Consider the following 72,089-nt stretch of genomic DNA (forward strand, 5'->3'; position numbering starts at 1 on the left):
ATTTAATAAAACAAATGGCACGAATTCCAATACAACAGTATAATGAACAGTATAAAAAAAACGAAACAGTATACGCCGATGTATGTAAACTACAAATCCGGTGAAATAGCCAAATAGCTACTCACCTGTATGAACAGCTCGACGAATCCTCCTAGCCCGATTCATCGCGCTCCAACGCTCCAGCAAACCAGCTTCTCTCTGCCTCCATTTTTAATATATTATTTTTCTCTTAACCCTATTTTCTAGAAAAATGTGTTTATATACTTGGGTCCGAAACCCAAGCCCAACACAGACTCGGGCCCAGAAACCAGGCCCACGTATCTCAAATCCAAATCCAGCAAATTTTGAAAATAAATAATTAAATTAATTAATTAAGAATTAAATATGTCTTTTAAAAATACGGGCGTTACAGTGTTGCTTTCCTTTGAATCTTCTGTTGTTCCTTTTGTTCCAGATATTATACACCATAATACACACCATAGCTCTGATAATCTCAACTGCAGTAGTTGTTTCTTGTGATCCTCATGATATCATACGATTCATAATTAGATTCCATTACTATAGGGTTTAAGCCTAGGTGTCTCTTTACCTCAGACCATATATCCTTTGCATACAAACAATCGAAGAAAAGATGGTGAGAATTCTCTCTACCCTACATGCACAAACAACACTGAGAGTGGTGTAGAACACTCTTCTTCATGAGTCTGTCTTGCGTGGAGAGGCTACCATTGAACAATTGCCATGCAATGAAGTGTGCTTGGGAACTGTTAGTTTTCCCCAAACAAGTTTGTACCATTTGACTTTCTCTCTAATCTTTTTGAGACTCATATATGCAGACTTAGTGGAGATCGAGAATTTGCCTGTAGCTATTTCTGTCCATATTGTGAAGTCCTGTTGTATCATATCTTGAATCTATGTGTGCAGAATAGCTGTCTTGAGCTCATTTTCTGGTAGGTTCAGCATTCTCGAGTTCCATTTTTTGTCAGAAATGACACCTTTGCATTATCAGGCAATTGAAATGCTTGCTTAGCTTCTGTGTTCCTATTCAAGAGTTGTTGTGAGCACCAAGGATGGTGCCAAAGGCTGGTTTACTCATCATTTACTATGATGTACTTAGTAAATTTGAGAGCCTCTTTTCTATGTTTAAGAATCGATCTCCACACCCATGAGCAATCTGAAGGTACCTTCATTGTCCAGAAATTCTTGCGTCGCAACTTATATTCCCAAATCCACTTGGTTCATAAAGTTTCTTCTTTGCTTGCAATCTTGTAAATCAAACCACAGTTTGCAACAACATTCCAAATTTTAGCATCCACAATATTCAAGCCTCCTTCACTTTTATTGTATCTTATAGTACTGTGGCTGGCTTTGTGAACTTTACTCTGCATGGTCGGGCCTGCCCATAAGAACATATTTATAATCTTAGAGATTTTGTTGATCACACCTTTTGGCAGTATGAATGTCTTGGCCCAGTAATTGTGAAAATATGATAACACATAGTGCACCAGTTGAAGCCTTCCTGCTAAGGTCAAGAAAACATTCTTCCAATTTGAGATCTTTGTTGTAACCAACTCCACTAAAGGTAGACAATCCTTGATGCCTAGTCTCGAGACAGTGAGAGATAAGCCCAAATACTTGATTGGTGGTGAGACCAACTCCACACCCAGAATATCTGCTAGGGTGGTGCTTGAGGATGGACTGAGACTACCAGAGAGAAAAGTAGTCTTCCTTACATTCAGTTTATGGCATGTAAGAGTAGAGAAGTAGGAGATCGAGTACCTCCTTCACACCATAAATGGAAGCACCCTCCCTTTTGCAAAATATCATCACATCATCTGCAAAACTCAAATGCATAATATGTACTCTTTTACATCTAGAGTGGTACTCGATTTCTTTTCTTTTCACTGCTTGTTTTAGTAATCCCCATAGGATTTCCATGATGAGTACAAAGAGATTAGGAGATAGACGATCTCCTGTCTTAATCCTTTTGTGCTCTTAAAGTAGCCATATGGGAATCCATTTACCAAAATAGAAAAGCTTGGTGTCGTAAAACACATATTGATCCATTCCACAAATAGACTAGGGAATCTAAATCTTGTTAGAATAAATTCCATAGCTTCCCAATCTACAGAGTCATAAGCTTCTTGGATATCTATCTTGATAGAGCATCTAGGAGTACCATGAGTACTACTATAGCCCCTCAATAGTTCATGTGCAAGGAGTAGATTGTCCTAAATGGACCTTCTAGGCCAGCAACAAAGGTGGACTGATTTAACTCTGTAAGAGTAGACTGAGAGGCTTCATCCTGTTACTTATATGCCTTTTGAGATGCACTTGTAGGCTACATTGCAGCATGCAATTGGTCTAAATTCATCTACTCTCATTGGCTTGTTCTTCTTTGGGATTAGGCACAGAAAAGTAGAGTTAACGCCCCCATGTAGCATTTTGTTAGTGAATACTGACTTCACTGCCTTGACAAACTGTTCTCCACTATATTCCACGTTTTCTTAAAAAAGAAATCATTGAAGCCATCTAGCCCAGGTGATTTATTATCTTGTATAGAAAACAACGCATCATGAATCTCAGCCTCTGTAACTTGTACAATAAGTTTCTCAGCTGCATCTCCCTCAATTACATTTCTCAACTCCAATTCCTCTAGTGCAAAGTCTTCACATTATGCCTCACTGATACCACCTAACAAGTTTTGGTAGTATTCTGTCATTAATTGCTTGAGCCACCTGTTTCTGCCCTTGATGTCTATTGGCTTGGATGTCCTCCAAAGCCCATATGAAGTTCCTATTCTTCTTTTCTTTAATGGCATTATGAAAGTAAGTATTACATTTATCTCCATGTTGCATCTCATCCCATTCAATCCTTTGTTTGTAATCTTCCTCTTCCATGTCCAGAAGTAAACACAATCTAGTTCTTGCTTCTTTCTCCTTGTTGCATAAGATTATATCCATAGGGCTACTCTGCAGCTGTTTCTGAGTGCATTTCAAGTCTTCTCTCTGGCTACTTCCACTCTCTTTTGAAGATCAGAGAGGTATTGTCTTGCCCAACTCTTAAGCTTAGACTTGAGAATCTTAAGCTTATGTGTTAGAATGTATAGATTATTACCATAAACCTCAGTCTCCCAACACAATTGCACAGTGCCCAAGAAGTCCGGGTGTAAGGCCCAGAAGTTACAAAATTTGAATGGGTAATATCCTTTCTCCTTCTCATATAGACATAAAACCATGGGGGAATGATCAGAGATGCCTTGAGTGTGGAACTCCACTACAGAGTTGTTAGAATTTGTTAGCCAATGATTTTTTACCAGGGTTCTATCTATCTTTGACCATTTTCTTATTACTTCACCAAAATTAGTCCATGTGAAGAAGCTTCCAGTGGATTTTTAAGTCTGATAAACTTGCTTGAGAGATGAATCTGGCAAAAGGGGATGTTTCTCTAGGGTGAACTGGCTCACCACCAGTTCTCTCATGGAATAAAGCACATTATTAAAATCCCCCATTAGTATCCACGAAGACTGTATAGAGTTATTCATAAGTTGTAATTCATCCCATAGATGAAATCTTGCTCTCTTACTATTACTAGCATAAACTAGAGTTAAAACAAAAGAAGTACCATTATGCAAAAAGGTAACATTACAATGGATGAACTGCTCACTTTCTTTTATCTTTTACACCTTTACCCTCCTGTCATCCCAAAAGATCCAAATACGACCACTGACATCACTTGTGTAATTGTGTGTCCATTGCCATGAAGGCCAACACACCTTTCTTATATCTGCACTCTTACTTTCCCTAACTTTTGTCTCAAACAAACCTTGCAAGCACACTTTGTTCTTCACACTAAACTTATATATTTCTTTTTCTTTAGAAATCTTATTCATACCCCTGACGTTCCAAGCACTTATACTCACTTCTATGTATTCGGAGATTTTTTCCTACTTCCTTTAGACTTGATCTTTCCTCTCTTCTCCGTAGTTGGAGATGTTACTTCTTCTTCTGTTCCTCTTCCCTGGGCTCTAGTCTTCGTTTTAACTGGTATAGGTCTAGCTGAACTTTCAGAACTCGTAGTTGTTGTCCCTTTCCCACTTCTAGATCTAGTGTTCCTTCTGTTAGTTTCTAACAACTCCTCAACTACATGATCTGAGAAAAGGTTTTCTTCTTTCTTTGATATATCATCCTCCAGTTCCTCATTGCTATCAGCCAGGGCAGCGAACTGATTTCTCTCTTCTTGGCAATTCATATCATTCCTGGCACTATTGTTAACATTACCTTCAGAGGCTAGTGTTATGTTTTGTAACCTAATACTTTGTCCTTCATTACTAGGAGTCTGCATCATTTGGCTGGGTGGAACTCCACTCCTCTGACCCTGTCTGCTGCTTGAGTGTTGTTGTCCTTCTTCATGTATTGATGTCCTGAGAGCTTCTTGTACTTGTGTTCTTGCTTCCGCATTGACATTCACAGCCAAAGTCCTTAGACTGTTACTATTCTCCACGATTGGTTCCACATAAGGTACAATTATTGCTTGATTGCTTTCTTGTGGCATCACCACATCTCTTACAGTACTCATTGCTCCCAGTTCATCTTGTCCTGTTCCTTCCACTGTTGTAGTGGCCTCTTTTGTCCCTCCCTTTGCCCTGGGTTCATTTAGATTATTCACAGCGGTTACAACCTGCTCAGCGGCTGTGGTTCTGGTAGGGCATTTTGGCTCCTTATGCCCCAATTTGTTACAAAGTTTGCATATAGCTGAAAGCCACATGTATTCCACCGTTACCTCAGCAGGAATTCCTCCCAATTTGAACCTTAAAGTATCAGGATACTTAGAACCTATGGGAACTTCAACACAGACCTTGGCATAGTCCAACCTTAAGTTTTTTTGGCTTGCATCATCCCAGCAATGTGGTTTCCCAAGTCTACTCCCAACAAAGCTCATACCTTTACGAGTCCATAATTGTTTCGGTACGTTCCATAACTTGACCCATATGGGAAGAGTGGTCATGTTCTTTTGCTGTATTTCAAGGTTTTCTGTCCATGGTCGAATCATAAAGACACGTCCACCAACAAAAAGTGGTCCTTTTTCTAGGACCATTTGTCTCTCCTCATCATCAGTAAACTTAAAGTAGAACAGTTCTCGATCAGTAGCTATCTCATAGTGAGCTTTTGTCTTCCATCCTAATGAACAGAGAAAAAGCAGCTAAAGAAGGTTGTGTTCTTACCTTTGAATAGTACCTGAAATAGGAGGGAAAAACACAAGAGTTTTAGTTCAATCGCCCTTCCCACGTCATCGAGCCCTCCACATAAATCTTCCAAACAATCCCTCCAGTTGGAATAATGTACTCTCATTGCACAGTGATAAAAGGAGCATACAGCCCAAGGAACAATTTATTCTCGAGATACCTTTATCATTATCATCGTCCAACATTTAACCCTAGGAACTATAGTAATTTGTTTTCTTAAAGAACAAAGAAATGTGAAAAACTGTCTGTCATATTCTTTTGTCAAATTTTGAGGCTACACCAAGATTTCCTTGTTGAAGGCTGAAATAAGTCCATTTTATTCTCACAAGCCTCCGTTGGACCTGAACATTCTTAGCCTGAATCGAGTTTTTAATTTCTTATCATTGATCATATTATCATTGCAAGGATTAATTGCTTTTGATGGTTGTTATTTGTTACATTAAGACAATGCATATTTCTATGACAACAGCAAAAAATCATTGTACAAATTTACATACATTAACATGCTTTGAGATGAACTGCTGCCAAGGATGCATAACAACCATCCTTGATACCAACTAAATTTTCATGTCTTCCTTGTTCTATAATAACCCCATTTTTTATGACTGCAATCAAGCTGGCACTCCTAATTGAGGATAACCGGTGAGCGACCACAATTGTTGTCCTGTCTATCATGACTTGATCCAAGGCACATTGCACCACTCGCTCAGATTCAGCATCGAGTGCACTTGTTGCCTCATCGAGAAGTAAAATCTTTGGTGACTTCACTATAGCACGCGCAATTGCCACTCGTTGCTTTTGTCCACCTGACAATTGGACTCCCCGCTCGCCTACTAGGGTGTCATACCCCTGCATAAATTAAATCACAATTGAAAGAAAGTGTCTCAAATTAGATGACATCAAAGTTACTGCAGTTCAACTTAAATGCCAAAGTATTCTTGTATTTGAATGAACAACAGTTGCTTGGGTTGTTTGGTGCGTGATCAAGCACATATTCTGTCTTTACCAAAAAAAAACACACCTATTCTTTTTTTCCGAGTGTTTGAGTTACTTTTTCAAAAGTAAATCTAAGAGTTAATATGTTCCAACCTGCTTCATTGCACTTATGAACTTGTGGGCATTTGCTGCTTCAGCTGCAGCTATAATCTCCGACTCTGTTGCTTCTCCATCCTTTCCATATGCAATGTTGGCTCTAATAGTATCATTGAACAACAAAGGCTCTTGGCTAACTAGACCCATCTGCTGTCTTAACCACCTTAACTGGATCTGTTGAATGTCAGTTCCATCTAATAGAATTTGACCAGAACTCGGATCATAAAATCTTTGCAACAGTGAAATGACAGTTGATTTTCCGCAGCCACTTTCTCCAACCAATGCAACCATCTAGGAGAAAGTTTGAGATTGTTAAATTTAATCAAGAAATTGATAAGGGCCCGGGATACAAAATATTCACTCCTAGTGATTCATTTGTCTTCGTGAAACTATTCACTCGTAGTCTTCATTTGTCTTCTGAAATCTTTGAAGCAAATCCAAGTGTTTAATCTTGTAGTCTGATCGTGCATTAATAAAATTTCTCCTATGGTATCATCTTTACAATGAATACTTGTTTTCTAATACAAGAAACTAATAATATAATATTCTGTAAAAATAATTATTGCTTCCTGACATTACCTGACCAGACTGAACGGCCAGATCAAGGTCCTGGAAAATCTTAACATTTGGCCTTGTTGGGTAGGAGAAACAGACACAATGAAACTCAATGTCTCCCTTCACACTTTCTAGTATCATTCCAGTGGTGACACGTGAATCTATTTCAGATTTCCTATCAAGAATTGCAAATACAGAGGCAGTACAAGCTTTTGCTTTGGTGGTGTCAGGTGCTACCGTGCTCGCATGAGAAACTGCCAATGCCGCGCAAATGATAGCAAAGAAAACCTGCATGCAAAAGTACACCCGAGATAATAATACATCCATAAAATCATAATTAATGAAGGGCAAACTGATGGTGCAGCGAAATACTTCAATGTTTTACATACAGAAGGTTTAAGTTTGTCATTAAGAGATACTTCTATGTTTTGTTTTTTTGATAGGAATATACTTCTATGTTAATTTAGCTGGAAGTTTAAATAACGATATAACTCGATTACATGGTTAGAAATCTTCACTAAGAACCACTTGCTTACTAGTATCAACTTATTTATTATACTCACACGGAAAACCTCCGCGAAGGTTGTTTTTCCATCCCGAACAAGCAAGGCCCCAGCATAGAAACTGATTGCATAGCCAGAATATAAGAAGAAAAAAGAGAGCCCAAAGCCAATCCCAGTAATCAGTCCAAGCTTTATCCCTGCTTTCTTTGGGGCTTGACACCTGTTTCTGTATAGGGCTATCACATTCTCTTGGGCACAGAAAGAAGAAACTGTTCTTATATTCCTTACAGCATCATTAGCAACTCTAGTGGCTTCCTCATACATCATCTACAAAAAATATTAAATTAAATCAGAATTGAAAGCAACATAGCTAAGCAGAGTCAACTCTTGGAGTAAGAGATTAACTACTATACAAGCTCCTTTTCTTCGACACAAGAAATGGAATTTCAGTTATACAAGAAATGAGACTTGAAGTGTGCAGTTGTACTTTTTAAATTTCAAATTATTCAATATGAAAAGTTGATTGTTTTTTAAAGTAAACCCATTCATCACCAATAGCCTATCTTTTATTCACAATGTGGATTCAAAGTCAGTGTTCATCCAATATAGAATGAGTGCAGAAGAGCTAAAAGGTGTACCTTCGCATCTGCACTGAATCCTTTTGTGAATTGCACGTAGGCCCATGCATTGAAACCTAACAGAGGTAGCAGAGCAACAACTATTAGAGACAGCTGCCAGTTTGCCTCTAGAGCAATTGCAAGAGCAATTATAACTGACGCAGAGTTTTGAACAACCAGAGCTAACGCGTCACCAACAAGACCACGGATGCTTGCTGCATCCATTGAAAGCCTGGCACCTATGATACTGCTTGTATTTTGGGGACTATCAAACCATCCTATTTCCATGTGCACCACCTTCTCAAACGACATTGACCTAATCCTTCTTATCAACTGGCTGCCTGCAATTGCAAAGAAGTATGACCGTCCTGTTGCAGCCAGCAAAGATACAAAGCCAAGGCAAACAAACATCCACATCACGGATTTTGAGTCCCTCTGAAGCTTCACTCGTGGTTCGTTAAAAATTTGAATCATACATGAAATGAGCGTTCCAAAGATAGGAAGTATCGCGCCATTAAAAATTGCAGAGACACACCCAAGAATTAGCATTGGGAGCTCAGGTCTGTTTAAGTAGAAGAGACGACGGAGAGGGACTTCATATTGGTGTTCTGATGCTTCATTAATGCTAAGTTCCATCAGTTTGGTTTCTCCAGTTTTGACTACAGTTGGTGGATGGGATAAGTCAGAGGATGATTGCTGGCTTGAGCGTTCCCCAACTGATGAGCAGTAGGACGATGTTCTCTGGGAACCTAATATACATTCTGGCTTGGCTAAGTCAGCTTCCATTTCCATTTTGTACTCTTGATTCTCTTCCTGCAAGCTTATAAGCTGACTGTATGATCCATTTAGATCAACTAGTTCAGAATGTGAACCTGATGAGAGTGATATGTTATGAATTTCTACATTTAACAACAGATCAACTACATTAAATTGGCATAACAGATGAGGTGTAAAGACGCATGATATGTCCACCATTATCAGTGCTTTTTCAAAAAGTTAAAATGGATAATGATATACTCTGGGGTGAGGTAGAGACACTAACCTCTACATGTACAGAGCTATAAGTCGATGTTACTGCTACAAATTTGTGTAAACATTGAAAAATATCTCCGCACATAAATGTTATTACAGATGCAAGAGGATCAAACCTTTTTCAACAACCTTGCCACCGTGAATAACAGCAATCATATCAGAGTTCCTTACTGTACCCAAGCGATGGGCAACAATAATTGTGGTCCTGCCAGTCATGAACCTGTCCAATGCCTCTTGCACGCTCCTTTCTGACTCGGCATCAAGTGCACTTGTTGCTTCATCCAGGAGTAAAATTTTTGGGTTACGAAGAATTGCTCTAGCTATGGCAACTCGTTGTTTCTGTCCCCCTGAAAGCTGAGTTCCAAAGTCACCAACCATTGTTTCAAGTCCCTTCAGAACATGGTGATAATTTGTACTGTTAGTTGACCTTTTCCTTATAATTTACAAATATCTAATGAACGATTGAACAAAGAAACTAACATATTCATGTGATTCTATGATGATACAGACACATTTTAATTGTTCTCGGACTTACTTTTAAAATACAAATAAATGCAATGAGCGATAATAGGTTCAATCGGTATGCTACGTTATTGAAGTAACAGTAGTGTAAATTAGAACCTGAGGCAACTTGTCTATGAACTTGGAAGCATTCGCAAGCTCAACGGCGGCCCTAATTTCTTCCATAGTTGGATTCTCTTTGCCATATGATATGTTATCTCTAATGCTAGAAGCAAACAGTACAGGTTCCTGGCTGACAAGTCCTATTTGCTCTCTGATCCATCTTAGCTGGAACTCTTTGAGGTTTACTCCATCTATAAGAACTTCACCAGATTGTGGATCATAAAATCTTTCTATCAGACTGATCACTGTTGACTTACCACTTCCACTCTCTCCAACCAAGGCTACAGTCATGCCACTGGGTATGGACAAGGAAAGTCCAGCCAGTATTTGCTCATGTGGTCTAGTTGGATATTTGAAATAAACATCTCTTAATTCAATATCTCCACGAATACCATCCAACTTTTGCCCACCAGTGTCAGATGAATCTATACCTGGCTTTCTGTTAATTGTCTCAAACATATTGTATGCTGCGGCCTTTCCGGCTGCAAATGCCTTCACGCATGGAGATACCTCGCCTAGAGACCTGAAAGAAAAAGAACTTCGAATCACACCAAAGTTTTGTAAATTTGTCCTAAGAGGATGACAGTAAAATCTGTTGAAGTATGAATTCAGAACTTTGAGAATTGTCAGAACCTAACTATTTTGTTTGATCAACTTTTTGAATCTTGACCAACTTCCTGAATCATGCAAGATGACTAAGGGACTTATCTGAATTTTCACTATTATAGCTTCTTTCTCGGTCAGTATATCAGTGACTAGAATTTTTGTTAGACAAAAATGTGTCTGTAGGTTTCCTATCCTTATTTGTTCAGGTTGTCTTGCATAACATTTAACTCTAATTCTCTGAATATTTTGCCGCAGAGCAGATATTGATACTTACAAGGAGCAGGTCACTATAGCAAACAGAACAATAATCACATCGCCGCCGGTATAACCTTTTCGAATTATCATGAGGGTACCAAACCATACAGCCAAGCCATAGCTGCAGAATATAATGCAAGAAACAATGCCGATACCTAATCCTGCGGCCAACCCTTCTTGGACACTAGACTCGTAAGATCTATTTAAAGACATGTTGTATCGATCTATCGCTGCTCTTTCCCCAGTAAATGATACAACCTGTGTACAGACTGTGTTAAAAGAAGTCCCTTAAGAGGAAACTGAAATGTAAACTATCTGTTTTGTGTACCGTTTTAATTGAGCTTATTATCTGTTCTACCAGGGCCGCTGCTTCCGAGTAAGCTGATTGTTCGCGGGTTGCCATCTTGGTTATAATCATAGACGTCAATGCACCAGCAAGGATAAGAAGAGGAACAGTAGATAACATAACAAGAACAAGTAGCCAACCACGAAAAAATGCTACCGCATAGCCTCCTAAGAATGCTGATATAAGCTGAATAGACTTGCCAACCTGTGTTGAAAGGATTAAATCAGACAACTAATTAGGAATAACTCTCAAGAACCAGTTGAGAAGATACTTAAACCATAAAAGTCGAGAATGTCCTTCAGATCACTAAATATACATTGAATATTAGTACCTTCTCACCCATGGCATCCTGAATTAGAACAAGGTCACCCGACATCCTCCCTACTACTTCTCCCATTTCTGTTTCCATATCAAAGAATGTGATATCTTGCCTCAGTACGGCTTTCAAGTACATGTTCCTTAGTCTCGCAGATTGTCTTTCTCCTGTGACCATCCAGCAAGACATCTCTGGATGGCAAAAAAAAGGAATGAATCAGTTCTCAATATCAATTGCCCAGACTCCAGCAAATTCTGTTCTGTCTGTTAAGTTACACCGAAACTGTGGAACAAAAACGTTGATATGATCGAAAAAGAATCCAGTCACAGTGTGCTTACGGAAGAATGATGCAACTGCAGATCCAATTCCAGCATATACGAATCTCAGAGTTACCTGAATACAAGAGCAAATTTACATAAAAGAAAAGGGAAACGAAAAGAAAAAACCTTTGACAATAAATTTCATCAAAATAATTCAGCCAACTCCATCAAAATAAGATGTGTTCTGTGCCGTAATAGCTAGGAAATTACGATTATTACCTTTCTTCCAGTTGAAAATTTGAAATAGCACACAAGAATCTCAAAGCAAGATAACTATTTGACATGGCTAGAGAGCACATCATTCAAAATTCAGGAAATGCATAAGAAGAAGAGTATATAGAGATCCTAGAGCTTATACAAAAAATTTATATACCTTTGAAATTTCATGAACCAAATTTTTGTTATGTGAATTTCCTCCGAAGCTGTCCACTAGCTGTCCAAAGATAAATATTGAAATAGCGACAGAAAGTCCATTTAGAACTGCACCAATTGTACCCAGGCTCATCAAACAAATATCGGCTGGATCAGCGAAGGAGAACATCCTGTACAGAGGAATGCTATTCTTGCTCTCCTCTCCTTTTGTCTTCTCAGAGTCTTTTCCATCATGTGGCTTCCCCGAGTACTTATCTATCTTCATTACAGACGAATTATTCTCCTATGTCAGTATGTCACCCAGCCTGCGGTTATTCAATTCTAAGACCAGTGATCTCCCTCCCTACAACATTGTGTTTAATCTCTTAGTTACCATCTTTGGGAGCAAAAGAAGAAAAAAACAATACTCAATCAAGATTACGTAGAATGGTAGCAAGATCACATTCAGCCAATATTTCCAGTATACGTAGTCTAATGAAAGACTTGTGGACTGAATGAAAATGTTTTCATGTTATAGTAATCCTAAGAAAAACGAATCAACAACGTTTTCGATGATCGTATTATTATTTTTTTCACTAGCATTGCCTAGGGGACTAATTATTTAAACCATACGGTGCAATGATCACGTTAATTACCCTTCGGGTCAGGTAGACAACAACAACAACCTTATTAGAAGTAAACGTGCAGCCATGATGATAATGCAACTTCCATTAGCCAAGGTTGAGTGACCATTCTAAACTAATGGAAGTGACTACTTTTTTTTTAAAAAAATTAAGAATATACTTAAACTAATTAATGGAAGTACTTACAGTAGTTCAAGGCTTCAAGTTTTAAAGTCGGTACTTATTATTATCGTTTCAGCTGTCCATTTAGGTCCCTCTTTATATAAGCCGAGATTTTAAACCTCCTAAAATGACAACGAGTTTTTTTTGTTTTTAAGGAGCGGAGTTTCCAAATCTTTGTCATCAAGTGATCTCATTCCCACCTTCGCATTTAACTCTAGCTTTTGGGGGTACATTGTCATTTTAGATACCCATCCAATCAATTGGCATCCTGATTCCAAACTTTTATCATCGTCTAAACGTGCAAGTTGCGGTTTATCCATCAAGAAATGCGTAATAATAAAATACATAAATAATCGTGCAAGTTGTTAAGTTGGGCAGGTTAAATTTGGGCTTGGATCTTCAGGTCTTGAGACCACGGTTGCAACATGGGCGAGCTAACCCCAAGCCCAAAGGTAAAAGCTGACTTTGGATTCAAGTAATTTTTCAAAAAAAATTCGCCCCAAGTCCATCCTAAATTTTAATTATGGATTTAGGACAAAAACACTGGCTTGATAAATTTAAATTTACACAAAACAACTATATAAATATAATTTTACAGATTTATTCAATTATGAAAAATACTGCGTAAATCTAAATTCTCACATGTAAATGTACATTGCCATATGTAAATACAAATGTACATATGAAAATTTCATATGTAAATGTACATTGCCATTTGTAATTACATTTTCATATGAAAATTTCAATTTATTTAGGTAAAAAAAATTGTGTAAATTTACATTGTTATATATATAAATACAAATTTACATATGATGATGTCAGTCCGGTTTGTCCTAAAACCAAAATTATTAATGAAGATTGCTAACGACAGCCCTGTTTTGTTCTTAAGCTGAAATTCAATTCTGTCTTGGACTTAATGCGAAATTATTGTTGGACTTTTGTCCTTGGCTGTAATCTCTGCTTTGGATTAGAGTGAGTGTAGAGGTTGTTACATAAACTAGGAACTTAGAGCATCTTTAGGAGTGATACCAACCTAACATTAAATTTTCAACAATTTGGTGTTTTTTTAACTTCAGGAGAGTCATATGTTGATGAAAACACTAAAAAAATACCAAACGAAACACCAAATCGGCCAATATTTAGTTATAGCTTTGGTGCTGTATCAAATCACTCACGCGGTTTTGCAAACACCGCGTGGGCTTGGGCTAGATTGTGGGCTTCAATCACGCGGTTTTGCCAACACCGCGTCAGAGATTGGAAAAGAAAAAAAATAAGAAAGTTGATCATGCGGTTTTTGAGGGCTTGGGCTTTTAAGATGGGCTTCACTGGCGTGGTGGGAAAACCGCATAGGCTATATGGCGCGGTTTATCCAAAATCACATCATTTGATGTCAAAAATTTGATGTTGCTCATAAAGATGGTTGGTGTTTTTTTGGTTTGGTTCAAAATTTTAGTGTTTTTTTGGTTGCTCTTCTAAAAATACTCTTAGGACACGGCACTTTAGGACCGTACCACGTAATTCTTCATTTTTTTGAGACAGAATGTCGGAATGGATCTGTTTTTGCATTGGAGTACTCAACTACTCAGAGGCGAACTTTTCTTATTAAAAAGGAAAGTACGTACATCCTCACAGCATGAAAATGGCTGAGCTGTACGTATTGATGTAAGCCTGTAACATACTCTCATTGCAGAGTGATACAAGGAGCATACAACCAAGGAGCAACTTTATTCTCGAGATGCATTTGTAATTATCAATATCGTCCAACATTTTACTGTACTTTTGAGTTATATCTCTAACGTTTGTAAAGAACGGTGCTTGTGTAATTGTTATGGGCAATGAGGCCCTGCGTTTAGCCCTAGGAGCAATAATTTGTTTTCCTAAAGAACAAAGAAATGTGACAAACTGTTTGTCATATTCTTTTGTCAAATTTTGAGCCTAAACCAAGATTTCCTTGTTGTTGTTTTTTTGAAGGCTGAAATAAGTTCATTTTATTCTCATAATTTAAGCCTCCGTTGGACCTGAATATTTTTAGCCTGAATTGAGTTTTTAATTTCTTATTATTGTACCTGTGGACTAGATTGATCATGTTATCATTGCAAGGGTTAATTGCTTTTGATGGTTGTTATTTGTTACTTTAAGACAACACATATTTCTACGACAAACAGCAAAAAATCATTGTACAATTTGCATACATTAACATGCTTTGAGATGAACTGCTGCCAAGGATGCATAGCAACCATCCTTTATACTAATTAAATTCTCATGTCTTCCTTGCTCTATAACAACCCCATTTTTTATGACTGCGATAAAGTTGGCACTCCTAATTGAGGATAATCGGTGAGCGACCACAATTGTAGTCCTGTCTATCATGACTTGATCCAAGGCACATTGCACCACTCGCTCAGATTCAGCATCGAGTGCACTTGTTGCCTCATCGAGAAGTAAAATCTTTGGTGCCTTCACTATAGCACGCGCAATTGCCACTCGTTGCTTTTGTCCACCCGACAATTGGACTCCCCGCTCGCCTACTAGTGTGTCGTACCCCTGCATATATCACAATTGAAAGAAAGTAAAAGTATGTCAAAGATGACATAGAAGTTACTGCAGTTCGACACAAATGCCTAAGTATATTCTAGTATTTGAATGAACAACAGTTAACTAGGGTTGTTCAGTGCATGATCAAACACATATTCTGTTTTTCTGAGTGTTTGAGTGACTTTTTGAAAATAAAATCTAAAAGTTAATATGTTCCAACCTGCTTCATTGCACTTATGAACCTGTGGGCATTTGCTGCCTCAGCTGCAGCTATAATCTCCGACTCTGTTGCTTCTCCCTGCTTTCCATAAGCAATGTTGGCTCTAATTGTATCATTGAATAATAAAGGCTCTTGGCTAACTAGACCCATCTGCTGCCTTAACCACCTTAGCTGGAACTTTTTTATGTCTGTTCCGTCCAATAGAATTTGACCAGAACTTGCATCATAAAATCTTTGCAACAGAGAAATGACAGTTGATTTCCCACAGCCACTTTGTCCAACCAATGCCACCATCTAGGAGAAATGTGGGAAATGTAAGTTGACCACTTCAGTGTATAATAGTACTGGGACATGGAATTTTCACTCACAAGATCATTTGGCTTCGTGAAACTAATTGGATTACCTTACCAGATTGAACTGCCAGATCAAGTTCGTGGAAAATCTTAACACTAGGCCTTGTTTGGTACGTGAAGCTGACACGACGAAACTCGATGTCTCCCTTCACATTTTCTAGTGTCATTCCAGTGGTGACACGTGAATCTATCTCTGATTTCCTATCAAGAATTGCAAATACAGATGCAGTACAAACTTTTGCTTTGGTGGCATCAGGTGCAACTGTGCTTGCGTGAGAAACTGCCATCGCAGCCATAACGATAGCAAAGAAAACCTGCAAAAATATACCATAAACAATGCATTCTTAACTAATAAAGCGCAATCTATTGGTGCAGAAAAATGCTTCTAATCCACAATTTCAATAAAAGCTTTCAAGAGAACAGAATTATTTTATATCTTGACGCATGACATAGAAATATGTTCAAGCACACGAGAATAACTTCACGTAAGGTGTAATAATAACATTACTACAAACAACTTAAGAAGAATACATAACTCGGCGAAACGTTTCTCAAAGATAAAAGAAAATGATGGAGTAGAGCCACAATCCCAGCTTTCTTTCCTCCAATCAAGGTTCTTCAGTCCCCATAGTCAGACCTCAAATGATTTTTTTTAAGGTAATTAACCCTGTATTTGCACATTGGGTTATGCGGATCAAAATTTAGTACCAGTGGACAAGGAGAAATTCATCAAAGATGGGATATAACTTACAAGCGTGGATCTAAACTCAAACTAGCACCGAGTCTAAGCTAAACCCCATACCTTAACTTGCTCTCAACAGGGTGGTCAAGTGGGACAATATCTTCATCCATGTACTCTAACTTCAACATACTACAAAACCCAAGCCTATATAACCACTTGTAAATTTTGGAGTAAATGAGCAATTCTTAGATTCAGTAACTTTAAGTCTTGGAATACTCCAAGAACCTATTCATCTTTTCACCTCCCATTTTCCTGTCTCCTTTTATGAATTTCCTTACTGATACAATATGTGCATAGTTTGTCATAATTCATAAAGAACGTATTAATTGGAAAAATTCAAGTATACTTTATCTAATGTAGAACATTAGTCGAGTTTGTCAGTGTCATAGGTGTGCGCCTATGTTCCCTCTACATGTTATGGGCGTGAGCCCCTTAGTTGAGTCCAAGCCCATGGTTCGAGTCCATTAGTTATGTTAGAATATATCAGTATTAGAATATGTCAGTATTAGCATATGTCCAATATGGAAAGTCCCACGTTTCTATAAGTGTGGACATCTATATCTAGTAGTTTCTATTATCATGTTTTAGTTTAATATAAGTATGTAACTCTGGGTAGAGAACAGTCTCTCAACTTAAGAATTTTTTAACCCTAATCAATCTCTAGTCTTCTTTGGTCTTATTCTTGGTGTCTCTAATATATCAGTGTCACAACTCTCCTAATATCACCACTAACACAGAATTCAACATGGTATCGGAGCGAGGTTCAGTGGTATGTTAGGAGAGAAAACCCTCACCAAGAAAAAAATCAAAATCAGTTTGTTTTAATTTTCAATATAGTATTCAAGTCAAATTTCAAGAAGAAGAAGGATTTCTCACAAGAAGAAATTCTTATATCTCAATTCAAGTTTCAATTTTTTCTCTGGCAGGTTTACTGTTCACGGTTACTATTCACTGACACTGTTCACGGTACTGTTTATCGTCATGTTAAAGTAAGTTTTCAAGATTCCGCTAGTGTTTAAAGTTTGTTTGAAGAATGCTAGGAGAGAGATCCAAAATTTCTCAGTATTGGTTTCTTAGTATTGTTTCACTTCCGCAATCTATGTCTTCCACAATCTCTTTGTCTTAGTATTGATAAGAGGGGCATAACCTCTCTGTATTCCGGAATCTTTGAAGTTAGTATTGGACAGGCGCGCACGCTTTGTTTTCAGTATTGTTCCTATTGTATTCAGAGAAGAGGGCGCGGGGCGCGCTCTGGAATTGCCTGAGATGGGCGCGGGGTGCGCTCTTGCTTGACTCAACTTCTAGGCGGTTAGGCGGGGTCGCGCTCAATATGCTTATGACGCCAGCTCTAGCTTCCACTCATCAGTTTTCGAGATTTTTGTATCAAGCCTTTGGAAGGTAGTTTACACTCATCCAGGATTGGAGGGGTAGTATTGTTTGTATGCCATTATGGATGTTTGGGTTTCTAGCTTCTGCGCAATTGGTATTGATGCCGTCTTCTGTCTCAGTTTCTAGAACATGATCAAGTTGTTTGTTTGAAGTATTATAGGGGCACATGACCTCTATCTCACAAAGAATTATTCTTTCCATTTTCCATTGTTCCAGAAGTTCACAGTCATAAAAAGGCGCGACCCACCCTCCACCCTATATCGTGAGTATTGTTTGATGCATGTTCTGTTAGAATTTTTTGTGTATTGGAATATGAAGTATTGTTTTTTGAAGTGGGCATTGGTTGGTTGTATAAATTGGTATTTGGTTTTCTCTGTTTCAAGTTCAAGTCGGAATAGACAAGTCTTTGTATGTTCCTACTCAGCCTTGTATATTCCAACTTGAGAGGGGGAATAGGGAGATATAAAGACATTCAGTAGTATATATGGGAAGGAGAATATGGAGATGTATGAGAAATAGTACTCATGTCTCCATATTCCAGCATGCCTTGACGAACTCTTCATGACAAAGCATATCCCCTATTCAGTCTTTCAGGTAGCAGTCAAGCCTCAACTGCAAATATGATTCAGGTAGCAATCAAGCCTCAACTGCAAGTATGTTTCAGGTAGCAGTCAAGCCTCCACTGCAAGTATGTTTCAGGTAGCAATCAAGCCTAAACTGCAGTCTTCAGTATTCAGGTAGCAGTCAAGCCTTTGCACGTATGTTTCAGGTAACAGTCATGCCTAAACTGCACCAATATTCAGTATTCAAGAGTACCCATAATAGTATTTTGTTGACTTTAACAATGATATTGATAGTAGCAGCCAAGAAGCGCACATCAAATCAGTGTTATCGTTTGCAATTTAGATTATGAAAGCCATAACAACGAATGAAGTGAGTAGCAGCCAAGTAGCGCGCCATCAAACCGGTGTTATGGTTTTGTTATGGTTTTAGTTTGTGACTGTGGTACACCTTCAGTATTCAAGTTAGGTCATTGCCTACACCGACAGTTTCACTTCCAGAACGTCTCAACAGTTGTTCTAATTCTTCAACTAAAGACAGTTCTATGCGAAAGGGGGAGCAGTATTCTTATAGTTTGTTTTTTTGTAATCCAATCTGTAATTTGCATAGTTTGCGTAATTACAGCTTGAGGGGGAGTGTTAGAATATATCAGTATTAGAATATGTCAGTATTAGCATATGTCCAATATGGAAAGTCCCACGTTTCTATAAGTGTAGACATCTATATCTAGTAGTTTTTATTATCATGTTTTAGTTTAATATAAGTATGTAACTCTGGGTAGATAACAATCTCTCAACTTAAGAACTTTTTAACCCTAATCAATCTCTAGTCTTCTTTGGTCTTCTTCTTGGTGTCTTTAATATATCAATGTCACAATTCTCCTAGTATCACCACTAACACAGAATTCAACAAGTTAGTTGGACACATGTCATGTTCCTATTGATTTATGTTTTCTAGGTTTACTTTAAATAATGGGTTTATAGTTAGGGTTTTAGTAGTTGTGTTTATGTGTGTGATTTGTGATTGAGAGATTCAATAAAAGAGTGATTTTTATGTCATCTTTTAATTGTGTTTCAATTAAAATGTAGATTCAATTAAACTAAAGCTTCCGCCAGTAAGATCTATATTATTTGGTATCGGAGCAGATTAATTCTAGATATTACTATTCACGGTATTGTTCACCGAAAACACTGTTCATCGGGTACTATTCATCGAGTACCTGTTCACCCAGGTCTGTTCACGGCGATTTTTTTTCTTGAAAAGTCAAATTTTTTTTGTGTTATTATGGTGAATAACAAAGCAACTCGAGGTCGTCCTCCATCCATGGATACTCACATGTCTCGTTTAGAAAAAAACATGATACAGATGTTTCAGAACTTGATGGAAGCAAAGTTTCCAATCCAAAGAGAGGTGCAACAACCACCTCCACCACCACAGAATAATGGTTCAGTGACTACTACTAATGATGCATCTCAGGTTGATGGTTCAATCCCTCTTCTAAACCCTTTTGCGCCTACAGATCTAGAAAACAACGGAGAGAACAGAGTTGGCATGAAAGATAACACCAACAGGGAACCTCCTCTCAATGATGGCGCCGCTCGGCTACTGGCAGGTGTTGAAGCCCCCCTATTGGGCGCTCCACCAATCTTTGATAAGTATGAAGATGAGTCTCTTTTTTATAAGTACGAAGATCTGATTTGGAAAAAATTTGTGACTCACTTTGACAAACGAAGTGATTTGTTTTTCAAAAAAGCACGATTGCAGATTTGGATTTTCTTAAAGAAAGTCACATATGTTGGTGAAGTTACAAGCTTTCAAGACGAGCCATTAGTACCGAAATTTTTTGGTGCATCTTCTGGTTATTGTTTTCATAATCTGTGTGCAAGAGCATGTTGTGGGTTACTGATTTTAAGCCAGGAAAGCTGCTACAAAGAAAAAATTCATGGTCGGATTCCTTTCAGCTGGGGTATTGGCCGATTTTCTAAAGCTTGTGGACGTGGTTCTCTTTACCTGAAGTTTTTGTTGATTAGAAATTCGATGACGAATTTTTTTCGGTTGGGGAAAGTGATGTAGAACATTAGTCGAGTCTGTCAGTGTCATAGGTGTGCGTCTATGTTCCCTCTACATGTTATGGGCATGAGCCCCTTAGTTGAGTCCAAGCCCATGGTTCGAGTCTATTAGTTAGTTTGACACATGTCGTGTTCCTATTGGTTTATGCTTTCTAGGTTTACTTTAAATAACGGGTTTGTAGTTAAGGTTTCAATAGTTGTGTTTATGTGTGTGATTTATGATTGAGAGATTCAATAAAAAGGTGATTTTTAGGTCGTCTTTTAATTGTGTTTCAATTAAAGTGTAGAATCTATTAAACTAAAGCTTCCGCCAGTAAGATCTACATTATTATCAGTCCCTTCTTTCTCTATTTTCAGTGCCATAATGTTATTGAAACCAAAACACACAAGTGGGAGAAAACGATCATTTTATCTGGTAGCAGGCTTATATTTATCATTAAGGCATAGTTCTACTGGCACATAATATTGTACTAGGCATGCAAAGTTGAATGTGTCACTTGAAGATTAGGAATATTTAGCAAAGAGATGTCTTAATAGCTTTAACTCATAAACTGCATACTCACACGGAAAACCTCCGGAAAAGTCGTTTTTCCATCCTGAACGAGCCGAGCCCCAGCATAGAAACTAATTGCATATCCCGAATATAAGAAAAAAAAGGAGAGTCCAAATCCAAGCCCAGTAATCACTCCTAACTTTATCCCTGCTTCCTTCGGAGCTTGGCATCTGTTTCTGTATAAGGCTATCACATTCTCTTCGGCACAGAACGAAGAAACCGTTCTTATATTCCTTACAGCATCATTAGCAACTTTACTGGCTTCCTCATACATCATCTACATACATTTAAATTGAAATCATAAATGAAAAGCGATAAAAAAAAATTAAGAGGAGTCTCTTGGACTAAGAGATTTACAGAGTGCAAGGTCGTTTTTATCACTTAATATTATCTAGCCACTTCAAATGTAATTTTAGTTGTACAAGAAATGAGGCTTGAAGGTGGTTGTTTTTTCTTATCTTAAATTAATCAAGGAAAAGTTTATATTTTTAAAGTAGATCCACTGATCCTTCAGTAGTCCTGCTTTTGTTCTCTTTGCTTGAATGTGTATCGTAATTTAGTGTTCATCTCATATGGAGTGCACAGGAGTTAAGAAATGTACCTTCGCATCTGCACTGAATCCCTTTGTGTATTTCACATAGGCCCATGAATTAAAGCCTAACAGAGGTAGCAAAGCAACAACTATTAGAGCCAGCTGCCAGTTAGCCTCAAGAGCAATTGCCACTGAAAGTATAACAGATGTGGAGTTCTGAACAATCAGAGCTAAAGCGTCTCCAACCAGACCACGGATGGTTGCTGCATCCATTGAGAGCCTGGCACCTATTACGCTGCTTGTGTTTTGGGCTCTGTCGAACCATCCTATTTCCATATGCACCACCTTCTCAAATGTCATCGATCTAATTCTTCTTATTAACTGGCTGCCTGCGATTGCAAAGAAGTATGATCGTCCTGTTGAAGCCATCAGAGATACAAAGCCAAGGGAAACAAATGTCCACATCAAGACTTTCGAGTCCTTCTGAAGCTCTACTGCTGATTCGTAAAAAGTCTGAATCATTCTAGAAATGAACACTCCAAATATAGGAAGTAATGAGCCATTGATAACTGCGGAAACACACCCAAGAATTAGCATTTGGAGCTCAGGTTTGTTCATCTGAAAGAGACGATGAAGAGGAACTTCATATGTGTTTTCTGATGCTTCGGTAGTGTTAAGTTCTATCTGTTCAGCTTCTTCAGTTTTGACTACCGAATGTAGATTTAACAAGTCAGAAAATGATTGATGGCTTGGGGATTCTCCAACTGATACACAAGAGGATGATCTTCTTTGAGAACTTAATATGCATCCTGCCTTCGCTTGGTCAGCTTGTGTTTCCATTTCTGACTCTTTCTTCTCTTCTTGCAAGCTTATAAGCTGACGGTATGCTCCATTTAAATCTACTAGTTCAGAATGTGAACCTGATGAGAGTGACATGTAATGAATTTCCAATTTCTTTTTCATGACAAATCAGCTGCATTAAATCGGTTCAACCAATGTATTATAGATTCAACAAATTTAAAGGTTGTTCTTAATAACATATATGTACTTTAAGTAGTGTGATATCAAGATGCTCAAATCTGATAATGATTTAGTCTGGGATGAGATACAAATTATATACAATCTCATTTCTTAAAATATAGGACAAGCATACAGGCATGTGATAGGACTGATTAACATGCCCTCACGAAAGGTTTCCTATCTAAAGGTTAATCAGCAAATAGGTGAAACAGGACACAGTCAATAGACAGATTATTGTGTAAACACTCAATTCGCACATGTTATATGTGTGAGTTCAAGACCGCTTCCAAGCGGTCCCTAGATTATATCCGTTTAGAACGCTGAAGTGCTTTTGGTTAAGAGGGCCATACCTGTTTCAACAAAAAAAACTTTGGACAATTAAGCTTCAAGCTAAGTATCGGTATAAATGTGAAAATACAGAAAAATATCTGTTACACAAACGCTATAATTAAGCCTATGCAAGAAGATCACACCTTTTTCAACAACCTTGCCTCGATGAATAACAGCAACCAGATCAGAATTCCTTACTGTACTCAAGCGATGGGCAACAACAATTGTGGTTCTGTCAGTCATGAACCTGTCCAATGCCTCTTGAACGCTCCGCTCTGACTCTGCATCAAGTGCACTTGTTGCTTCATCCAGGAGTAAAATTCTTGGATTACGAAGAATTGCTCTTGCTATGGCAACTCGCTGTTTCTGCCCCCCAGACAGCTGAGTTCCAAAATCACCAACCATTGTTTCAAGTCCCTTCAGTACAGGTTGTAATTGTACTTTTAGATGACCTTCCAAAAAAATATCTAAAGAATGAAGATGAAAACTAACATTTCCATGGGATTCTATGATGCCCAAGACACATTTTAGTTAAACTCAGAGTTGCTTTTAACAATTTAAAAAGATGTATCAATCAATGAGAATAGGTTCAATGAGAATTCTACGACGTTGAAGTAACAGTAGTCTAAAATAAGAACCTGAGGTAACTTGTCTATGAACATGGCAGCATTCGCAAGCGTCGCAGCAGCCTTAATTTCTTCAATAGTCGGATTCTCTTTGCCATATGCTATGTTATCTTTAATGCTAGAAGCAAATAAGACAGGTTCCTGACTGACAAGTCCAATTTTCGTCCTTATCCATCTCAGCTGGAACTCTTTGAGATTAATTCCATCTATAAGAATTTCACCAGATTGCGGGTCATAAAATCTTTCTATCAGACTGATCACTGTTGACTTACCACTTCCACTCTCTCCAACAAAGGCTGCAGTTGTGCCATTGGGTATGGCCAAGGAAAATCCAGCCAATATTTGCTCGTGTGGTCTAGTTGGATATCTAAAATAAATATCTCTTAATTCAATATCTCCACAAATATCATCCAACTTAAGCCCACCAGCGTTAAATGAATCTATGTCTGGCTTTCTGTTAATGGTCTCAAACATATTGAATGTTGCAGCCTTTCCAGCTGCAAATGCCTTCACGCAAGGAGATACTTCCCCTAGAGACCTAAAGAAGAATGAATCATGCAACCGAATCGTTTATGTGTTACGAGATTATAATATCAACTAAAATCTGAAATCATAAACTGAGTGTTTGTTTTGTCAATTTCTTGAAATCATGCTTGAGCGTTCGTTTCATAAACTTTTTCAGTGAAAACAAATACGAAGGGACCCTATCTTAGTTTTATTTAGACAAAAATCTTTCCATGACATTAATCACTTAGCTGTGACTCTTTTCCTTATCTGTAGTTTTATGTAACACTTAGCTATACTTCCCCAGAACTTTAACACAGAGTAGATACCGGTACTTACATGGAGCAGGTTACAATAGCAAAGATAACATTAATCACGTCTCCACCGGAATAACCTTTTTCAATTATCATCATGGAGCCAAACCGTGCAGCCATCCCGAAGATGCAGAATATGATGAAAGTAACAATGCCGATACCTAATCCTGCAGCCAACCCCTCTTGAACACTAGATTCAAAAGATCTATTTAAAGATATGTCGTATCGATTTATGGCTTCTCTTTCCCCAGTAAATGATACAACCTGTGCAGAGATGATGTTAGTAAAAGTTCCTTTACTAGCTTGAACCTGAAAACTAAACTATGCATGCTCTGTACCGTTTTTATTGAGCATATTATCTGTTCTACAAGGGCCGCTGCTTCCGAGTATGCTGCTTGTTCGCGGGTGGCCATATTGGATACAACCATAGACATGATTGCACCAGAAAGGATAAGAAGTGGAACGGTAGATATCAGAACAAGTACAAGAAGCCAACCACGAATAAATGCTACGACAAAGCCTCCTACAAATGCTGATATAAGCTGAATAGACTTGCCAACCTGTGTTGTTAGGATTAAATCAGATAAAAGCTCAGAAATAACTCCTAAGAATCAGTTAAGACACAGATTCAAAAAGTCTAGAATGTCCTTCTGATGGCTAAATATGCATTGAACATTAGTACCTTCTCACCCATGGCATCCTGAATTAGAACAAGGTCGCCTGACATCCTCCCTACTACTTCTCCCATGTCTGTCTCCATATCGAAGAATGTGATATCTTGCCTTAGTACACCTTTCAAGTACAAATACCTTATTCTCGCAGATTGTCTTTCCCCTGTTATCATCCAGCAAGACATCTCTGGACGGAAAATAAAATAATGTATCAGTTTCCTCGATCTCAATTCTCAGTCTCCGGCCACTTCTGTTTTGTACATTAAGGTTTACACCAAACTGTGGTACAGAATTGTTGATAGGAGAATGATTTAGTTGTTGTGTTCTTACGGAAGAATGATGCGACTGCAGATCCAATTCCCACGTATACAAATCTCAGAGTTATCTGAACAGATGAACAAATTCAATTGCACAAAAGGAAATAAATATATACATAAAAAGTTCCACACCAACTTTCATTGAAATGGGGCTGCCAAATATTTGTGCATCATTTTGAATAGAAAGCATATCAGTCTGTGCATGCCAGTACTTAATCAGCTGGAATCTATGAGAAGACTGAGAAATTAAACATAATACTCAAATCCACTTCATTAAGGAGCCCACTTGCAATAGTATGGAAATCGGATTGTGAGCTTTCATCCAGTTGAATAGCACACGACTTTAAGCAAACTATTTGAATAGTCATATATATATAGATTAGCTAGTGCGCATAAAGTTCTCCATTTGTGTTTCACTTGCATAGCTAGAGGGCTCACACAAGATTGAGGACATGCATAAGAAGAAGAAGAACAGTGCAATCAATGAGTATATCTATTTATAAGATTTATATACCTTTGATACTTCGTGAACCACATTGTTGCTATGCGAAGTTGCTCCAAAAGTGTCAACTAGCTCTCCGAAGATATATATTGTAGCGGACACGGAAAGTCCATTTACAAGTGCACCAATTGCACCCAGGCTCATCAGGAAAATATCAATTGGGTCTGCAAAGGAGAACATTCTGTATAGAGGAATGCTATTACTGCTCTTTCCTCCTTTTTTCTTATCAGGGTCTTTTCCATCGTGTGTCTTTCCCCAGTACCCGTCCCCCTTCATTGGAGATGAATTGTGCATTTACATAACCTTGGTAATTATTCTATAAGATTTGCTCCCCCTCCCTAAACATTGTGCATAACTGTTGGTTAATATTTTTATAAGGCAATGGAAATGTAGAATGAAATACACAATAGCTAATTTGAAATGACATGTCATCGATAAACAAGCGAGTATCTAGATCTTCTGCCCTGTGGAGGCGACAAGACCACTTAGGTGGCCAGGTGGGAACAACATCGGGTCATGTTTCATGGTTCTACTTGCAAAAAACAATAACATTCAAAATAACAGGAATCCAACCAAAGATTGAACGAGTAAATGGTATAACAATTGATAGGGGGGGGAGCGAAAAAGTACTAACCGGCCTTTTGAAGATTTTTTGTCAAAAAAAAAGGTTGTTTTCCCTAGTCACAGCTTAGCCTCCTGAGCCTGCGTTTCAGTAAGTGGTAGCCGAAAAGCCAAACGTATAAATTTTAAATGGATAAACAGTATTGAAAAACTGAGAAGCCAACATTAATGCAACTTTCATTAGCTAAGCGTCACTGACAACTAAAAGAAAACATGCTGCATATCGAAAGTACTGTTTCTAAAGTAGGTCGATGACTACATACAATGTCGATCAGAAGTTGGTGGAAACTCAGTTTTCGAACTTCGCAATTCTCAGCTGCAAAATTTAAGAATGTATATACACAAGTCCAGCGGCAAGATTATATATACCAACGATATAACATCTTTTAAGTTTCAGCTCTCCTCTCTGTCTCCTCATATTAAACCAAGATTTTCAACCTCTTTAGAAAGAGCGGACTTTACAAATGTAGTGTTAAATCCACGGGTGTTTAAAATTGTTAAGTGACCTTTCACAGCTAGCCCACGCTTGACCCTAGTATCATTTGAGGAATAGTAGCATATTTCGCTAATTCCAAAGTTTGGTTGGTCTTTATTATATTGTCTTCATTGCAAATTCTGTTACAAAAGCGTCCAATGATTTTGCATGTGCGCTTTGATCAGGATAATATCAACTTTCCCAAAAATAAGAACATCTCTATGTGGAAGTATCAGTAGCACATTTGCCTCCATAATTCAGAATTTCGCAAAAAATCATCTCTAGCTAGAAGTAAATGTGGACGTATCACTTGTCTAGTTGTATTTGTAAATGCAAATTTGTTGTATTTGTAAATGCAAATTTGTGGTTTCGGATGCGGATGCAATACGCCAGTGGTACTGTTGCGCACTACTTTTAATGTCGCCCGAACTTTTTTTTTATTTTGACCAAAACCCACTGCGCCACTACTAACGTCACGCGATATTGTCACTGTCGCGTGCTCCACTAGAAAAAAAAATGGCAAAAAAAGGCCGGAATTCTATATCCATATATCTACACTTATTTCTTTATTTATTTTACATATACTCAACTCAAATATTTTACTCAAACAACTTAACCATTTTACATCAATCATCAACAAACAACACACGCATATTGCCAAAAAATAGATCATGAAGTGTATGAGTTTTTTCCCCTTCAACTTTCATCTTTGTATTCGTCTTCATTTTCGTCTTTTTCTTCATTTTCTCTGGCTGAAGACTTGGTAGATAGTCTTGATGAGGAATTTGTTAACGTCATTCCCTTATCAAGCATAGTTTGGTTGTACTTGCACAAACACAAGTGCATGCTTTGAATTGAAGGCACCACATGGTGGTTCAAATAGGAGTCGAAAAGTGAAGCATAAAAACTATGCTTTGACTTTGGAAATCTTGAAAATCAACTACTTCGTCGATCGTCTTATTTTTCCGAAAGAGAATTTCAAACAGTGTTTTCGTATGAAAAAATATTTATTCCTTCACATTTTCAACGATCTTCTCATACTCATTTTAAGTACTTTCAGTCTAAAATTAACAATGCTGGTATACCTGAGATAGATCCTTTGATCAAGGTGGTTGCAGCTTTAGGTATTCTTTGTTATGGTATGGTGGCTGATCATATTGACGATCAATTATATATTTCTGAGCAATCTGAAAACCAAGTGTTGAGACATTTATGTGATGCAATTATCAAATTGTATGGTTCAATCTAATTGCGAAGGCCAAACATTGCAGACACATAACGCTTGCTTGCACAATATGCCGAACGTATGTGGATGGTTTGGTATGTTGGAAAACATTGATTGCATGCATTGGGGATGGTATACTTGTCTAATTGGATGGCAAGGTGTTTACAGTGGTCGTTCTGGAAAACCAGTTGTTATTCTTGTGTGGATATGATATTATTTTTTTGGGATGTCAGGGTCACACAATGACATCAACGTGTTGGACAACTCACCAGTGTTTGAGCACATGATCAATGGTACTCCCCCACCTGTGTTATTTTTATATAAATCATCATAGCTACAATATGGGTTATTATTTAGCTAATATATAATATTGGAAATGAAGAGTTGATAGTATTGTAGGATCCAGGCGGACAGTCTTGTGGTCGGAAAACCGAACCTTTAGCAAGTAGTCCTAAAAAATAACCCTCGTGTTTTTTTCCTTAATCATACTAGGGTTATCCCTTACTTACATATTTTCTTAGAAAATAAAATAATTAAATATAATTATAAAATATTTTTCTCGTAGTTAATGCACTAACCTCAATTTAAGCTGTTCTGATACCAAAGAAAATGAAAGATCAAGTAAAACACCTGATTAATGCGGAAGTGATCAAATAAAATAAGAGATCATGTAAAATACATGATTAATGCATAAGTGATCAGTCGGCAACAATAACACTTGATAAACAAACGAAACTTTTATTTATATTTGGAAATTATATTACAGGGGGGAGAAAAGAGAGCACTCTTATCACTAAAAACAAATAGAAAAATTGAAAGTAGCATTAATACAGTAATTCTCTAAAAAATATCTACTTAAGTTAACTTAAAATAAATACGTAAATAAAATTTCACCTATAAAATGAATTCAGCTCTAATTTTTTGTGGATATGATATACTTGACATTAAGATCATTTTCACATAATTTTCGCTCATTTGGAAACCTCTAACATTGACAAAAAATGATTGCAAAAACTCGACATTTATGGACCATTAGATTTAAAAAATAAATAACAACAATTTTTATCTATATTAGAGGTTTTCAAATGCGTTGACATTTTGTGGAGATAATCTTTATGGTGAGTGCTTTATAACTACAAAATATTAAGGTTGAATTCATTTTCTAGGTGAAGTTTTACTTACATACTTATTTTTAAGTTAACTTAAGTAGCTACTTTTTATAAACATATATATATATATATATATATATATATATATATATATATATATATATATATATATATATATATATATATATATATATATATCTCGCTCGTCGACATACAAAATTGACATATGCAATCCTACATATCTACATAATGAACTATAAATTGATTTTCTTGGGACGTGATCTCTACAACATGGATATCATCTCCACAAAAAATCAGCTCCTTTGAACATTTCAAACCCTACCAAAAATTGAGTTCAAATTATAAATTTATCTAACGGTCCGGAATTTTAACACTCTTTTGACAAGACTAGACATATCCGATTGAGGTGATTTTTTGTGGAGATACTATCCATAGTAGGTAAGTCATTTCTACCAAAAATTAGCCCTTAGTTCAATATGCAAATATGCTTTTAGAATGCGTATGTCAATTTAGTATGTCGACGTAGCGAGCCCGATATATATAATAAAAGATTAATTGATTAACATCGTTTATTGATGATTAAGAATAAACATACATCTACGAAATTAAATTAAATTATAACAATTGACTCAATGTCGGTCACCCTTAATGCTTCATAGATGCTCGACAATGTCGCTTTTAAGTCTATCACGTATAATATTTGATTGAACTCGTAGAGTCCCATCAATGTAGTGTTCTCGAGTAGGTGGGATCTGTGGTTGTCCTTTTTGATAAGGAATGTACATCTTCATTTCATAATTTTTATTTTTAACTCCGATTATCATATTGTGCAATACGATACATACTCTTATAATAGTACCAATTGTCTCCACATGCCATAATTTGCAAGTTTTTGCCAAAATTCCAAATTTAGATTGCATAACCCCAAGTTTTTGTCACTCGTCTTTAAAACATTAGGTTTTGAAATTGTTTTGTATAAGTGTCGCATAGTCATGATAGATACCATTATATATGAATAGTATCTTGTTAGAGATGAAGTTAGGATTATTTAATTTAATTATTGACTATTTGCATAAGCAATATGTCATTTTTATTTCTTTACGTTTATACGAGTAACTCTGGGACATCACCCAAGTCGCGTAGGGATTATGCAGCGCTGTTTAGCAAGGTATGCGTTTAGGCTGTTTGCACCCGTAAGGCGTTGACAGACGTGGTTTTACTTTATAAACACTGAAGACTTAATTTTAATTTGATTGTTTATAATATTTGGAGAAGAAGACAATATATCTATGATTGCATCATAAATAGTTTTAATGATGTTTGGTATGATTATAATTCATTATACTATACCTACTATATATGTTATTGCACTAATACCTCAACCCCCAATGGCACAATCATTAAATGATGATATGAGTTCAATAAATAACACAAAATTAATCGAGTATGATCTCGACACACAAGACAAAATGAATAAATGAACGATTCCTAATATGGATCCCAAAACCATATATAAATATGGTAACTGGATTGAAAAATTGACCAGTAAAATTGCTGTAAAAACTAGGGAACAAACTATTAGTTTACATTCCATGAGTAATAAGCCCGGTTCCTAAAATGATCTTAAATAAGTACCAAATCTAAAATAACCCACAACTTCACATACAAAATGATTTAAAACATAATATTTTGTGCATATGATCTACTAACCATAAAGAATATCTCTACAGAAATTTAACTCGTTTTATATCCTCTAACTTAGATAAAAATTGTTGTCTACTTTTGAAAAAATATCTAACGGTCCAGAAATATATAGTTTTTGCAATCATCTTTTGCCAATGTTAAAATTAGTAATGTTTTGGTAGTGGATAGTGGTAATGTCGCGCGACATTACCAATGGCGTGCGGGGTAGACCCTACATACAAATTTGCGACCGATATTAGCCTCCACCTAGAATTGGTAAAATTTTGAGGATACTTTCCTCAAATTTCGGCCTCAAATATATAGGTGATAGTGATACCGTGATACCACCACCACCACCACCACCTAGTGATGTTGTAAGTTGATATTAAAATTGGTAGCATCAATCAGGCCAGACTCAAATTGTCCAAAACTCGGCCCACAAACTCAATTCTCTAACACGTGAAACGTGCGTGCACTACTTAACTATAAAAAAAACTTTCTCCCACTCTCATTCCAATCCATTTCGAGAAGGCAGCTCGTATTTTCTTCCAGGTAAAAAAGAAACCCTAGTTTATTTTTTCTTCACAATCCAAAATTTCAAATATATCGGGGTAATTTCGATAAATTGATTTGTTCAGGTTAATAAATATGAGTTACAAAGGTAGCAAAGCGAGTCGAACACTTTACGTTGGAAATCTCCCTGGTGATATTCGTGAACGTGAAGTTGATGATCTTTTTTACAAGGTAATAATAATAAAAAGATTTAATCTTTACCCAACCACATTTACTCATTAATGATAACTGTTTATTATAATTTGCAGTATGGACCTATAGTTGATATTGATCTCAAGGTTCCACCTAGACCACCTGGTTATGCTTTTGTTGAGGTAACTTTTTTAACCCTTTGAAAAATTCTGTAGGGTATAAGAATTAAGATGATTTATGTTTTGTTGATTGTTATATAGTTTGAAGATTGTAATGATGCTGAAGATGCGATTCGTGGTCGTGATGGATATAATTTTGATGGCCATCGTTTACGGGTTATTTACTAGTTTTTTTTTTAATGATTTAAGATTGAGTTAGTTGTGTGATGTTTGATGATATAACGATGTTTTCTTTTTTGTAGGTTGAACTTGCACATGGTGGGCGACCACAACCGTCACCAGCTGAGCGCCGCAGTAGCTATAATGGGCATGGTGGTGGGGGTAATCGTGGTGGTGGAGTGTCCAGACATTCTGAATATCGCGGTGTGTAGAGTGTAGTATTAATGATTTGTATTGCTTTTGTCTTTCTCTTTAGTATGTGTATTAATTACAGACCAAACTGTTTGTGTTGTTTCCTGTGCAGTTTCAGTTACGGGATTACCTTCGTCTGCATCATGGCAAGATCTCAAGGTAGCCTTATGATAGTCTCTTGGCTAAATACTCAAACATGTTATGTTTTTTTACAAATTTACTGCATTTCACAATATTTCACTTACATTGACCCGGAGAATTGTGTCCATATGCGACACGGATACAAAGTGTCTGACACGGTGAAATATAAAAAGTTGTGGCCAATCACATACAATATGTGTCCGACGCAGACACGAGGATACGTATCCGACACCTATTTTATTTCAAAATATGGCGTGTACATGTAACATAATTCCAAAATCTACTTTATAGTAGTTAACAGTATTTAGCCACTACTCAATTACTCAAACATGTTATGTTCTTTATCTCATTTTCATGATATGTTTCAATATCTAGCTTATAGCACCTAATTTATCTTGTGCTTTGTTAAATTCTTAGGATCACATGCGTCGAGCTGGAGATGTTTGTTTCTCTCAAGTGTTTCATGGTAGTAGTGGTAAGTTACCTTTTATTAAAGTTTTAGCATTTTGAGTATTTTCTTATTCTGTAGGACCTGAGATAAACTAGACCAAAGGTGCATGCATGTCTCCAAAATCTAGTTATATCAACATCTTTTTGATATTTTATTGCCGACGAGAAAAATAAAAATGAATATTCCCTTGAAATTTCAATATGTATGATTGCAGAAGAACAACCTTTCTTTGGCTGGCAAGTAAAAAAAGTGAAGCAAAATTAACTTTTAGTTTTGTTATGGTTCACTCTACACTGATAGGATGTTACCCTGTCTTTTTATGATGATGCTCTTATATGCGAAGTTTGGCTTGAAGTTGGCAAAATTTAGTAACTGTATCGGGCTATCCTGATCAAGGAATTTCCTTTTTGGTGCCTTGCCTATGTCACCGGTCACTGGAAGCTGTTTTTTTTGTTTGTTTTGTTTTGAACTTTTGAATAGGTTTGAGATATTTCCAATTAATTGCTGCCTGGAATATTATTTCATGAGATAGTTTTTAGTAATATCTTGAATTTGTTGCCTTTTGTATACTGTGTTAAATTTGTTTAAAGGAATGTTTAGCTGCTTCTGGATAGCTTGTAGTTGTAACTTGTAGTTGTAACTTGTAACTTGTAACTTGTAACTTGTAACTTGGAGCTTGCAACTTATATATTGTATAGTGTATTTCTTGTAAATCAATTCTTTTTGTTTTGGTTTCTCAATATAAATTTTGTGGTGATTTTGCAGGCACCACAGGGATTGTGGACTATACGAACTATGATGACATGAAATATGCAGTAAGATGATTGGGAGCCAATGATTGGGATATCTTTATGTGTCTTATTTGTTTTTTTCAGTTGTCTTGAAATTCTTGTTATCTTCTATTCAGATCAAGAAGCTCGATGACTCAGAATTCCGGAATGCATTTACTCGGGGTTATATACGGGTATAATTGTCTGTTTATTAATTGCTTGTCTGTGATTTTTTGTTGTGCAAAGTAGCGCGTGGTAATTTGACTTTGGTAGAAGTAGTGGAACTGGGTTGTTCTTGACTTGTGTGTGATTTGTCTTTGACTTGTTAAAGTATCCCACCATCACAAACCCTCTCACTATCCTACATCGTGAAATTCACCATTATCTACCTTCGGAATCCCTATCCTTAATAGTATATTGTTTTATTTACTTTTTTTTAAAAAAAAATTGTTGCTTTTGTGTGCACAAGCTTTACTCTCGTTGTACCTACTATAGGTAAGGGAACATAATGATACAAAGCGGAGCTTATCAAGGAGTCGGAGTCGCAGTCGCAGTCACAGTCGTTCCTACTCAAGAAGCAGAAGCAGAAGTGCAAGTCGCAGCAGGAGCAGGAGGTTTGAATTGTCTTTTTTTTTTCCTCTTCTTTTTTGGGTTGTGTTTTAAACTAGACCAATATTTGAAATTATACTGTACAGGATTTTTGATAATTGAAACTTTATCAAGAAGTGATACCAATTATGTATTCTTTTGCAGCAAATCTCCAAAAGCAAAATCTTCACGTCGTTCAGTGTCCAGGTCTCGATCGAGGTCTGTTTCTTCTCGTTCACGATCAAAGCCCCGCTCTTTGTCGAGGTATGTGTATCTCTTGCCACCATCAAGTGCATTCGTTTGTTGTGAATATATTGGCATTTTTCAGTTTGTTTATGTAAAATAATATCGAGGTTGAGTTTCTTGTGCTTTTAATTATGTCACATGTTTTAATCGTTTCTTTTCAATGTCTATGAACTTAGCTGTTCGTTTTTCTTCATTTGTACACTTCAGAGCTGTTTTCTACTAGGTTCTCTGTATTCTAAGGCAAGCAAAATTGAACTCAATAGACTGAAGCTGCAATGCAGTGTGTTTACTCAATAATCATTTTTTACGTAGAAAAAAAAGGCAATGCAGAGTGTGTTTGACCATCAAGTTCTGTCTTCAAATTCAAAGTAACACTATTTTGTAGAAAGTCTAAGAATTGCTATGAGTTCTCTTGTATACATGGTTTTGGTGGAGGAATGTGATTGAGAGAATCAATTATAAGTTTACTAGCTACTCTAATGTCCAGCTACCTTGCAAACATGTCTTACCTCTACCAATCACCGAGACTGATTTCGCATGTTCTTTGGACCAGAAAATTTTGTTGACCACACCCATGTGTCAAATGAGTGGTAGAATACTACTAGAATTTCAACTTGGGCATTGTATGGTTTTCTACGTTGTTCTTGAATCTTGTTCCTAGCACTATATCTCCACTTCATAAATTTGTTCCTTCCGCAAAAAATGGTAGGGGGTTGTTGAGAAAGAACATACGTGTTGTGCAGTTTTTCTTCCGTGTTTATGAAGGTTGCCTTGTTTCTTTTCTAGATATGGATTTATGCGGCGTTTGGGGATTGCACATTAGGAACTTGATGGATTATGGTGCAAATGCATGCAATAATTTTTTTGTGGAGGTATGCTGTTTAATGGATGGACAGCTCCTGAAAACCTGAATGGTACACTTATTCTTACACGAAATTCATAGCACATGCTAGTTGGAGCTGAAGTGGGGTGGGAAAAGATAATGGGTTGCACTGTCATTGCTGGATGAGGGAAGTCAGTTACGTTGGGGAGCTCACCACCATTCGCCTGTAGATCTAATATCGGAACTATTCTCTTCAATTGCCGTCTCCGTATAGGAGTAGCACTTTGGATTCACATGAAATTGTGGTACAAAAGGAAATTTTTACCCCATCCTTTAAGATCTTGATATATCCTTGTGCACTTTGAGGATTTTATCTTCACGTGATGGGGTAACTAGGTTCTTAGGTACCACCTAATGGATAAGATCCTGTTTGTATAACTTGAGTGTTTTTGCAACTTCAGTATTCTTTACCGAGCAAAAAAAAAAAAGTATTTTTTACTGTTTTTAGACGATGCTAAAGTTAATGGTTTGTCCTTTGCATTTATGAATGTGGTGATTCTGACGTGGAAGAGGCGTCGAGGCTTTTGGATCAAAGGTCTTAAGGAAACGTTGTGGATATTGAATTGGGTTGTTTCTGAAACTTTTGCAGATCACGATCAAGATCCAGATCTCCATTACTCTCTGTAAGTTGATACACAGATTAGTCATATCACTGGTTGTTACACTTTGCTTGTTACTTTTTTGGCTGAATGAGAATAATACAGCCTCCTCGCAACAAACGGGTGAGCAGGAGCCCAAAGAAAAGGAGCCCTAGCCGAAGCAGGAGCCCAAAGAAAAGGAGCCCCAGCAGGAGCAAAAGCCGAAGCTTGTCTCGATCTCCTCCTGCTGTATAAATTCTCACCTTAAATTTATTTTATTTTATTTTGCATTAGCAGAAGCATATACTAGACTATTTTTCAAATTTGACATCTGAAAGTTCTTGTGACAGGTTAAATCCGACTGATCCTCATGCTCATGAATCCTTGGACTTGAGAGATCATTAATATCTCAAGTTTTGCCCGGTGAACATTTCAGATTAATCAGTTGGACTGGAGTCAACTCTGTTATGTATTTTAAAACGTCAATTTCAGATTGGGATTCTGTTGAAATTTATTAGACTTGTGCCCAGAGTAATCTCTTGTCTACTACATGGATTGTGAATTATGTTAGCATGCAGTTCCATCGTGGCATTACTAAAACAGTTAAAACAGTGCTTTCTGCGTTAAGCACTTTGATTTTGTTAAGCTTGGAACCCGTCTCTGTCTCACTTATATTTTTATTTTATTACTGTAAACTCTTTGTTTTTCATAAGCATTATTAACAAATTTTGATCCTTGGTTAGAGCTTAAAATCTTTCTCTTGATTTACGATTTCTTAGTAACAGTAATTATCAAGGGTTTATATGACTTGGCAATTAGACTGGGTGGAGTTTTTTGAAGTCCCTCCTTTTTAACCCCAACGAGGAGTTAGAAGATTGAACTAGGTGGAGTTTGTCTTTTCTTATTAGTCGTATGTTTGGATATCCTTTTTTCGGAAATTTGTGAATTTTTATCTAATCACCTAAATTCAATTTGTGTTGGATCCACAAAACTATTCCTACTGGGCCTACCACAAAACTATCGTTGAGAAATTTTCTGGGCTGCAGCAGCCGTCTCATGCCTAGTAGGCTGGTAGCCATTTAAAAGAAGACTCCAATGACCTATGATTAGAAAACTGCCAACATGGCACTGGTATTTTAAGAGTTAAGAATGGTATCCCACTTGCTCTTAAGTCGTCAAAGAAACACTCGTTAATTAACTCAAGATGAAGTTACAAACTTACAATACATCAACTACAGTTGGAGCTCAAGTCACCAAAGATTTCTCAGCATGTGGAATGCTACTGATCCTTGCCCCCTACAGGATGCATCAAAGTCAATACAGTTGGAACATCAAGAGGAAATCTGAGGAAATCTGGGGATTGCGTGCGGGGAAGCATTTCTAATAGATCATTTGTGAGTGGTACATAAGAGGAAATCTGGGGATTGGGGGCGGGGAAGCATTTCTAATAGATCATTTGGGAGTGGTCTGTGGAGCTGGCTTTGGAGGTGTGGGAATTGAAACGAACTATAATGCAGACTGTCAGGCAATAATAGGAGGGAAAAACGCATTGCATACGGGATGGAGCAATGGAGGCATATATGGATAGTCAGATTTCCAAGCAGCTATCTGTGCATTCCACGGAACAGCGCATACTGGAAATTCAGAAGTGTGTGGCTAGAGATACTGAAGAATGCATCCTGAGTTAATGTCACTTGTTCATGGAGGGTTGCTAAACATTTAACTTCTTGGATCCGCGGATTCTTCGAAAACCGTGTATCCGAGCATATTCATAGATGAATCATGATTAGAAATGGATTTCAAAATTTTAATACATAAATCATCAAGTTCTTAATTTATTCCATGAAAAAGTTGAACAATAGTATTTGAAGAACCGTAGGAGTTGTTCATTTTCAGGAACATCTTATCACGATTTCCATCCACAAATCATCGTTTTAACAAGGGGTTATCATACTATCCCTATCAGTACTAATAGAAGTGCTCGATTGGTGCTTCATTAAAGTAAAACTACTCGTGCATATATCTTCATATTTAGTAGTAGTAGTCTTCACTTTTGGTGCTAGACTCGATTCTCCTCCTTTTTCAACTATTTAATACTAGTAAATGGGCACGTGCGTGTACGTGTTGTGAAGATGGTTAAATGTTTATACTTTCTGGGAAGAAAGATCTCTGTTGAAAAAAATTACTTGGTCGAATACATTTCTTTGAGTCATAAGCATTAATTCTTTTTGCACAATAAGTATGAAACTATGAATGTTGTAATAGAAAATGTAGACAAAGCAACTGATTTTATTTCCCCGTGAGACAAAATAAAAGTAAAGACAATTATTCAAAAGTATTCACTTTCTGGCTTTCTACATGCCAATGGGCCTATGTGAGTTTCATCCCCGCCCAACATAATTTTAGATTTTCCACGCCAATCCTACCTATATTAATATCCAGAAAATTGGGTATAGGTACACATTCGCAAATTTCTTAAGTTTAGAGGAAATAGCAATTTTTTTTTTTTTGTTTTTCCTCTATAAAAACTGAAATTTGACATCTGTCTCAAATTTCAGACTGACTTTTACAATTTTGACCTCTTTTATTAGTCCAAACTAAAGAAGCCAACTACCAACAAAAAAAGAGCTACGAACTAAATCAGTTACCAAAAGAGTAGTGGGTTAATCAAAATAACTAAAATTCATTCGAAATTTACAAAATTCCAATTAAAAGTGAGATAAATTTCTGGAGAGACCAAAACAATGTGGAAAACATCAACTTCAAAAACGGAAAAAATGTATGTTGATTACAACTAATTTCAATACAGCTTTAACAATTTAAAATGCATCTCTGATAATTTTGAATAACATGTTTAAGCTTTGTTTGATGTAATTCAAATTGTGAAATTGTGAAAGGACAAATGGTTTTTTTTTATAAGACAATTGTATTATTTGATTGCAGTACATCTTGGAGCAATACACACGCACCCTTGCCTGATGAGTGACCTCGATTGACACACACACCTACAGTCTGGGCACATTAGATTTTAGTATTATTTATTTGTTGAAGAAATTGGCAGTTAGAAATGAAAGGGTAAAAAGGAGAAATAAGAAATTTTAAAAACAGTTAATACACCCAAAAAGTGACGTGCTGCTAAAATTGGAGTAGAATCAAAAGATAATATTGGTCTTTCTCTAGACAAAAAGCACACTAAAAAAAGTGTCTAGAGCCCAATTTCTAGTATTAATATCCCTTTCTCCCAGAATGCTCATAGGGAGCAACGTCAGCAAAATTTTGAAAGAACCCATGTTTTGAAATATTTACTTTATTTTTTACTTAAATACCCCTAAAATTGGTCTATTTTGTAATTTTATAGAAGTCTATTCGGTCTCTTCAGTTCTTATGAAAAACAAAAACCAAACATACGCCTTTATTTGAATGTATGCCAGGGGTAAGTAAGTAATTAACAACTAAAAAATAGAATGATATGAAAAACTCTTTCTCAAACCTAACAAAAAAAAAATCAAAAGCATAACAAGAAAAAAAAAACCCACACCCCGCCGGTACACCATTGATAAATTCTTTTCCTCTCTCTCAATTTTCAAAGTGAAGAAAGAAAGAATCGAAAATGATAAGGGCGTGTGTTTATCAGCAACATACTCAAGTTTGAAGCTAGCTAAAACAAAGGTAATGATCTTCCCTAATCTTCTTTAAATACACCTTGGTTTGCTACTGCAAGGGTTGCGTGGCTTTGATTCGTTCGCAGATTCCTTTCGGGAGGAAGTTGATGTTGGAGGCATATGCTGATATTCTTTTTCGGGCTTGGAAAGTTGGGGAAGGGTTGTCCAGGGAGGAGATTGAGAATGGTTTCTCCAGGGTATGGTTGAGGGGGCAGTTTATGCAAGGTCCGAAACCTTGGCTGCTTCTATAAGGAGAATTTTAGGCGGGTTTGTGAATCAGCGAACTACTGATGGTGTTAAGAAGCTTCTATTTCGCCTCAGTGAACCTGTGATCTTTAGGTCACTCCAGGTATTTGTCTTTGTTCTATGAACTTGAGATGTACTTTATTTCTATAATGTAGTTTCAACATGTTTATGTATTTCCATCAGCAACCATGTTTTGCCATAACATGAATCCTAACTTCAACCAAGTCATTGGCAGTAACAAGTTACATAAGTGGATATGTTGACTTGGGCGATTTGAATCACTATAGCGAGTAGAACTTGCGCTATGCATCCATGGATTGACACTTGGGATTAAAGTGATTGCAACTTTTGTTAGTGTATTACATCATTCAGTTCACATAGTTTACTTAGTTGGCTACCTTGTCATCAATGTTGTTAAGAGAATGTACTAGATATTTGATATTCTGTCTATTTTGAAGGAACTTTGTTATCATGTAGTGCAGGGAGAGGAATGAAAGAACCAGATTCATGCGTCACATTTTAGTAATGGACTTTGTAGTTGAAAACCACAAAATGAAAGTCATGTAGCGCATGAAACCTGCGATTGTATTACTGTTTGGACTCTTGCATTTAGTAATATCTTGCTTATGTATACATAGCTATCTGCTCTTAGATACTTCTTCATACAAGTTAGTGTCTTTTCTTTTGCCAAAATCATGCGGATGTCAATTTATATAGTTCATATACAGTTAAAACGATATATATCCATTGTTGATAGTTCAGTTGGAGACACAAACTAGGCCCATTGACCAGCGTAGCAACTTTGAAACCTAAAAATGTAACCTGGTTTATTCTAATTTCAGGTGGCTAATTCTAATGTTAGAAAAAACGCATTGCATTTGCTCTTAGACATGTTCCCTCTTGAAGATCCAGATGCTACAGAAGAAGTCAAAGATGCCTTGCTGGACAAACAATTTTTTTTGTTGGAGAAATTACTTCTAGATGAATGCCCTAACGTGAGAGTTGTTGCTGTTGAAGGTTCCTCTATCTATTATGGGAAGTCATCTCTTCTTCAGCCATTACGAAGACCATCTCAAAAATAGTTGATGACATGTCGCAAGATGCATGCACTGAAATCAGGCTCTCCACCTTGAATGGAATTATATATTTGCTTGGAAATCCTCAAACTCACGAAATCTTAAAAGTGCTTCCACCAAGATTAGGACACCTGTTTCTGGATTCAGTACTTTCTGTGCGAGCGGCTTTCATTGATCTCCTCCTCACTCTGAGTGACATGCTCACTTTCCAATTTCACAAGGTATCAATACTTTAAAAAAAAATAAAAATAAATAGCCCGTACTTATTTGTGACGCCATACATTGTACTATTGCCTGAACTTTTATAATTTTCCTTTTAGGTTCATGTGAACACTTATTTTAATATTGCAAAATCGTTCACGAATTTTAGCTTTTTAGCACATATCAGCTATCCAGCCAGGTCTATGAAAATTACCAGATATACTGGACCTTGACGCACTGCGTATGTGTAAACTGTAAACTGTGTTCAAAACATTCTGTTAACAGTTCCACACAAAACATTTGGTTCACACAAAGCATATGATAACCGCTTTGAGAGTCACGCTCATGAAGCTAATCAGTTAGAGAGATTTGCATCAGTCTTTGACTACTTTGATGGAGGAGTTAGAAGGACAGAGTGGCTTATTGCAGGACACAGGCTGAAGTTGCATCTCTTAGAGCAAAGGTGGAATCCTTAGAGATATCAATAGAGAGACAGAGAGGGATCTTGAAGACTAGATGGGGGATTTTGATACTGCCAAACAAGAGGCATTGGAGAAATCAAGAATGGTTGAATCACTGACTACTGAGCTTGAGATTGTCAAAGTGGAGATGGTGCAAGTTTTGAACAATGAAATACTTGCAGCTTCAAGTGCTCAGCAAGCTCCTGAATGAGCTGGAATCATCTAGAAATGAAGAAGAGAAAAGTAAGAAGGCAATGGAGAGTTTTGCATCAGCTTTACATGAAGTTTCCTCGGAAGCTATAGAAGCTAAGGAAGAACTTAACTTCTGTCCACTGACAACTTGAAATTCACATATTGATGATTAAGAAGTATACCCAAATTGGTTTGAAAACCAAGGAGGCTTGTAAGAAAATCGAGGTGCTATTCTTCTATTCTTTTTCCCTCCTGCATTAAGCACATAAAAAATGGCCCTCCTCTGATGAAAAGATGCATTTGGCCCCACTTTCTATCTGAAAATTCTGAATAACTCGAACTCTCGAAGTGGCTGACGAAATTGTTACCACATGTTCTTTGTACAAATGCGCTTTTGCATTAAGTACATCAACCAAAATACTTTAGCCTGAAAATTAACATCCCAGACATAGTAAGTTTAAAAAAATAGCAGGCCTGACCACAGGTCGGACAGCATGGCTAGTATTTAACACATTTGAAAATGTATTCCATATCCTGTTTCCATTTAATGGAGGATCGCTAGTACATAAGTAAACAAATAACTAATCAATAACAAATGGAATATCCAAAAGAAGTACAACAATGAGAGGAATTGAAGGTATTCAATATTGACCTTGATGCTATTCGCTGTAACACTCGGCTTCTTTCCAATCCTCTATTGTATGTAATTGAGGAAAATTGTCAGATTGAGATGAATGCAATGCCTGAAAAATGTAGACCATTATGTGTCAGTAGGGGTGGAACTTGGACAGGTTGGGTCGGGTTGAGGCATAACCCGAGCCTAACCCAAATTTCAAATGCTTCAACCTGAGCCTGGGACCAAGCCTTAGTCGGTCTTTAAATTTTCAGCCCAAGCCCTAGCCCGACCAATTCGGGTTCGGTCGGGTTATGTTGGGTTTGTCAAACTTCTCGTGGTTTTTTTTAGGAATTAGGAGGTAAAAAAACACTGAAATTAAAATCTTCTAATGAAATCAAAGATATTTGATTGTTTGAAAGGGAAAATAACCTTGTTGATTACATTATTCTATCTAAAATAGAGATTCCAAATCTTAATTTTTACAAGAATAGAAGGATTGAAAGATATACGTACATATATGCACACAGGCTCGGGTTTTTCGGTTTTTTGATATTCTAACTCGAGCCCAACCCAAAACCGAGTCGGGTTTTGATTTTACAAAACCAAGCCCGGACCACGGATCTAACATGTTAGCCCAGGACCAACAAAAATTGGGTTTTAGTCCATCAGGCTTGGGCTAACCCGACCCAAGTTCCACCCCTATGTGTCAGTAACAAAACCATTGATATTCTAAACTGCAAAGAAAATATCAACACATTATAAACAAACAGATTTACGATGGAACTGTAGAATATATACACCATATTAAAGTTAAAGTAAATTAAACTCAACATTATGAGACAATTAAATGCATATGAAAAGGTTGACAATCAATTAACACATTCTATGAAGGCTAAAATATATTGTATTAATCTGATTCGCTTTACATTTAACACAATCTATGGTAAACATAATTTAGAATCCTCTGAAGCCTTGATTCTACTGAGATACTTTTGTTCCGATCTCTACGTGTTAATACTTGGCTTATATTCACTATACATAACTCATTGTGAGAAAAATATATCAAATAGTCATATTCATTCATTAGGAAGCAAATGGAAACAAAATCCTAAACATTAGAGATGTTACGCAATCATTGTAAACCCTCATCATCGAATACGAAAGAAATGGCATAAACATCACATAATCATTTCATAAATTAGTACATGATAAATAATGAAAAGGAAAAAAAAACTTACGAAGCAAGAATTACGAATCTCCATATTTTGATTAGGAAACGTTATCAGCGTTCAACTGGCCATTGACTTATAAAAGTACCATTGTCGTTGGAGAAACTAACCAGGTGTTGAGTATACAAAGGAAAGTTGACAGTTATTCAATTCAGAATAGGGGATAATATAAAGAATATAGAGCCTTTGAGAGAAGAGAGCGAATTTGTGGACAACCATCTCCTTTCAATTCTTCTCGAGTAAAAGACCCTAGCCAGTGAAGGGGAATCTCGATATTTTGGTATGCCCATCGTGAAGCCAATTAAAACTTACAGAGCAACTCTGGAGAGGCTAAATGATGAAGTCACCTTGATAACAAATGGGTATGATACTGCAACTAAAAGTCTAAAACAGGGTATCGGGGTTTCGTAAGAGACTTACCAGTTACCAGGAAGCATTTTTAACAATCATAAGAGGAAGTATACGTAAGTCCTCTATGAGAAACTTAAATCGATTGAAGCTGGCCTTCACTTAATGCACGGGCAGAGTGGATGCAGTATCAGACTCTTATAGAGCAGTAAGTCCACATCTTGAATGTGTTGGAGTTATCCCTCACATGAGAATGAGGAAGAAAAAGAAATCAGCTCTGCGTGAAAAAGGTCTGAGCGTGCGTGCACTTAGATTGGGCTAAACCCAAGGCGCGCCCGCGCCCTTGGTATTAGAAGTCATGAACAGGTTGTTAAGCGCGCGCGCTCGGAATTGGTCTTGCCGAGAGCGAGCCCGCGCCCATGCCTATATTTGCATTCTAATTTGCTACAGTAACCGCGAATTTGAAAGGGCAGTATATAATTAAACAAAAACAAGGTTTTGGAAAACCTAAGTCTTGAATAGAAATCCAATTTTGAGAGCTATCAAAATTGAGAGAAAACCTTTGCAGAGAGAAAAACTTGGTATCGGATTAAACCCCAACAAGTGGTATCAGAGCCTTGGTTAGATTAACCTAGGGTGTTATCCAAATCTTCGGAAGGTGTTTGACAAAATTCCTAAGAGAAGATTTAAGTTTAAATAACTTGTAAAGATGGACCATTCTGTGAACACTCGCATGACGAGTATGAATAGGAAGAACTACACCATTTGGAAAGTAAAGATGGAAGACTTGCTCTACTTCAAGGACTTGGCATAACCCATTGAAAATGGAGGAGAAAAACCGGAATCAGTTGTTGCGGCTGAGTGGAGCAAGCTTGACAGAAAAGCAATTGGGTACATTCGACAGTGGACTGACGACAGTGTCTTTCACCATGTATCCCAAGAGACTACAACTTTTGGCTTGTGGAAGAAACTCGAAGACCTCTATGAGAGAAAGTCGGGTGGAAACAAAGTGCTACTCGTTAAGAAGTTTGCCAACACGAAGTACCAAGAAGGTTCTTCAATGTTTGAACATCTTAATAAAGTATAAAATACTATCAATCAGTTGCATTTGATGAAGATTAATATGGGAGACGAAGTTGAGGCTTTGTTTCTATTAAACTCTCTACCCGAAAGTTGGGAGACGTTAGCAGTTTCTCTACATGGATCAGCTAAGGATGGAATCATTTCCATGTAGATGGCTACTGAGTCTTTGTTGAATGAGGAGACTAGAAGGAGTTCAAGAAGCAACTCCTCTCACTCAGAGATCCTTGTCACAGAGAAATAGGGGAGAGGTAGAAGCAGAAAACCATCTCATTCTAGAGGTGATAACAGAAGCAAATCTAGGGGTGAAGCTAGAACTCCTAAGGCAGAGAGGCAATATTACTACTGTGCCACCAAGGGTCACTTCAAGTATGAGTGCAATTCTCTAAAAAGGGAGGAGAGGAATAACTGTGTACTTGAAGACCGGAAACTCAGGCAGAGATACTACAGTACTCGTCGATGATAGTCTAATGGGAATTGGCTCAGATTGTGGTGAGTGTTGTCTTAGTACCTCATGCCAGGATACATAGTGGGTGATAGATACAAGAGCATCCTATCATGTCACACCGCACAGGGGGTTGTTCACTACCTACAGCTGTGGTGAATATAGTGAAGTGAAGATGGGCAACATTGGAGTCTCAAAGATTGTAGGCATTGGGGATGTTCACATAGAAACCAATGTCGGATACACCTTGACACTCAAGGATGTAAGACATGTCCCTGAGATCCGACTAAACCTAATTTCCGCTGGGAAGTTAGATGATAATGGCTTTGTAAACTCATTTGGTAACGGGGTATGGAAACTGAGCAGAGGTTCCATTGTAGCAGCCAGAGGGAAGAAAACTTTCTCTCTTTACAAAACACAGGCTAGTTTGTGTAAAGTAGAAGTAAATACGGTAGAAGAAGAAGCTTCCTCCGAACTATGGCACAAGAGACTGTGTCATATGGGCGAAAAAGGCATGGAAGTTCTTGCTAAGCAAAAGGCCTTGCCAGACATCAAAGGTACACATTTAAATAGATGTACTCACTGTTTGGTAGGAAAGCAACACAGGGTGTCTTTCCAAAGATTCCCGTCTCACAGAAAGGACAACGTCCTTGAACTAGTGCACACATATTTATGTGGTCTTATAAAAGAAAAGTCCCACGGGGGAGCTTTATATTTCGTGACCTTCATTGATGATGCATCGAGAAAGGTATGGGCATATAGTCTGAAGACCAAGGATGAAATACTTGGAGTGTTTGAGAAATTCTATAGCATGGTGGAAAGAGAGACAGGGAAGCTTTTGAAGTGTATTCGCTCAGATAATGGGGGTGAGTACATTGGGCCGTTTGAAGAGTATTGCCAGAGTCATGGGATTCGTCATGAGCAAACCGTTCCTAAGACATCGCAATAGAATGGTATAGCCGAGATGATGAATCATACCATTGTAGAGAAGATGAGATGCATGCTGTCTTACTCTAAGCTACCTATAAGCTATTGGGTAGAAGCAATGCACACAACCGTACATGCGATCAACCTATCGCTGTCGAAGCCTCTGAATAGTGATTATCCAGAGAGAGTATGGTCAGGCAGAGATGTAGATTATAGACACTTGAGAGTATTTGGGTGCAGGGAATTTGTGCATATTCCGAAGGATGAGAGATCCAAGCTTGATGACAAAACCAAGTAGTGCATTTTTCTAGGTTATAAGGATGAGAAGTTTGGCTACAAACTCTATGATCTGATTAACAAGAAGGTAATCCGAAGTCGAGATATTGTGTTTTTGGAAGACCAAACCATAGCAGAGTTTGAGGAGGGTGAGAAGCTACAAGATTTCACTAATGATCTTGTTGATTCAGAACCAGAAGTTCCTACTGTGGAACGTGCAGAAGGAATTGAGAATGCAGAGAACTATGGGCTTGAAGCTCATGATGAGAATCCGATTACTCATGATGGGAATGAACCTATTGATATAGAAGATGTAGATAAAGTGCATGAACCACCACCAGAGCAAGCAGAAGTGTATCCTCCTGAGGCACCAACAGATGGGGCAAGGAGGTCAGACAGAGAGAGACAAGCTTCAACTAGGTATCCACCACATACGTATGTTCTACTATCGGATGGTGGAGAACCTATGTACTATCAAGAGGCTCTTGAAGGTACAAACAAAGAGAAGTGGTTGAAGGCCATGCATGATAAGATGGATTCTTTGCATAAGAATCACACTTATGAGTTAGTTGAGAAATCGGAAAGAAGAAAAATTCTCAAGAATAAGTGGATTTACAAAGTCAAGCATGAGGAGAATAATCCACACCCAAGGCACAAAGCTCGCCTTGTTGTGAAAGGATTTGGTCAAAGGAAAGGTATTGACTTTGATGAGATTTTCTCTCCTGTAGTCAAGATGACTTATATCCGGGTGGTATTGGGTATGACCGCAAGTATGAACCAAGAGGTTGAGCAGCTAGATGTCAAGACAAATTTTCTTCATGGAGACCTTGAAGAAGATGTCTACATGGACCAGCCAGAGGGGTTTGAGGTCAAAGGCAAGGAACACCTAGTATGCAAGCTGATAAAGAGCTTGTATGGGTTGGAGCAAGCACCGAGGCAATGATACATAACGTTTGATTCCTTTATGGCGAAGCAAGGATACAAGAAGTCTGCTTCCGATCATTGTGTGTTTGTTCAAAAATTTCTAGATGGGAATTTCATAGTGCTCTTGTTGTATGTGGATGATATGTTGATAGTTGGCCCGAACATCAACAAGATATCGAAGCTGAAGGAAGACTTGAGTAAGTCCTTTGAGATGAAGGATTTGGGTCAACCAATGCAGATACTTAGGATGCGGATCACTCATGACAGAAAGAGTGGGAAGTTGTGACTTTCTCAAGAAAGCTACATTGAGAAGGTGTTGAAGAGATTCAACATGGATCAAACGAAGCCAATCAGTTGTCCGCTTGGTGGCCAGTTCTGCATGACCAAAGAGATGTGTCCAAAGGGTGAGCATGAGCAGAGTCAGATGGAAAAGATTCCTTAAACATCCGTAGTGTGCAGCTTGATGTATGCAATGGTATGTACAAGACCGGATATTGCTTTCGCTGTTGGTGTTGTAAGCCGATTTCTGTCAAATCCGGGTAAGAAGCATTGGGAAGGTGTTAAGTGGATTTTGAGATATCTCAAGGGCACTTCCAAATTGTGTTTGTGTTTTGGCTAAGCAGTTAACATCGGTTTTCGAAACTAATCGGTCGAGGAGCGATATGCGATTAATCGGTTAATCAGTGATTAATCGGTTATATCGGAGGTATATATTTGACGTTTTCAAAATATATAATAGTATAATCATACCAAATATTTCTAAATAGTGATCCGAGATACAACAAAAAATATCAAATTCTCATAATCACATCTCAATTTTAGAGTACTACAGATATAGCAAACACAAAAATTACGTTAAATATTTAAAGGAATAAGGGGATTAAGAAGCGATAATATTTATTAGAGAGATAATACAATAATTTGTATATTTAACTTTCGTTAAGGAGGGGAAAAGAAGTAAACTCTTAGCTTTGTGTATTGATTGGGTTATATTATTATTAATACGGTTTAAGAATCCAATTCGTTAATTTTACATATTTTTTTGGATGGGGAACCGATATTTTCAATAATTTTTTTTCTTGGTTTAGCGAGAAATCGGTAATCTCGGCCGATTAATCTGTCAATTCGGTGATTAAATTGGTTCGGTGAGAAAAAGTTAAAAAATCGGTAAAAACTAATCGGTTTACAAGCGATACGCTATTAATCGGCTGAGATATCCGATATTGATAGCATAGTGTTTTGGTGGAAGTAAGCCCTTACTTGAAGGCTACACTGATGCAGACATGGCAGGTGATGTTGATTCGATGAAGTCCACCTCCGGTTATCTAGTTACTTTTGCAGGGGGGGCAGTTTCTTGGCAATCTAAGTTGCAAAAGTGTGTTGCCCTCTCTACTACAGAAGCCGAGTATATTGCAGCCACTGAGTGTTGCAAAGAGATGCTATGGATGAAGAGGTTCTTCGATGAACTAAGACTAAAGTAAAAACAGTTTGTAGTTCTATGTGATAGTCAGAGCACCATCCATTTGAGTAAGAATCCTAGTTTTCATTCTAGATCCAAGCATATACATGTGCGTTATCATTAGATTAGAGAAGTACTTGAAGACAATCATTTGTGTATTGAGAAGATCCATACCGACAAGAATGGGTTGGATATGATGACCAAGGTCTTACTGAAAGGTAAGTTTTGATGTCTGTTGTGCTACCGTCGGAATGGTAGCAAACTCCTCCTGTTGATTTGGAAATTGCATGGAGGTATCCCCCCTCATTGTTGGGGAGGGGGAGATTGTTGGAGTTATCCTTCACATGAGAATGAGGAAGAAAAAGAAATCAGTTCTGCGTGAAAAAGGTCTGAGCGCGCGCGTGCTCAAAATGGGCTAAACCCAATGCGCGCCAGCGCCCTTGGTACTGGAAGTCACAAACAGGTTGTTAAGTGCTTGCGCTCAGAATTGGTCTTGCCTAGAGTGCGCCCGCGCCCATGCCTATATTTGCATTCTAATTCGCTACAATAACCGCGAATTTGAAAGGGCAGTATATAAACAGAAACAAGGTTTTGGAAAACCTACGTCTTGAATAGAAACCCAATTTTGAGAGCTATCAAAATTGAGAGAAAACCTTTGCAGAGAGAAAAACCTATAAAGAGAAAGGAGTGATCTAGTAAGGTGAGAGACTGAAAGGAGTGATTGTAATATTCCTTCCCACTTTATAAAAGGATTAGCTTTTGTGGAAGTAGGCATCATTGGCCGAACCACGATATATCTTTGTGTTGTGGTATGCTTTATCTTCTTTACATTATTATTTGTTGTTAATAGTTGTTTAAAGAGTTGGGCATGCTAGCTAGGTTGTAGTTGATATTTAGAATTTGTCTGGAGTAGAAGTGTTTCATATTACAAGTTATCTGTGTAGTCTGGATCAATTGGTATTGGATTAAACCCTAACAGAATGGACTTGCCCATTTGGTATTACATAAATTGGTTGCTTCGATCACTTAAGCCAAGATAATACGCACTAATGACACTAGTAACTGATCTATCAGACCTCTAGAATTATGACACTTCAAAATATTCTGGATTACCCGATTAATATATTATGAGGATCTAAGTGGAGGTGATACAAGTTCTTGAACTATGCTATGCTCAAACACCCATTTACCAATACAAAACTCTCATGGAGCATCCTCTCGGTCGACTAAGGCCTAAGGGTTAAAACACTTCCTACTTCATTAAGGTTAACAATCCATATCATCTCCTTGTGAAATTCCTATTCCCTATTTCGTTCAGGACTCGAAATTTCTACATCCCTTTTCCATGTTTTAAATTATATATATAGAGACCTCTTTTCATGTTTTAAAATCAGAAAAACCTCCCACCCAAGTAATACTAGAGATACATTAACGTATATTTTCCTTAAAGAAGCATAAATCTAGCACTATTACTAGTACCAGAGATAGCAATAGTAAGATTATACCTTATCTGAATGATGATATCTGGATAGAAATTTTGATTAGATTGTCCCCTAAACAAGTTTTTAGACTTAAAATAGTTTCAAAATGGTGGAACAGATTAATTTCAGACTCAATTATTCCTCGAATTACAGACCTATTATCCGGTCTATTGATTAGTACCTGTCGTCATAATTTGCAAACCCCAATTTGGGATTTGACTTGTTTTCAAACTTGTCTTCCTAGGAAAAATGTGTTTTTCATGGAATTCTGCTTTAGTTTAGTACCATTCCATCCTGCTCCAACATCTTTGATCGATTGCTTCAACGGTTTGTTCCTCTTTGTTGACCGTTACGCTAAACAATACTATGTAGAAAGCTGTATTTTGCTTTCCATGTATAGAGTGCGGCCTGCGCTCAGATATAGTGTGTATAGAGCGCGACCTGCGTCTGAGGCTTTCGAGATGTCCAGTAGCTAGAGCGTGACCCGCGCTCTTCTCCAGCACAAACAGAGCGCGACTCGCGCCTCATGTTTCGCAAGCCACCGAATTGTTTTGTTTCCTATTTTATAAACTTTATATAAACAATTGTAATCTCTTTATTCAATCAAGTAAATATACACTGAATTGAATTGAATCCTCTGGTTCTACATGGTATCAGAGCCAAACCATTGAAATCCGCTGCATTGAATCCTTGAATCGCGAACCCATTGTTGAATCCTTGAATCTTAAACCCCTCTCAAATCAGTTTTATTTTTTTTTATTTTCTTCAAAACCCTAAATCGTTTTTTTTTTCTGCAATTGCTGAATCTGACAACAATTCTTCAAGTATCATTCATCACCACTACACCCTACAAGACAACTCAGTGTTCCCAAAAACTGTTCCATTAGATGAGTCCAACTATACCATCTGGGCTCCTCTCATGCGGATGCGGATTGGAGCAAGGGGAAAGCTTGGTTATTTGACTGGCGCAAAGGTTGAACCCCTTATGAATTCGTCCGAATATGAAGTTTGGGCAACAGGTAATGAAAAGGTAAAAAGTTGGCTTATTGATTCTATGGAGATTTCTCTTATGAACCGTTATATTCGTCTTCCTACTGCAAAAGATATTTGGGAGGCTGTGGAGAAAACTTTCTATGATGACTCTGATGAAACTCAAATTTTTGAATTGAATACGAAGTTCTTTGAAGCGAAGCAGAATGGGAGACTTATTCCTTCCTATTACAATGAATTGGTGGCTATGTTCTAGGAGATTGATCAGAGGGTGACCTCCCAGAATAACAGTGTTGAAGCTGTAGTCCATGAAACATCCACGATGTCTAGAATGTGTGTTCATATGTTTTTATGTGGACTAGATCAAGAGTATGATCAGGTGCGTGGAGAGATCCTTCGGAAAGAACCTAAATTTTCCTTGGAACAAAGCTATGCTTACATTCGTAAGGTACAATATGAGAAACAAGCTATGGGGTGCTCTGTACCAATTGAATCCTCTGTCTTGGCTGTTCATAGCAAGATAACTCCTCCAGGTTTTTTTGGTCCTCCACGCCATCCTAAAGGTAAATCAAATCCTTGGGCATATAAAAAGTGCGGTGTTTGCGGAGATTTGGGTCATAACAAGGAGAGATGTTATGAAGTGATTGGTTATCCTGATTGTGGGACTTCTCGAAGAGGCCACAAAAGAATTTAAGCAAGGCCGCCATTGCTAATGTTGTGAATGGAGGCAATGCTTCGGCTAGTGTCGCGCAATCAGGTATGAATGGTAAGGTTATTTCAAATAGTACATAGATAATTGATTCAGGTGCATCTGACCATATGACAAATGACCCTAACCTTGTGAAAAGTCTTATAACTTCACCTCAGACTGCTGTTTCTACTGCTGATGGTACTCCAACTCTGGTTAGCGGAGAAAGGTCTATTGAGTTATCTAAAACCCTCACTCTTGAATCTGTCTTAGTTGTTCCATCCCTTACCTATAACCTATTGTCTGTTTGTCAAATTATCCTCGCACTTACATGTATTGTGACATTCTATCCATCTTTTTGTGTTTTTCAGGACATTCTGACTCGACAGATTCTTGGTTATGGTGTTAGAAAGGGGAAACCGCGTACTACGGATTTTCTGGCCGGCGAAACAAAAAGAATTTTCTGGGGCAAGCTAATCAGGTCAATAGGGTTGAGAATGCAAAAGAAGTTGTGTGGTTATGGCATCGTAGGTTAGGTCATCTATCTTTTAGTTATTTGAAGAGGTTGCAACCTCAGTTATTTTAAGTTGTTAGTGAGTCTGACTTTCATTGTGACATTTGTGAATTGGCCAAGAGCCACCGTATTTCATATTCACCAAGTATTAATAGATGTCCTGTTCCTTTTATGAAAATTCATTCTGATGTTTGGGGTCCTGCCAAAGTTTCTTAATTTTCTGGAGCTAGATATGATGTGACTTTTATTGATGATTGCACTCGCATGACGTGGGTGTCGTTACTGAAAAACAAAAGTGATGTATATGGGATGTTTACTGATTTTTACAAAATGGTGGCGACGCAGTATCAACAATCTATCAGGGTCTTTCAGTCTGATAATGGTGGAGAATTTGTGAATGGCCTCATGTCTGAATTTTGCCGGTTGATTGGAATTCGTCATCAAACCTCCAATTCTGGTACCCCCCAACAAAATGGTTTAGCCAAACGGAAGAACAGGCAGTTGTTGGAGGTTGTTCGTGCTTCCTTGTTTGGCATGAATGTACCTCGATCCTATTGGGGTGAAGCAGTGAAATCAGCAGCCTATGTTATCAACCGTACTCCCTCATGGGTAATTGAGTTCCAGAATCCTTATCAGAAACTCCATACACTTTTGTCCATCCCATCTATGCCTAACTTGGAGCCTCGGGTGTTTGGATGTACAACTTATGTTCATATCTGATAACCCGTAAAAACTCAATTAGATTACTCTAACCTTATTCTTACGGTATCAATAATTTATTTCCTACTCTCACATGTATATTCATGTAATATATATAGAGTCAGGATTCGTTCCACTCTTAACTCTCAAGACTTAAACAAATTCAATTGAACAAACACAAAGAACAATGGTGAGAGTAATGTGTTATGTGAAATTTCTATTCTACGATTATACTACGGATTCAATTTATACTAACAAGACGCGATAATTCAAATAACAAGGTATGAACTAAAATGATTCAATGATAAGGAATTAGGGGGGATTTGAATCCACCTTAACTCAACTTAATTTACTAACGACGAATTGTCGTAATCCGAATTGAACTGCTACGCAGAACAATTGGTTCTTCCTAATCCCTAGTGTTCATGGTAATCTTTACCAACTAACATCTAGCATGTGAAGTATTCAACCCCATTCTCATGGTGGACTAATTACTTCTAGAGTTGAATGGGAAATTACGACTATTCTACGCTAATCAAAATCAAGCTTTATCAAGGTTTTTCAACCCCCCTCTAATGGAGGTTTAGCCGAGAATCATAAGACTATCATTTCTCATGGAATCTAAACAAGACATAATATAAAGATTTGAACTTTACTTGTTTAGACTCAATTCGAAACTACTCATGCAATAATTGAATTAAACTAATAATGACAAATAAGTAAATCTAAGGATTTAAGCTAATAAATAAATGAAAATGAAACTAGATTATGGAGAACTAATTAACTTTATTTATCTAATGAATAGCAATAACAATAATTTAATACTGAATTTAAGGCAAGAATAAAAACTAATTAATTAATCTAAAACTAGATCTAGAACTAAGGTTTAATGACTACTTTTCTTATCCTAACCTAATTTATTTTCTAACCTAACTATCTACCATTAACAAAGAGTCAAGCTTTTGTTTTTATAGTTTCAGATCCAAAAATCGTGCATGGGCTTGGAGCCATGTTTTGGGCCGAAAAATCGGGCCCAAAACCAATTTCTTTAGTCCAAAATGGGCTCTTCAGCTGCAATTGCCTTCGACAAATGTTTCATCCACCTTTTGCTCCTCTGATTGGGTCAAGGCTTGGACCATTGAAAAGCTCTTTCCGAGCCGGTCGTTTTGACGTAAGGTAGGCCCAATTCCGAGGTCTGAGTCCAAAGATATGGTCTTCGAAAGTTCTGCTGACTTTGTACAGCATTTTACGCCCGCGTGGACTTTGACTTTTCATCTTTTGAGCGGGCTTTCTGAGGCTTTGTCTTCTTGAAAATTGGCCTTTAATCACAGAACTCCTTAGCAACCGACCTTTGCTCCTTTATCTCGCTAAAGTGGCACATTTCTGCATATTAAGGGACTTTGAAGCCTAAATGCATAAAAACACGTAATTAGTATTAACTCTTACTTATTATTCACATAATTGGTCTAAAAGTACGATTGTTAAGGGGTTAAAACTACAGTTTTGGGCTCTTATCAACATCCCACAACCAGAACGAAGTAAACTTGATCCTCGTGCGAAGAAGTGTATTTTTGTGGGTTATGCAGAGTTTCAAAAAGGGTATAGGTGTTATGATCCGATTACTGCCAAGATGTATATATCTCTTGATGTCTCATTCCATGAATCAGACTAGTATTACTCAAAGGGAGTTTCCCAGTCTTCCTTTTAGGGGGAGAGTGGCGGTGAAGGGAATCCTGATGTCTTTGGAGAATTGGAACACTTGGAGGAACGATTTGAAGTTCTTGAAGCAGAAATTAATCCTATAACAGTAGAGACAGAAGCACATGATCTGGATGTACCTGAAACTGTAGTACACGACATTTCCCCTTCTACATCAATAATTGAAGATCTCGATCAGAATGCTCCACCTCAGGTACCTCCTATAACCTTTAATGAGTCTGTTGGGGTAGAAAGTCTTGAATCTAGACAATCACAAAGAGCTAGTAAGGGAGTTCCAAAGAAACAATATGAACCAAACATCAAAGCAATGCTAAATACCCTATAGCTAACTCTATGTCTAACCATAGTCTTTCTGAAACCCATGCACTTGTCATAAATCAATTGTCTACTGTATCTATTCCTAGTAACGTGCAGTATGCTTTGAAAGATTCAAAATGGAAAAAAGCAATGAATGAAGAATTGGAAGCCCTTCAATAGAATGTAACATGGGAGGTAGTTGATATGCCTGTTGGAATGAAGACTGTTGGATGTCATTGGGTGTTTACCGTGAAGCTTAATGCAGATAGAACTATTGATAGATATAAGGCGAGATTGGTTGCCAAGGGATACACACAGCATTATGGAATTGATTATGAGGAGACTTTCGCACCTGTAGTGAAAATCAATACAGTCCGGATTTTAATTTCACTTGCAGCAAATAGAGATTGGCCCTTGTACTAGCTTGATGTGAAGAATGCATTCATGAATGGGAACTTGGAGGAGGAAGTATACATGGATATGCCTCCAGGTGTGAAGAACCATTCCAAAGATGTTGGGAATGTGTGTAAACTGAAGAAGGCTTTGTATGGCTTGAAATAGTCTCCAAGAGCTTGGTTTGGAAGACTTACACAGTCAATGAAAGTTTTTGGGTACAAACAGAGCAATTCTGACCATACCTTGTTTATCAAACACAAAGATGGTAAGATTACAGCTCTAATTGTGTATGTTGATGACATGATCGTTACAGGAGTTGATCCAAAGGAAATAAATGAATTGCAGAAGTATTTGCCGAAGGAATTCAAAATGAAGGATCTAGGACAACTGAAGTATTTTCTGGGTATTGAAGTTGCAAGGTCTAAAAAGGGGATTTCACTCTCACAGAGGAAGTATGTCCTTGATTTGCTTGCTGAAACCGGGATGTTAGATTGCAAACTGATGGAGACACCCATTGAGATGAATCACGGACTCGCCATTCATTCTGACCAAGTTCCTACTAATAAAAGCAGGTATCAGCGTATTGTAGGAAGGTTAATCTATCTCTCTCATACTAGACATGATATTGCTTATGCTGTGAGTGTGGTTAGTCAATTTATGCATTGTCCTAGTGAAGAACATATGGATGCAGTCTTTCGTATCTTGAAGTATTTGAAAAAAGCACCTGGCAAAGGTTTACTATTTGGAAAGTATGATGCATTGGATACTATGTTGCACGGACACGGACACGGACGCGGACACTGACGCAGACGTGGACACTAACGTGGCGACTCGGTTATATCTCAAAAAAGTAGGACGCGGACGCGGCAAAGGACACGGAAATTAATTAATATTTATAATTTTATTTTATATAAATTAAACATTAAAAACTAAATTAAATGTAACAACATTCATAAATTCAAAACTATTAAAGATAAATAGCCACAAAATTAAGTTTAATATTTCTTAATCAAACTTTAAAAACATGTCATAAGTCTTAACAAAACAAAAAAAAAATGAAAAAATTAAATTTTTTAATATTATTTTTTATTTTTTTAGGTCAAAATCCGTCGACGACCAATGTTGACCCGGCGTCATTTGCGTCTTGACTGCGTCGGTTTAGTTATTTGCGTCGACCATGTTGACCGCGTCGTCCGAGCGTTCATGCCGCTCAGCGTCAGCGTCGGCGGACACAACCTATTAGGAGGTGCGTCCGTGCTTTAGAGATTGGATATTGTTGGATACACAGATACAGATTGGGCTGGTGATAAAACTGATAGACGGTCTACATCAGGATATTTCACTTTTAGTCGGTGGAAATCTTGTAACTTGGCGTAGTAAGAAGTAGAAAGTTGTTGCCAGATCGAGTGCAGAAGCTGAATTTCGAGGTATGGCACAGGGAGTATGTGAATTGTTATGGATCCGTACTATCTTGATGGAATTAGGCTTCGAGCTTCAAAAGCCTATGGATTTACATTGTGATAATAAAGCTGCCATTCAAATTGCACATAATCCAGTTCAGCATGATAGGACAAAGCATGTGGAGGTTGATCATCATTTTATTAAAGAAAATCTTGACAGGAAGGTTATTCATTTTCTGTTTGTAACCTCTGAGGAGCAATTAGCTGATGTTCTTACCAAATGTGTATCCCACAAGGTGTTTGACAGCTCAGTTGACAAGTTGGGCATGATTGACATCTATGCACCAACTTGAGGGGGAGTGTAGAAAGCTGTATTTTGCTTTCCATGTATAGAGCGCGGCCTGCGCTATGATATAGTGTGACCTGCGCCTCAGGCTTTCGAGATGTCCAGTAGCTAGACCGCGACCCGCGCTCTTCTCCAACACAAACAGAGCGTGATCCGCGCCCCGTGTTTCTCAAGCCACTGAATTGTTTTGTTTCCTATTTTGTAAACTCTATATAAACAATTGTAATCTCTTTAGAATTCAATCAAGTAAATATACACTGAATTGAATTGAATCCTCTGGTTCTACATACTACGTTTGTAATCCTTCGAACGAACAATGTGTTGCTATTCCAAAGAACTGCAGGCATACCGATGAAGACCTATCTGCTACTATAGTTTGTTTCCCATCTCCACACTATAGAATCGTACATATTGAACGTAGTAAAACTGAAGCTGGCGAGAATCTTGTAGTTATACATGAATACTATTCGGATGGAGGTGACTGCTGGGCTATTTTTAGGGTGGACTTGGATGCTTCTGCTGTTGCAGCCGACTGGAAGTACCGTTGCATATCCTTACTTGAATCAGTTTACTGGTTATCTAAGTCCGGTCATCTGTTGAAGTTTAATTGCGTCAGATTCGTTGGTGAAACAATTGAGCTTCCTGAGATTGCGAAAGAGACATTTTTGGATGCTTAGGCGTGTCGAGAGGCAACATTCATTATGCCTGGGCGGTTGAGGGATATAGGTTACTGCTTTGGATGCTTGATCAGAGTGGTTGCAACGCTAAATGGGTCTTCAAGCATACTATCTTCGTCCAAGAACTTGTTTCACAGCCATTGTCTCATGATCCAGACAAATTATTGTTGTTGTCGATCTATGCTTTTCATCCAACTCTAAACGTTGTCTTCCTTGGTAATGATTGCTGATAAGAGCCCAAAACTGTAGTTTTAACCCCTTAATAATCATACTTTTAGACCAATTATGTGAGTAATAAATAAGAGTTAACACTGATTACGTGTTTTTTATGTATTTCGGCAAGAAAGTCAATTATAATGCGAAAATGTGCTACTTTGGCGAGATAAAGGAGCAAGGATTGGTTGCTAAGAAGTTCTATGATAAAGGCCAAGATTCAAGGAGACAAAGCCTTTCTAAAAGCCCAGTAAAAGCTAAGAAGTCAAAGTCAACACGGGCAGAAATAGCACACAAAGTCAGCAGAACTTTCGAAGGCCGTATCTTTGGACTCAGACCTCGGAATTGAGTCTACCTTATGTCAAAACGACCGGATCGGGAAGAGATTTCTAATGGTCCAAGTCTTGACCCAATCAGAGGAGCAGAAGTGGATGAAAAGTCTGTTGAAGCCAAATCTAGCTGAAGAGCCCTTTTCGGACTAAAAGAATTGGGTTTTGGGCCCAATTTTCCGGCCCAAAACATGGCTCCAAGCCCATGCACGATTTTTGGATCTGAAGCATATAAAAACAAAAGCTTAGCTCTTTGTTAAATGTAGCTAATTAGACCTAAACTATAGATAATTCTAGATCTAGTTTTAATGGTTTTTAATTAAGTTTAGTTTCAATTCAATTCTTGTTTTAGATTAAACTCTTAAATCATTGTTCTTCATCGATTAGATAAATAAAATAGTAGATTCTTGTTCATTTAGATTTTGTCATTAACAATTGTTTAGATCTAAATTCTTTTATTACTTGTTATTCATTTCCCAGTTATTACCTAAGATTTCAAGTATTGTTTAGACAAATTGCATAAAGATAGAATTTTTATATGATGTCTAGTTTTAATTCAATGGGAAATGATAGTTGTATGAATCAAGGCTAAACCTCCATTGGAGGGGTTGAAGAAGCCTTGATGAAGCTTGATCTTTGTTAAACTTAGAAATCATCGTGATAGTTATTCCACTCTAGAAACGATTAATTCACCATGAGAATGGGTTTAATCGCTCACATGCTAGTTATGAATTGGTAGAAATTCCATGTATAATTAGGGATTAGAATTACTATTTTGATATGCGAAGTATTCAATTTGGATCACGACGAGTCTTTGTTAGTAAGATTAAGTCAAGTTAAGGTGGATTCAATTCCCTTTAATTCTTTATCTAGATTCAAACCCTTAGCATTCTATCATTTCGTTATTTGTAACTTGTAATTGAATTCACCTCATAGTATAGAATTCCCCTCGTAAATCTCTCACTAGACTTATGATTGATTAGTTGACACGAAACCATCGCATGCTAAAGACCTAGGAGTGGAACGAACTTCCTACTCCACTATATCTTAATTTGATTGAGAGTAGAAAACTTTGATAAATTAGGCACGTAACAAATTAGTTTTAGTTTTACTTACGTTTTGAGTTTTATCGTTCATTTTGTAGGTAAACTATTCTTTTTACGTATATCAAATAGCGCCGCTGCCAGCTTAGTTCCCTTTAGCATTGGTTTCATAGTATAATTAGTCATTTTTAAGTCCCATTAAACCCACCCACCCTTGTTTGATTCATACTGTGGTTGTCTGTTTCAGCATTGAAAAGTTCCTCGAAAAATTACACGGAGCGCACCTGCACTCAAACGCCTGGAACCCTGAGCGCGACCTGCGCCCAAACCGAGCGCGACCTGCGCTCAAACACTGTAACTTGAAGTTACACAGAGCGCACCTGCGCCCAAACAGAGCGCACCTGCGTCTTCTGCTGAAATTGCCCGATTTCCTCAGGTTTGTTTCAAACTTTCCATTTCTTCAAGTTTTCAGTGTTCTAACTTGTTATACACATTGATCATGCGTAAACAAGACGCTATACGTAAGCAAAGCAAGGAGGCATTTAGGTACTCTTTTCTTCCACACCTCGCATCTCCAGTTAGAGGTTTATACTAGTATATCAAGATTGTTTGGAGTGTTGTCGTGTTTAGACTTAGACTTGCATGAGATTAAGGTCTGGCCGGAGAAAAACACCGAACGTAATTAACCGTCAACGTCAACAAACACGTCTATCTAGTATACCAATCACTACACCTCTAGCTACTATTCCACACACCACACCTGACATAATGGCTGAAGAAAGAGAGACTCCTCTCTCCGACTTTTACAAAGCCTTGAGCGATAGCCCTAAATCTTGCATCGTTCTAGCAGACCCAGTGGGGGATTTTTGAATCCCCCCAAACATATTTAATTTGTTACCCGTTTGTCATGGTTTAGACCATGAAAAACCTTATCAGCACATGCGTAGGATTGAACAAGTCCTTACAACATTCCACCATCCTACGGTTGGTGCGGAACAAATTAAACTGAGGGTATTTCCCTTCACCTTAGCCGATAAGGCAGCGTCTTGGTTAACTGCCCAAGCGCCTAATTCTGTGGACTCATGGGCTAAACTTGTTCAACTGTTTATGGAACATTTTTACCCACCCCTAAAGACGGATGAGATGCTTTCCAAGATTCATTTCTTTCGACAAAATCCTCATGAATTATTTTCAGAGGCTTAGAATCGTTTCACCGATCTCCTTATAGAGTGTCCACATCATAACCTAGCGAAAGACATGTTAGTTCGTGCCTTTTTCAAAGGACTTCTACACCACCATAAAGAAGTCCTTGACATAATGAATGGGGGTAGTTTCCTAAGTAAAGGAGCCTCGGAGGCTTACAAATTTTTAGATGATCAAACTAAGCGTAATAATAGTTGGGGGGGGTAGTGATGATATCCCCCGCTCTGCTAGTTCTTCTTCAACAGTTAAGGCCGCCGGTATGTTTGAGATAAAACCCGATCCAGAACTTAAAAATTTAATCGAATCTCTAACTAAAAAGGTAGAGGCTATTTCTGTTCAACAAAAGCCTATCCCCGTCATAAATGTCAACTCCAACCCATGTAATTTCTGTTTGAGTCTTGAGCACCCTGACTCCTATTGTCCTCTCGCCTATGAACAACAACAATCAGAGCAAGATAATGTTTGCTCCATTAATAGCTATCCAGAAATTAGCCATGCTAACCAGGGATACAAACTTTGAGGAGATTATGAACGTTTTCAAAAATCTAACGATAAACCTTCCTTTTCTCGAAGCTATTAAAAAGCTACCTAACCACGCTAAGTTTCTTAAGGAATTGTGCACTACTAGGCGTAAGACCAACATACCTAAAGACGCCTTTCTAACTGAATAGTTCCCAACTTTATCAGAAAATAATGGAATTGTTAAGTATAAGGACCCTGGTCGTCCTACTGTAAAATACACCTTAGGAGAATCCTACATGACGACTGCCTTATTAGACCTGGGGGCGAGTGTTAACTTACTCCCATTTTATTTGTATAAACAAATAGGTCTACAAGAAATGCAACCTACAAAAATGACGTTGCAGTTAGCGAACAGGTCTATAAAGTATCCTAAGGGTGTAGTGGAAAACGTGCTTGTTAAGGTTCAGGATTTCTACTATTGTAACGTCCGTATTTTTAAATATGTATTTTTCTATTTAATTAATTAATTAAATTATTTATTTTAAAAAATTCGTCGGACCGGACTCGGGATACGTGGGCCTGGTTTTGGGCCCGAGTCGGTGTTGGGCTTGGGTTTCGGACCCAAGTATATAAACACATTTTTCTAGAAAATAGGGTTCCTGGAGAATAGAATATTAAAAAAAATGGAAGCGCGAGAAGAGAAGGCGGGTTTCTTTGGAGCGTTGGGCCTTGAATCGGGCTAGGAGGATTCGTCGAGCTGTTACGTCAGGTGAGTAGCTATTTGGCTATTTCACCGGAGTTATAGTTTTCGTATATGATACTGTTTAATGTTTCTGTTTTCTTTTACTGTTCATTATATTGTTTTTCGGCGTAGTGTCGTATTAGTAGATTTAACTCTGTTGAGACTCGGAAACTCGACATTTCACTGTCGAAGCGGATGGGCGTTAAGGGCAGTTAAAGCCCCATTAGAGAAATCGTTATTTTCTTTGTTTTCTATGTGTATACTCTTGTTGATTTACTGTGGTGGTTGTGGTTGTTTTAAACTGTTGATTGTCGGATGATTAGCCGTAGTGGGGGTTGGAGTATTGGAGTATTGGAGTGTTGGACGGACTGTTGGGATGGGTTGTAGGGATGGCGTGCTGGAGAATGGACAAGCTGTCGGGAAGCTCCATTAATGGCGGCTAGAAATCGCCAGTAAAAGTATGAGGACTGTGATTGTTGTGTTTTTGTGTTGATTGATTGTTGGGGTTTGATGTATGGGTGTGAGGGCTGTTGAGTGAGGGCGGTGGGGAGCTTGAACCAAGCTTTAATGGAGATCGAAATCTTAGATCTAGGTTGAAGAAGAGTATTGAATCACTGATATTGGAGTTTTTGTTTTCATTAAAGTGGTGTGGGTTTCTATGAGGAGTCAAACCGCTAGGTTGAATTGGGTGGTCGTGTGGAGGCTTGTGGTGGCCGGATTTGGTGGTGGAAGAAGATTGAAGAAGATGAACAGTAATTTTTTGGTTGGGCTTGGGCTTGGGTCAAGACCAAGTGGGTCGGTTTTGCTTAGGCCCGATTCTAATTTCATTTGTTGGTTGGGCCCGATTTTGGTTGTTTTGTTTGGGCCCGATTTTTATTAAGTTTGGGACCAGTTCTAATATTAGCCTATGGTCCGTTACATTTGTATTTGTGGACCAGTTTAACTTAACAGTGTTTGGGCCCGTTTCTAATATTGCTTGGACCAGTCCATTGGACTTAAAATAGATCTTTCTGGGTCTTTACATGTTTAAACTTTCGGGTTCTAAGGTTTGGGCTTGGCCAGTTGGGTCCGAACCATGACCTTGGTCACGAGCCCATGAGCCATGCACTTTGTCCTTAGCCATGAACCATGGCTATGACCCTGGACCTGTCGAACACGAAAACGACAGTTTGACTTTGACAAGGATAGTTTGACTTTGACCAGGATAGTTTGACTTTGACTAGGATAGTTTGACTTTGACCATCGACCGTTGACTTTGACGGTTGACTTTGACCTTTGACCATGGACGATTGACTTTGACCTTTGACCATGGACGGTTGACTTTCACCTTTGACTTTGGCGATGACAGTTTGACTTTGACCATGGCATGTTGAGTTTGACCTTGACCATGAGGTGTTGACCTTTGACCGTTGACCGTTGACTTTGACTGTTGACCGTTGACTGTGGATGTTGACTTTTCCAGTTTTTCATATGTTTGTTTATATGGATATATATAGTAATAAAATACTGTCGGATATTGTATAACTTGGTTGGTAAATTATCTAATTTAGATTTGACGTGAGTAGTGTGTAAAGCATATTGGGCTTTGATTGTGGACTGTGGATTGTTTAATTGTACTACGTTTTATGTTGTATATTATATGGACATATGTAGTAATAAAATGCTGTGGAAGCTTGTACAACTTTGGTTGTCATTATCTAATAAAGATTTGACATTGATATTGTGTATTTTTGACACGTGACGATATTGAGATGTTAGGAGATATTATATTCCTAATACGTTATAATGTATGTGATACGTTGAAGCATTGTGACATGATATAATATGCTAGGATAGTTGTATTAATGCAATATCTTGGAGAAATGTATATACACTCCATTATTTTATATGTGAAATGCTAATATAGCATTGGTGAATATTTGCCCACGGGAGTGTGGTGTAGTGCAATAAGATATTGTACGCACGAAAGTATGAAATATGGTTATGAGATATATTGAGATATTTCTAGAGATTGTGGTTTAGTGCAATAAGGTAATTGACCTGCACGATATAATGGAATGTTTATGAGTCATTAATGTATGACACCGAATAAATTACGAACGAAAAATCCTAGAACCTGACTACCACAACTCATGAGATTTGCCTTGTGTGGGCTTATGTGATATGATTGACCCATGTGTTGGGTGTATATATAAGATGTGATTGACCCATGTGTTGGGCAATCGTGAGCGAATAGTGGCTTGATATATTCCGTTCGCAAAATAGAACGATGATCGCATAATATTTTATGCCGAATAGTGGCGGTGCTTACATAGATTTGGCTTCCGTGTGAGGATTTACGGTGTCGCGCATCCCGGGTGGTTACGCACGGAGTGGCTCATTATGTAAGGGAGGCATGTGGATGTACATGGTCGGCGTTGGGTTTGCGATTGTGGTAGCCAGGGAAACTAGGTAAGACATAGATACGACGTGATTTTAGGGACACGCAAAAGAAAACCTTAATTAATATAATTATGGTAATATATTTGTTAATGATGTATCTGTAGATAGATGATTATATATAGTTTTGCAGAAGGGTGGGTCAAATTAATTACTTGGGCAGAGACGACCCACTCTGTGATTGAGCAGGGAATGAGGTACGTATATAATACGTTTGTTTGGTTATTTGTTTAGTTTAACCTAAGGCGCCTCGATGGAGGAACTACATGCCTTATTTATTATGTGTATAGTTTGTTGTGTGGTTAGTGGGAACTTAAGGCGCCTCAGTGGAGGAACTACCTGCCTTAATTATTATTCTTAAGGATGTTGTATTTGTCGTTGAAAGTTAAAAGCTTCTCGGTGGAGGAACTAAGCGCCTTGTGGATTGTGTATATATATGTATAAGTATATTTGTATTTTAGGGCTACTCACACCAGCATTGTTTATAATGCTGACCCGATTTGCATGTTTGCTTATTGGGTGTGTTCATTAAATGAACATAGTTGATAAGTCTTGACAGGTTTAGTGTTGAAGATGATCGGTTCTTTGCTTGTGGTTTTTTCGTTAAGCGTTGATCTCGGGATAAGTTTTGTTTTCCCTTGAGGTGATATAGATTTTCAGTTGAGATAAGGTTATTTGCATTTTCATTTGTAAATTGTTTTTGGTAATGAAGATGACTATTGTTTAAGTTAAAAATTTTTATTGGTTTTTATTATCCGCATATTTTAAAACTGTTTATGGGTTTTTGGGAGTAGAGAGTGCGTCACACCTCGGAGATCGAAGAGTCGGGGACAAATAATGTTTTTCCGAATTCTGTCGAAATTCGGGGTGTGACAACTATCCTGCAGATTTTGTTATCCTCGATACGGAAGTCGCTAACGACTCTGTACCGATCATCTTAGGGTGCCCCTTCTTGGCAACTGCCAACGCGCTTATAAATTACCACGATGGTAAGATGTCCTTATCTTTTGGCCATCTTTCTGTTGATGTAAATGTTTTTAAAATGATGAAACAGTTACCAGAATCGTCTATAGATGGGGAGGTTAGCATGATCGAGAGCTTAGCTTAAGATTATTTTAACAACACGTTTCCCGAAAACCATATGTATAAATTCCTTTCTTTTGGAACTTCAGATTTTGTAAATGACTCCTACTTAGAGGAAGTCAACACCATCCTTGAGTCCACACCAATTGTAGACCTTTCGGTTGCTCCTTATACTGAGTATGAAGGCTTGCTACCTAAGCAAGTATTCATTACGCAAGATGAGGACCCTGACGAAACATCTATTGACTTTCCTTCCACCCCGGTGCTTAAACCTCTTCCCCCGGAGTTAAAATATATTCAACTTGATCCGGATGGTAGTCATCCGGTAATTATATCTTCTCTGTTATCTAAGGATGAAGAGACACGTTTAATCAGGGTGATTAGGGAACATCGGTCTGCGATTGGTTGGTCCCTAGCCGACATTAAGGGAATTGACCCTAATGTTTGCACTCATCATATCCATTTGGAGGATAACGCCGAAGACTTCGCGAACCTCGTCGCTTGAACCCCGCCATGAAAGAGGTGGTTAGGAAGAAGTCTTACGATTACTTTCGATCGCGGTATCATATACCCAATCTCCGATAGCGAATGGGTAAGTCCCATTCATGTAGTTCCTAAGAAATCGGGGGTTACCATGGTACGTAACGCTAAGGGTGACTTTGTTTTCCCACAAGGTCCTATGACACGAAAGGATCACTTTCTCTTACCTTTTATAGATCAGATGCTCGAACGTCTAGCTGGTCATGCTTTTTATTGTTTTCTGGATGGCTACTCTGGCTATTTTCATATTATTATTGATATTGATGACCAAGAAAAGACTACCTTGACGTGTCCCTTTGGAACGTATGCCTATAAATGAATGCCTTTTGGCCTTTGTAATGCTCCTGGTACCTTCCAGCGGTGTATGCTTCATATATTTAGTGACATGGTAGAGCACTTTATGGAAGTTTTCATGGATAATTTTTCTATATATAGAGACTCCTTCACAGATTGCTTGTCTAACTTGTCTAAGGTTTTGACACGGTGTGAAGAAAAGAGCCTCGTTTTAAATTGGAAATAGTGTCATTTCATGGTGAAAAAGGGCATAGTACTAGGTCACATTGTATCTAGTGATGGCATCAAAGTAGATACGGCCAAACTAGATAAGATAGCGACTCTACCTATACCACGGACTGTCCATGATATTAGAGCCTTTCTAGGCCATGCAGGTTTTTATAGGCGTTTTATTAAAGATTTCTCGAAAATAGCTAGGCCTTTAACTAATCTGCTTTTAAAGGATGCCATGTTTGATTTTAATTTTAACTGTAAGCAGGCTTTTTGAAACTTTAAAAGCAGCCTAACCTCTGCACCAATTATACACCTCCCGATTGGTCTAAACCTTTCGAACTCATGTGTGATGCTAGTGATTATGCAGTTGGTGCTGTCTTGGGATAGAAACTAGATAATAAGTCCACTGTTATTTATTATGCTAGTAAAACCTTAAACGATGCTCAACGGAATTATACAACTACTGAAAAAGAATTCTTAGATGTCATTTATGCTTTAGATAAGTTTCGTCCTTATTTGGTTGGTTCTAAAACTTTAGTTTACACGGACCATGTAGCCCTTAGGTACCTTCTTGCAAAGAAGGATGCTAAGCAGAGATTAATCCGATGGATCCTTCTCCTGCAAGAGTTCACATTAGAAATAAAGGACAAAAGAGGGGTCAAAAACGTAGTTGCCGACTACTTATCTAGACTTACAAACGACGATGATAGTGATTCTGAGTCCATACCGGACTCTTTTCCTGATGAGCATCTGTATGCTATTTTTCAAAGACCTTGGTATCTTTGACATTGTAAATTATTTAGCGGCTGATGTTATTCCTTATAATTGGTCAAGAAATGAACGTAAGAAGTTCTTGGCCAGAGTTAAGTTATACTACTGGGATGAGCCCTACCTTTTTAAGTATTGTGCGGATTAGATTATTTGTCGTTGTATTCCCCAGTGGGAATATAATGAAGTTCTATCGTTCTGCCATGACAAAGAGTGTGGTGGCCATTTTAGTAGAATGAAAACAGCCGCTAAAGTTTTTCAATGTGGATTTTATTGGCCTACCCTTTTTAAGGATGCCCAAGTGCATTGCAAGACGTGTATTCGTTGCCAACAACTTGGGCAAATCACGAAGCGTAATATGATGCCATTAAACCCAATCATGATAGTAGAAATTTTTGACGTTTGGGGCATTGATTTCATGGATCCCTTCCCTGTTTCCCACGGTTTCATTTATATTCTAGTTGCCGTGGACTACGTGTCGATCTAAATGGATAGAGGCCATGGCTTGCCGTAGCAATGACCATAAGACAGTTGTATTTTTTATTAAGGAGTATATTTTCTGTCGTTTTGGCATTCCTAAAGCCATCATTAGTGATGGTGGAACACATTTTTGCAACAGAGTTGTTGCATCTCTAGTGAAAAAGTATGGAGTTACACACAAGGTAGCAACTCCTTATCATCCACAAACTAGCGGACAAGTAGAAGTTTCTAATAGGGAAATCAAAAAGATTTTAGAAACAACTATAAATCCTGATAGGAAAGACTGGTCGAAGCGTCTATCGGATGCCTTATGGCGATAGGGCGGCTTTTCAAAACTCCTATAAGTATGTCTCCCTTTAGACTTGTATTTGGGAAACCTTGTCATTTGCCCGTTGAATTAGAGCACCGTGCTCTGTGGGCTATAAAAAGCCTTAACTTCAATATTGATGAGGCGGGTGTCAAACGCAAGTTGCAATTGAATGAGCTTGAGGAAATCCGTAACGATTCTTACGATCTCGCGAAGTATTATAAAGCTAACATGAAACGTGTTCATGATAAGCAAATCTTGCGTAAAGAGTTTGTGGTCGGTCAAAAGGTCTTGCTTTACAACTCCCGTCTACATATTTTCCCAGGGAAACTAAAAACCCGTTGGTCTGGTCCTTTTCTGGTTACTGAAGTCACCCCTTACGGGGCAATCACCTTGGTAAATCCCAAGGACAACGGTACCTTTTTCAGTTAATGGTCAACGGTTAAAACATTTTCACGAACTTCTATCCCCCTCGATGTAGAGGAAGTCCTTTTACGGACCACGTCTATGAGGATCGACCTTTGTCATTTGGTGTACTTCCTTTCACTTCCATATAGTGGTAAGTGCACCATTCAGTAACCGGGCCCTCCCTATGGAGTGTGTGGTTGTAAGTACCGGATCCTAAGTCCACGTTTCACATAATTCACGTTTTCCACTTTTGCATGTTTTCTCGGTTTTTGAGTCATGTTCCTCTATGGGGTGAATTATGTATTTATTGTTTTTCGTTTTTCTTATAATAAACCAATAAAAAAATTAAAAAAAAAAAAATTCTAAAATCATAGAAATAACAATCCAACAAGTCTTGGGAATCTGACTTTAAACGACCCACGTTTAAAACAAATTTTGTGTTTAAAAAATTTGTTTGGGGGTGGGCAGTCGGTCTTTCCATCCAGATTGCTCGAACTTTCCATTTGTATTGCTTAGGCCCGTTAGTCGTAGTTCATTCGGGTCGATGTTATCTATAACTTAGATTTCCTTCGTTCGCATAACTTACGTCACACACGCACTTTGAGGCATTTTTCCACCTTCTTATACGTCACCCATGGTTGGAATTGAGTGTTTTATGGATAATTGGATTGGAAATTCTCTACTGATCATTTCCATAATTCATTCGCCAAAATCGGACCAGTAACGAAGCGACAAATTGAATTTGAAATTGCGCAAAATATCGAAAAAGTTCGGAATTCGAATTGGGCTTGGGCCCAAACCGCACGCACGTGTGTGGCACAGACGTCTCCTTCCTTCCCAAAATGCAAACAGTCGGTTTCCTCTTCCATCCCGCCAGTTAACAAGGTTTAAAGGAAAACCTAACAACCAAAAATAAAAAAGAAAAAAAAAAAGAAAAACAAACACCTATTTACACCACGCCCATTGTTAACCACCAGCCCGAGTTCTCTCAAACAAATTTCCCAAACCACCGAAAACAACCGCCAATTCAAGCTTCCAACCTGCCACCGTACCCACCATCGCCACCACCATTGTTTTTAGTGGTTTTCATCAAACTTCGCCTCCTCCACCGCCTACAAAACCATTGTTTGTTTCAAAAACTTCAATGGCGCTTTTCACGATGAAGAATTTTCTTTGAGCACGCGTTTCTTTGCCGCCGACCGCAGCGCCATTTTACGACGGGAGATGATTAGGAGGGATTGGGACGGACTGTGGTACTTGACTGAGGAGTTCTATCACTATGATTTGGTAGAACAGTTTTATAAGAAGCGAGAATTGGAGGGATAAGATTTTCATTAAGGTAGCGAGGAACGGAGGGAGGGAAGTAACGAGGCGGTTGTTGGTGGAAATTTGCTAGGCGTTACGCCTGGAAGCAACCTAGAAGCCACCATTAAGGAATCGCAGTATACTGGAGTTCCTGCTTTGATGAAAGATATTGTCGTGGAGGGTGAATACAATACGAGTTCTCATTGCGTCCGCCCGATCAGTCGAGAACCAACCAACCGATCAGAGCTCGATGGATTGGTAGGAATGTCCCTCGAAAGAAAAAAAGTCACGATATCGGTGCGCAATGTCGCGACGTTCTCTGGATTTTGCAAACGAATAAGTATAATTTCTGCATCCTCATGATTTAATTTTTAATGTAATTAGAGGAGTGGGAAAGAGCATTGTGCCTCTTCCCGTATTGATCACTAAGATCATGCTCTCATTTAGAGCTATCGCAAAATCTGCTCCTATTAAGATCAAATTGCATTCTAATGCAAGTATCTATACGGATTGCATCCAAGAGACTTGGCCGTTGTCTGAAGGAAATGTAGTTGAGTTGGAGGATGAAATGGAAGATATGACATGTCTGGATGAAGATGCATTAGATAGTTGTAGTTCTAATTTAGAACGCATGCAAGTGTTGCAAACTGGTTTGCGTTGCGTTTATGGTATTTGTGAAGATATCCGAGATAGACAGATTGTAGTTCGAAATAAACAAACGAACCTTCAGACGAGAGTTGAAATGCTCAAAAGGGGTCAGGAAGATATCTTGTCTAACATGGAGACTATCTACCAAAGATCACCAAGCCCATTATCGATCTTCGGGTGAGATGGAAGCACAGCGTTTGTTCCGAATAGAGATGCTACGACGCATGCCACCCTTGGAGGATTCTATTTCAGACGAGTCTGAGAGGCATGAGCATCATCGCCGAAGGACAGATGGCTCAAGCCATTCTTCATCCCAGGACCAATCTCCATCTCAGGGTCCATCTTCATCACATGGCTAGGTGTTCACCATCAGTTTGTGTTCGCTGTTATTTCATTGTTTTTATTGTTTTATTAGTTGGATTTTAATTCAGTAGTTAAATTTAAATATTAATTTGTTTGTTTTATGTTGTTTGGATTTAATTTTTTTTTTAATATAATTGGTTATTTTCGAATTGTGCGTGTTTTTATCATTAATCCCACCTTCCCGAATTGTTTGGGGGTGGTAATATTTATACCGAGCATAATTCGTTATATGATCATCTTCTGTAAAGTTGTCTTAGAGTAAATGTTGAGAATTTGGCCGATATCGGCATATCTATGATTATGTGTGGTGGTAGCATGAAATCTAGGAGAGTTTAGAAGTTATTATTCTAAATCCAGTATAAAAGATACCAGGGTTGTTATAAAATCAAGGATATGGTTTCTTTCCGTTTTCGGGTTTGGAAATTTTTCTATTTTCGAAAATTGCCTTATACAATTTGGCAACTTGCCGATTCATTTTGGAAGCTCAGAACCTATTTAAACTTCCTTCATGCTACACTCACAACCCACACTACACCCCACCATCATCTCTCACCTTTCACTCCAAGCTTTTCCTTCTTTTTCCTTGTAAACTTCGCCCGGGACTTACGAAGCACCTGCGCCTCGATAGAGTGCACCTGCATGCCTCTAGACAATCGCCGAATTTTACTCGAGGCGACTTTGTGTGCCCAGTTGAGCGCGACTCGGCTCAACACCTTGTAAATCAAAACACCCGAAAGCGCTGCGCCGACCTCAAGTAAACACGAAAATTTCCAATTTTCTGAGGGTTGTTCCAGGATTTTTGGAGCTGTTCCAAAGAGTAGTTGAGATGACATCTCCTATAGTCATACCTGAACAGTCTTTCGAAGACGTGTTGGGAACCGAGACTTATGGACATTGGTTCCGAAATAGGATCTTGCAGTTAGGATGGCGCCATCTACTGGTAAGTGATGACAATTCATATTCAGCAC

The 72,089-nt window shown here is 37.9% G+C and overlaps 3 protein-coding genes across 9 annotated transcripts; 1 reads left to right on the top strand and 2 right to left on the bottom strand.

The window, feature by feature from the left end:
* Positions 1 to 5,684: 5,684 nt before the first annotated feature.
* On the bottom strand, positions 5,685 to 12,920 carry LOC147517076 (ABC transporter B family member 11-like). Of its 2 annotated transcripts, none has more exons than XM_086589486.1 (13): positions 12,693 to 12,920; positions 11,885 to 12,226; positions 11,530 to 11,584; positions 11,207 to 11,382; positions 10,858 to 11,079; positions 10,549 to 10,787; positions 9,666 to 10,191; positions 9,161 to 9,434; positions 8,034 to 8,884; positions 7,456 to 7,722; positions 6,917 to 7,180; positions 6,335 to 6,628; positions 5,685 to 6,094 (listed from the first exon to the last, which is right to left on the bottom strand). In XM_086589486.1, exons 2-13 carry the CDS (start codon positions 12,146 to 12,148, stop codon positions 5,744 to 5,746), a joined length of 3,783 nt encoding a protein of 1,260 aa, XP_086445612.1. In that variant the 5' UTR covers positions 12,149 to 12,226; positions 12,693 to 12,920; the 3' UTR covers positions 5,685 to 5,743. The 2 variants fall into 2 exon arrangements, with proteins under 2 accessions (XP_086445612.1, XP_086445613.1); XM_086589487.1 differs by lacking the exon at positions 12,693 to 12,920 and adding an exon at positions 12,519 to 12,638.
* A 1,897-nt stretch (positions 12,921 to 14,817) lies between these two features.
* On the bottom strand, positions 14,818 to 27,082 carry LOC147517077 (ABC transporter B family member 11-like). Its single transcript, XM_086589488.1, has 14 exons — positions 26,791 to 27,082; positions 26,541 to 26,608; positions 25,919 to 26,244; positions 25,418 to 25,472; positions 25,099 to 25,274; positions 24,755 to 24,976; positions 24,442 to 24,680; positions 23,611 to 24,136; positions 23,116 to 23,389; positions 21,692 to 22,542; positions 21,101 to 21,367; positions 15,827 to 16,090; positions 15,424 to 15,717; positions 14,818 to 15,212 (listed from the first exon to the last, which is right to left on the bottom strand). Exons 3-14 carry the CDS (start codon positions 26,198 to 26,200, stop codon positions 14,862 to 14,864), a joined length of 3,801 nt encoding a protein of 1,266 aa, XP_086445614.1. The 5' UTR covers positions 26,201 to 26,244; positions 26,541 to 26,608; positions 26,791 to 27,082; the 3' UTR covers positions 14,818 to 14,861.
* Positions 27,083 to 31,457: 4,375 nt separating this feature from the next.
* Positions 31,458 to 36,577, top strand: SR34 (RNA-binding (RRM/RBD/RNP motifs) family protein). 6 transcript variants are annotated; one of them, XR_015211349.1, is made up of 15 exons: positions 31,458 to 31,592; positions 31,679 to 31,784; positions 31,862 to 31,927; positions 32,006 to 32,080; positions 32,167 to 32,287; positions 32,388 to 32,434; positions 32,834 to 32,891; positions 33,633 to 33,682; positions 33,775 to 33,831; positions 34,133 to 34,251; positions 34,391 to 34,489; positions 35,258 to 35,343; positions 35,944 to 35,977; positions 36,059 to 36,181; positions 36,283 to 36,577. XR_015211349.1 is itself a non-coding variant. In XM_086589489.1 (14 exons), exons 2-14 carry the CDS (start codon positions 31,689 to 31,691, stop codon positions 36,295 to 36,297), a joined length of 960 nt encoding a protein of 319 aa, XP_086445615.1. In that variant the 5' UTR covers positions 31,466 to 31,592; positions 31,679 to 31,688; the 3' UTR covers positions 36,298 to 36,577. The 6 variants fall into 6 exon arrangements, 3 of the variants coding, with proteins under 3 accessions (XP_086445616.1, XP_086445617.1, XP_086445615.1); XR_015211348.1 differs by lacking the exon at positions 35,258 to 35,343 and having other exon boundaries at positions 35,865 to 35,977; XR_015211347.1 differs by lacking the exon at positions 35,258 to 35,343 and having other exon boundaries at positions 36,085 to 36,181.
* Positions 36,578 to 72,089: the final 35,512 nt, after the last annotated feature.

This window comes from Coptis chinensis, chromosome 2 (genome assembly GCF_015680905.1).
Source record: "Coptis chinensis isolate HL-2020 chromosome 2, ASM1568090v1, whole genome shotgun sequence".
Classification (NCBI taxonomy): Eukaryota; Viridiplantae; Streptophyta; class Magnoliopsida; order Ranunculales; family Ranunculaceae; genus Coptis; species Coptis chinensis.

Coding starts and splice junctions, on each gene's coding strand:
- LOC147517076 (XM_086589486.1), bottom strand. CDS start 12,148: ATGAAGATAGATAAGTACTCGGGGAAGCCACATGATGGAAAAGACTCT. Junction 10,788..10,857: donor TAATAAGCTCAATTAAAACG/GTACACAAAACA, acceptor GTCTGTACACAG/GTTGTATCATTTACTGGGGA. Junction 9,435..9,665: donor TCATAGACAAGTTGCCTCAG/GTTCTAATTTAC, acceptor CATGTTCTGAAG/GGACTTGAAACAATGGTTGG.
- LOC147517077 (XM_086589488.1), bottom strand. CDS start 26,200: ATGCACAATTCATCTCCAATGAAGGGGGACGGGTACTGGGGAAAGACA. Junction 24,977..25,098: donor AGGATGCCATGGGTGAGAAG/GTACTAATGTTC, acceptor CTAACAACACAG/GTTGGCAAGTCTATTCAGCT. Junction 23,390..23,610: donor TCATAGACAAGTTACCTCAG/GTTCTTATTTTA, acceptor CCTGTACTGAAG/GGACTTGAAACAATGGTTGG.
- SR34 (XM_086589489.1), top strand. CDS start 31,689: ATGAGTTACAAAGGTAGCAAAGCGAGTCGAACACTTTACGTTGGAAAT. Junction 32,081..32,166: donor TTGATGGCCATCGTTTACGG/GTTATTTACTAG, acceptor TCTTTTTTGTAG/GTTGAACTTGCACATGGTGG. Junction 34,490..35,943: donor AAGCCCCGCTCTTTGTCGAG/GTATGTGTATCT, acceptor AAACTTTTGCAG/ATCACGATCAAGATCCAGAT.